This window comes from Oncorhynchus clarkii, chromosome 27, assembly GCF_045791955.1.
Source record: "Oncorhynchus clarkii lewisi isolate Uvic-CL-2024 chromosome 27, UVic_Ocla_1.0, whole genome shotgun sequence".
NCBI classification, from domain to species: domain Eukaryota; kingdom Metazoa; phylum Chordata; class Actinopteri; order Salmoniformes; family Salmonidae; genus Oncorhynchus; species Oncorhynchus clarkii.
Genome location: NC_092173.1, coordinates 27,980,598 through 28,047,259, shown reverse-complemented (window position 1 = coordinate 28,047,259; position 66,662 = coordinate 27,980,598). Strand labels below are relative to the sequence as shown.

Genomic DNA, 66,662 nt, shown 5'->3' with positions numbered 1-66,662 from the left:
ACAAAACCTTTAATATGGCTCTTGGAGGTGGTGGATATTATTTACCCTAATGATGGAAAAAAAATAACATGCTAGTGATTAAATAACCATGCCAGTGTTTATAAATTAAACGTTGTATAAATTATAACATATAAAGTAAGTCAGAACTAATCGGTCAGAACTAATCATCTACATTGATTCATTATGAGGTCAATTAAAACCAGGATGTGTCTCGAGAAAGAACCTTTTACTGCCTCCAATTTGGTTCTTAATAATGGCAACTGACAGAACAACAAAAAGATAAGGGATGATGTCTTTATAGCTACTGTTATGCTGATGTAGATAATGATGGCAATAAGACCAACCAGGCCTACAGGACCTGGTGTTGTCAGGCTAATTCTTGTGTTACTCCTAGCAATGGAAAGTAGAGAACACCCACTCAAAATGTAAATGCCGGTCTGGTTAGAATTCATCTTTATTCATGTAATGAACGCTCGGAATCAATTTGCAGACACTGCCGAAACGGCGAAATGAAAGCGGACAGGGGATGTGCGAATTGAATTGTTGCTCTTGTTGTATTCTTCTCACAATCCATTTCCGAGGGTTCCTTAGATAGAGATTGTGTGAGTCTAATTATCGCCCTCCATGCAATTAACGACCAGAAGCCATCTCCAAACACAGTAGGCCTGGAAACGTGGTAAGGTGAGGAGGGGGCAACAACAAACTTGTCTTTGACTCCTCGGATCCACCTGGGATTTCTCTCACTGCATGCTTGTAGAATTGCCTGACTCGAAATCACCACTGTAGCAGCCTTCTGTAGCAGCCTTCTGTAGCAGCCTTCTGTAGCAGCCACCACTGTAGCAGCCTTCTGTAGCAGCCTTCTGTAGCAGCCTTCTGTAGCAGCCTTCTGTAGCAGCCACCACTGTAGCAGCCTTCTGTAGCACCCTTCTGTAGCAGCCTTCTGTAGCAGCCTTCTGTAGCAGCCTTCTGTAGCAGCCTTCTGTAGCAGCCACCACTGTAGCAGCCTTCTGTAGCAGCCACCACTGTAGCAGCCTGCTGTAGCAGGCTTCTGTAGCAGCCACCACTGTAGCAGCCTTCTGTAGCAGTCACGACTGTAGCAGCCACCACTGTAGCAGTCGCCACTGTTACAGCCTTCTGTAGCAGCCACCACTGTAGCAGCCTTCTGTAGCAGCCTTCTGTAGCAGTCGCCACTGTAGCAGCCTTCTGTAGCAGCCTTCTTTAGCAGTCGCCAATGTAGCAGCCTTCTGTAGCAGCCTTCTGTAGCAGCTTTCTGTATCAGTCTTCTGTAGCAGCCTTCTGTAAGCAGCCTTCTGTAGCAGCCTTCTGTAGCAGTCGCCACTGTAGCAGCCTTCTGTAGCAGCCTTCTGTAGCAGTCTCCACTGTAGCAGCCTTCTGTAGCAGCCTTCTGTAGCAGCCTTCTGTAGCAGCCTTCTGTAGCAGCCTTCTGTAGCAGCCACCACTGTAGCATTCGCCACTGTAGCAGCCTTCTGTAGCAGCCTTCTGTAGCAGCCTTCTGTAGCAGTCTCCACTGTAGCAGCCTTCTGTAGCAGCCTTCTGTAGCAGTCTCCACTGTAGCAGCCTTCTGTACCAGCCTTCTGTAGCAGCCTTCTGTAGCAGTCGCCACTGTAGCAGCCTTCTGTAGCAGCCTTCTGTAGCAGCCACCACTGTAGCAGTCGCCACTGTAGCAGCCTTCTGTAGCAGCCTTCTGTAGCAGCCTTCTGTAGCAGTCTCCACTGTAGCAGCCTTCTGTAGCAGCCTTCTGTAGCAGCCTTCTGTAGCAGTCGCCACTGTAGCAGCCTTCTGTAGCAGCCTTCTGTAGCAGTCTCCACTGTAGCAGCCTTCTGTAGCAGCCTTCTGTAGCAGCCTTCTGTAGCAGTCGCCACTGTAGCAGCCTTCTGTAGCAGCCTTCTGTAGCAGCCACCACTGTAGCAGTCGCCACTGTAGCAGCCTTCTGTAGCAGCCTTCTGTAGCAGCCTTCTGTAGCAGTCTCCACTGTAGCAGCCTTCTGTAGCAGCCTTCTGTAGCAGCCTTCTGTAACAGTCGCCACTGTAGCAGCCTTCTGTAGCAGCCTTCTGTAGCAGCCGCCACTGTAGCAGCCTTCTGTAGTAGTCGCCACTGTAGCAGCCTTCTGTAGCAGCAACCACTGTAGCAGGCTTCATTATTTAATGTTACCAGACCGGTGTGCCCGTTATACCACTATAACTCGGCCTACACTTTGGCGCCAAAAGGGTAGAATAAAAGTCTATGTGGTTGTTCTTTTCTACAGCTGTTCCCGTGTTGCTTACAGATCTGTTCCCCCCTCGATAAGCAAACACCAGGCTTGAATCACCCCCACCCCCCCCAATCCAGCAGAAACACCATTACTGAGCGCCTTTGAATTCTGCATCATCCGCATCTAATTTTGTTTATAAGAGTGAAATTACTTCCGCACTTTATTTTAAGCGGCTTTAGAAAGTTGATAGTTCTCAAGAGTCGAGGACCCAGTGATAACTGGGTATACACATTTTGTTGGTTGCACATTTTTATTCCTGCGGTAAAACCTTTTTTTTTTTTTACAATGTGATTTACAGCTGATTTACAATCTGGGTGGTCTGACCAAATGATACCAGTGTCTGTTCCACAACATGCAAACAGCAGAAAAAGAGAAAAGAGAGATCATGGAGAGACAGGATGGGACAGAAGGAAATCCCTCTTTAATACTACTTCCTGGTTCAGATGACCAGACAAATAATGTTGCAGTAGGATTTAATATCACAATCAATTGGACTTATTCCTGCTCCAACCATCTCTCCACCTGCTACATTTCTATAAAGGCCTACTCCTTCCCTTTATCTTTGTCATTCCCTCTTTCCCTGCCTGTCTTTTGAAGTCGTAGGGAGGGTCCTGTGGTCATCAGAGGTCTTCTGGGCCCAGCCCATTCATACACGCCACACACACACACACACACACACACACACACACACACACACACACACACACACACACACACACACACACACACACACACACACACACACACACACACACACACACACAAACGTCCTGCGGGATAAACGTACGTTACCACATGTCTTTGTGACCCTGAGTCAACACTGGTAGTGTTACCGCCACTGACTCCCACGCCTCACAATCTCACACACACACATCACCACCATCCGTATCAACCCTACTGTCCTACAATCAACCCCCACACCAGAGTATGGGACCCCCAGTGAGACATCCTCCTAACACTCCCACAGACAGCGCTGGCCCAGCCCCAAACCTCCAGGGGTTGTGTAGCTGAGAGGAAGTCCAGCATCCTGGGGAGAAGTCACAGAGAGTTCTTCAGAGATGGGAAATTAGACATGGAAATGGTCATCCAAAGATCAAACTCATCCCAAAGAGTTGGTGTGTTATTCACTTTTCTCCCATCATACAGCAGAAGAATGGTCCTTCCATCTCACAAGTTTATACCAAATTTGTCACATTGTCATGACCAACCTTGTGACAACCTATTTTCAATGTGACGATGTGCTAGCGTGATGTGGTAGCAGTTTGCTCCTATCACCAGCAGGGTAGAGGCCCTTCATTGTACAAGATACTATACTCTGTCCTCCATATGTCACTCTGCCCCCGCCTCCTTTCCCTCTTTCCCAGAATGGAGAGCTGCTCCTGGGCTGAGGCTGAAGCTGAGGCCTGGGCCTGGTTCGGCCAGAGTGGAGCAGGATGACCCAAAACTGGACACCAGCCCTGAGTCAGAATCTGACACCGCCAGCTCCTCAAACTTCTGGATGACCATCCGTACAGACCGGAAGGGCATGTCTCTGCGCCAGCGACCCCCACCAGCTCCAGTGGGCCCTCTATAGTCAGATGCTCGGCTGAGAAAGACGTGGGGTGGAGGGGGTAGGCCACAGTGGAGCCTCAGCCTGCCCTGGCCCAGCCCCAGAGCGGGACGTACCCCAGCATGGCTGAAGCGAGTGGGTAGGGTGGCCAGGTGCTCCTGGGTCAGAGGGTTGTGGAAGCTCAACGTCCCTCCACCCATGTTGAGGAACAGCCCTAGGGTCTTGATCTGGGGTGGCACGGCACGTAAGGGCTCCCGACGGCTATCATACACAGTGGAGAAGGACAAGCCCCGCCTTTCCAGCCACCAGCCGCAAGCATCGTCCAATGAGCTCACTCCTGTATGGAAAATAGGAAAGATGGTTGCTTTCTGAGTCACAAAAAAGACATAATGGGAAATTATGTCTTCAAATATTGTGCCAATAAACTTTTCAATGTCACCATGAAATAGGATAGTCTGTATGCCTGACTGTTTATGCACTCAACAACAATTTGTTGCCTCATTTGGCCTGAATTAAAACCTGATATTGGAGTAGAAACAGACTGGCACCCACACACCCACAGTGTTTCCGCCATATGTATTTATCAGCGGCGGTGCGTGGCCGCCACAATTTTTGTAATTTTTCATATCGTTATACCCTTCAAAAGTTTGGGGTTCTTAGAAATGTTCTTGTTTTTGAAAGAAAAACACCTTTTTTGACAATTTTTTCTCTCTTTTATTTCAAAAACAAGGACATTTCTAAGTGACCCCAAACTTTTGAACGGTAGTGTATGTATATGTTTTATTATTCTGTTTTTATTATAATGTATACAGGGCTCTCTAGTAAAATAGATGTTTCATCTCAATGTGACTCTCTGTTTAAATAAAGGTTAAATAAAAAACATGTACAAAATATTGTAGTGTTTTTGTGGACTGTATTGTAATAAAACTCAGTTTTTGGTTTATTATCTTTGACATAGCAGTGGGGGCTTTGTCCTTGAGGAAATCTAAAGGACAAAATACTCAAAGAGCACATTTTCCATAACCTGTAGGTAGGACTAAGGTCTGAACAGACAGTTCAGGGCTTCTGTAAGGAACACAATACATGGTCTATAATTGGCATGTAGGTTTCTCACTTATGGGTGGAACATATTAGGATATGGGGGAGGGTAATGGACAGGGTATATGCAAATGAAATATTGTAGTATATACACTATAGTAATTACCGTAGTGTTTTTGCAGACAGTAGTGTTTTTCTGGATGTGACTGTAGTATTTACTGTAGTGTTTGTGGTCTGTAGCATACTGTAGTATTTACTATAGTATTTTACAGTATACTACACCATTCTATAGTAAGTACTACACATAATAGAGATATACTACAGTGTGTCGTATAGTATTCTACAGTATAGTACAGTTTACTACTGAATTCTATAGAAAGTACCGTAGTATTCTATAGTAAACTGTAGTATTTTTTCATGTGAGATAGGCATGAGTGAGCAATAATATGTGAAATATCAATGCGGTTCCCATCCCATATTACCTCGCTAAGTATCCCTATTCCCTAAGTACAGCTCTGTCGACAGTGCCAGTCATCATGGTCAACAACCACTAATAGGTATTTGGCCTGACTCCCTACAGTTAATGATGAAGCTGCACATTTCTGTCATATTTAATGCAAATCAACAGATTGTTTATGGTTTGTTGCTGGGCAACATTTTTAGAGTTTTCTGTTGTTTACAGAGAGCAGATGTCAATATGCCTTGATGTAAAAATGTAATTGTTCAATAAAAAATGCAATTGTTTAGTGGTTCAGCCAAGCGCTGGGATATCCCTGCTGACATCCTGTTCACCACTAGGTGGCACCACAGAGCAGAGTTGAAGGATGTGAATGAACTTTATGTAGGACAGACAGCCTGTGTCCTGTATGCGGGAGCATTTGCACAAGACTGTCTGTATGTATTTGTAGGCTACAACATGATTGTGTAAGAAATGTAGCCCATGGAAATTCATATTTATCTCCATCAGTAGGAATTTATCAGCATGCCAGAAGCTAAGACTATTATTATCAAAGCAGGGATTTGTACTTGTTCTGCCACTACCAGTAAATCATGGCCAGGTGGATTAGGGTGCACGTCCTCACCTATCCTGTAGAGGGTGCTGTTGCATACGTCCACCTCCCAGTAGAACTGACCCCTGATGATGACCACGTCCCCACACACCTGAGGGAGGGGATGGGGGGCAGACTCCTGGGATTCAGTGCTTGTTACTGACCCTGTGACCCTGTTTCCATGATGGCGAGAGGGTAGTGGCGGAGGGCTTGGTCCGTGGAACGTCACAGTGAGAGAAGAGGTGGAGAGATGGAGGGATGGAGCAGCAGCAGAGGGGTCCAGGGTGAACGTCAGACCTGGGAAGGGAGAGATGAAGACGAAAGAGCAGGTGAAACCTGATTTCCTCTAACCAGGGGCATTGTAATTAATGACATTTGTATTTTTACTCGTCTTCTACACAGTATATCAAGATATCCTTGGATAAAGAGTCTTGCATTGGACTCACTGACCTGAGACAGACTGTTCCATCTCCTCCTCTCGTAGATCTATAGTTCCCTCCAGTGGTGAGCCTGCATCCATGGATACGCAGAGAGAAAAGAGACCGTTAAAACAGACACAACACAGTTGGCGCCATTTAAAGCCTTACTCAGTAAAGCATGTAGGGAAGTAAGCCTGCCAGATTCTCCTTAACCCACTTCATTCTCCCTTTCCCATGAGGCCTGACGGTATTCAGAGGAACTAGAGGCCCAACACCGTGAAGAGTAACAGCAACAACAATAACAACTGCCTGGCATGTCTCCCAGTTTTAACCGTGAGCTCACAAAATGTGTCTAACCTAGACTAACTGCCAAGGTGCCATTTCACTCACCATATGCAGAAGTGATCTGGTCCGTGACATCCTCTTTGTCTCTGCCGAATGGATTCCTCTGCATGTGGGATTAGTGGAGGTGGGGTGGGAAGGAATGGGAAGATGTATTAGGGAGGCTTAAGTCACTGGGTCACTTGGAAGGGGTGACCTGTATCCATCCAAAGATTGAATAGGGCAATGGGAGAAGATTGTGCATCCATAAGGCTAGTGTGCCTCTCACTTGTCTAAAACAAAGATGAAATAAGCCTACCTATCCAACATGAAAAGAAAAGAACAAGCTTAGTTACCTGTGAGAAGGCCTTCATCCCTTCTTCCGCCTGGTCCCCAGCACTACTGGCTGTCCACCCAGGGGTCAGGGTGGGGTCGGGGGGCAGGCAACAGGTGGCAGAAGCCCACTCCCAGCATGGCAGCTCCACAGGGTGGCGACAGCAAGGGCACAGCACGGCACACACAGGCGTACTGGTAGAGCGGTGGTGGGCAGAATAGGTGCCACCACGGGAAGCATGGGACACACCGTCCCCTTCCTCATCCAGTACACATTGCCCTGCCCCCTCTCCACATCGCCCTGCCCCCTCTCCACCTCCTACACAGCGCCCACACAGGGTATGGGAGCATGGTAGGAGAAGGGCAACGTCAAAACCACGCCTACAGGACGGGCATAGAGAAGATTTAGCCAAATCATGATGACCCTCCTCTTCTCCCTTCTCTTCCTCTTCTTGTTGCGCCTCTTTTCCCTCCTCTTCTTCCTCACCCTGCTGATTGTCAATCTTTTGTTGTGTTCCGTCAAGACGGGGTGGTGTCCTACGCATTATTGGCAGATGAAAAGTTGAGTTGAATGCATTTATAGCTCAATATCATATCACATTTGTCAAATTTATTTTGCCTTCACCAAAGCAAAGGTCAGCATAGTGAACCTGTCTCTACAGTCGACATGTACTGTCGACAATTCAGTAGTAAGGGGGCCATCCCTGAATTAAGTCTTTAACCATTACAGTATTCCGAGAGCCTTTCCTTGGTCAACACAAAGGACACATGCTCTCCTATCTTCCTTAGAAATACACAATGAGGAGAGATCCCCCACTGTACAAAGATATCCTTTTCTAGTAGATTTCAAAAGAGATTTTTCCTCAACAGGTCACAAAGATATCCAACTCTGGTAAATCAAAGATCCTCTTCTTTGACAGATCAAAGATGTCCCCCACACAGATGGATGATGGATGACACAGTAGGCTGCATTCACACGGAGTGAGATGTTAGAGCTAGACATATTTCTGTCCTTTTCTTCTGCCTCACTTTTGCTGTTCTATCTATCTCCCTATGCTGATGTTGAGCATGCTGTGCTACGTAGGTTGGCAAGACAGACAGAGGAAAAGAAAAGAAATGAAACAGAGAAAGAGAAAGGCAAATAGGAGAAAGAGAGAGAGAGAGCAACAGCCAGAGAAGAGAGCAGCCTTTTATTAGACACTCATTGCTTGCCGTTGCCATGGTGATGGCCTTCCATAAAGACGTCAGTAAAGCCGGCCCACTGAATGAAGACACACACACACACACACACACACACACACACACACACACACACACACACACACACACGCACACACGCACACACACACACTAGTGATTAATGTAATGGTCACACGCAGACACTCATAGACACTAATTTGTCATGCAAACCTTTTCCTTTCTGGTTCCCTCTCTCCGTGTCTCCTCCTGTAATACGTAGATTATCTGAAAGGGTTTTCGCTACATGATGTGAATTTAAAGATCTGCTCCAGCTCTATCACCGTGGTTACACTTTCTGTCTGTCTCCATATGGGCTGGTGGGGCCATTGTTCCCCGGGCCACTCTACAACACCAGGGCCAGGTTGTGGTCAGCTAAAAATGGGCTTCTGGGGTGAAAGGGTGCAGGACGGAGGAGGGGTAGGAAGTAGGAGGAGGAAAGAGGGGAAGCAGGAGGATAAAGAGGGAGCTCAGTTGGTATAGCATGGCGCTTGCAACACCAACATAGTGGATTTGATTTCCGGGACCACCTGTAAGTAAAAATATATGCCCCTATTTGGATAAAAGTGTTTGCAAAATGGTATATATTATTATATATACTGTATATTATAGGATGACTACTGCGGCTGGGCAGAGAGGTAGGGGACTTATCTCTCCACTGAACTATTTCTAGTGTCTTTCACTCTAAACACCAAGCACGGCTTTTAATCCAATCTTGATATCAGCATAATTCACAGTGTGTGTGGCAGGAGTTGGAGTGGATAATGTAAACGGCATGAGAGTGCTCAGTGCTGACCAAACCTGCACGCAGTATGCATGTCCAAAGGCCATTTCTTAGCAAGCAAAATCCAGTGTGGTAGATTAGGCAATAGCCTCTATACATCCAGATACATTATCAATATCCCAGGGATTAGATTATCTATTAACCAATGAAAGGAAATTGAGTTTGCCTAGGCCTACTCACAGGCATAATGACAATGTAGAAAATAAGAGATTATCAAACGATACTCATATTATTTGATCTTCTTTGAGTTAAAAGACAACCGGTTTGTCTTGTTCTATTCAGATTTGTTTTCCTGTATCCCGTTTCATACCACTTTTGGGAGAGTTCTCAGGGGGACAATTGTTTCTCTTATGTTCCCACTGTAGACAGTGTCGCAAACGCCTATGATTCCCCTCCTGGAATAAATGGAACATGGGGACGAGCACCATGGAAGAAAAGGCTGCTATTGAGGGGCGTCATACGCACAAGAGTGAGTTATGGCTTTAAGCAGTGGGTATCCAACTGCGCTTTGCAATAGGCCTATATAAGATACTAATACACATGCAATGTGAATTATTTATGTTTTTGTTATCAGTGTGGTTTATTAGACCCCTCAAGTGATGATATATTAGTAGAATAAGTATATGCATGGTGAAAATATGTATGCTTTACTGAAAATGTGACACACTAACATAACATGTGACATACAAAGGGGAATTGTGTGCATTATTCATTGATATGCATTTCTTTAAGATGTTATTGGAATACACTACATTAGCAAAAGTATGTGGACACTTGCTGGTCGAACGTCTCATTCCAAAATCATGGGCATTAATATGGAGTTGGTCCCCCCCTCTGCTGCTATAACAGCCTCCATTCTTCTGGGAAGGATTTCCACTAGCTGTTGGAACATTGCTGCGGGGACGGGCTTCCATTCAGCCAAAAGAGCATTAGTGAGGTCGGCACTGATGTTGGCCGATTAGGCCTGGCTTGCAGTCGGTGTTCCAATTCATCCCAAAGGTGTTCGATGGGGTTATCAGGGCTCTGTGCAGGCCAGTCAAGTTCTTCCACACCGATCTCGATGAACCATTTCTGTATGGACCTTGCTTTGTGCACGTGGGTATTGTCACGCTGAAACAGGAAAGGGCCTTCCCCCAACTGTTGCCACAGAATCGTCTTGAATGTCATTGTATGCTGTAGCGTTAAAATTTCCATTCACTGGAACTAAGGGGTCTAGCCCGAACCATGAACAACAGCCCCAGACCATTATTCTTCCTCCACCAATCTTTACAGTTGGCACTATGCATTCGGGCAGATAGCGTTCTCCTGGCATCCGCCAAACCCAGATTCGTCCTAAGGACTGCCAGATGGTGAAGGGTGATTCATCACTCCAGAGAATGTGTTTCCACTGCTCCAGAGTCCAATGGCGGAAAGCTTTACACCTCTCCAGCTGACGCTTGGCATTGCGAATGGTGATCTTAGGCTTGTGTGCGGCTGTTCGGCCATGGAAACCCATTTAATAAAGCTCCTGATGAAAAGTTCTTGTGTTGATGTTGCTTCCAGAGGCAGTTTGGAACTCGGTAGCCAGTGTTGCAACCGAAGACAGACGATTTTACGCGCTACTCGGTTCAGTTCTGTGGGCTTGGATGGCCTATCACTTAACAGCTGAACAGGTTGCTCCTGGACATTTCCACTTAACAATAACAGCACTTACAGTTGACCAGGGCAGCTCTAGCGAGGCAGAAATTTGACAAACTGATTTTTGGGAAAGGTGGCATCCTATGACTGTGCCATGTAGAAAGCCACTGAGCTATTCAGTAAGGCCTATCTACTGACAATGTTTGTCTATGGAGATCGCATGGCTGCGTGCTTGATTTTATACACCTGTCAGAAACGAGTGTGGCTGAAATAGCCGAATCTACTAATTTGAAGGGGCGTCCACATACTTTTGTATCTATATTGTGTGTCTTTTAAAATGTACCCCAATACATATTTTAGGCATCTGAATGATGATCTTTCGTTTGTGCAAAACAATAAACATTTTTAAGGAGAAATATACACATCAGTTTAATAGTAAATATTCTATTGGGCCTATCCTTTTAAGATCATACATAGAAATATCATGTTTAGACTTGCCCAATAGAATTTTGAACTTTGATTTTATATATGGAAGATAAGATATCTGTTATGGTCTTTTGTTGGACCACAGGGAAATCAGAGAATGGAAATTGACATTATTTTTGTTATTGAGCAGAACTTGTTGAAGCAGCTCAGTTCACCAGAAGACTGTTGGGTAATCTATGGACAGTAATAAAACAATGCCTTTTCTCAAGAAGATAACACTTGGCTTGGCTCCTGTGTTAAAAGAGTTTCAAAAAAGTCCCAAAGAAACACCCTGTGTAAGAGACATTAGGCGGAAACATATTGTGTGAATGTGGTCAAATCTACCTCTTTTAGAGCCACTAAACGAACTGGTGGAGAAACAGAGGCCATCTTGGTTTTAGTCTGGGACACATTCACCATTGTAATCCTAAACCTAAATAATCTCTGCTCTTCACTCCTTTAGGACTTCTACTCCTGCTGTTGCTCGTGGTTTCTTCTAAGGTACCCAACGTCCAGACGAGATCAATCGACTTTGTGTGAGACACACACGACTGGAGAAACATGAACAACATGAAGGACCTGGAAGTTGCCATGGTGAGAAACAGACTTACACATTCTGTGTATCTTATCTGTTTTACATACACTGAACACAAATATAAATGCAACATGCAACAATTTCAAAGATTTTTCAGAGATGTGGTTCATATGGGAAACATCAGTCAATTGAATTAAATTCATTAGGCCCTAATCTATAGATTTCACTTGACTGGGAAGACAGATATGCATCTGTTGGTCACAGATACTGTGACTTAAAAATATAGGCCTCACAATTGGCCTCAGGATCTCGTCACAGTATTTTTGTGCATTCAAATTGCCATCAATAAAATGCAACTGTGTTCGTTGTCGTAGCTTATGCCTGCCCATACCATAACCCCACTGCCACCATGGGGCTACTCTGTTCACAATGTTGACATCAGCAAACCGCTCGCCCACACGCCATACACATGGTTTGCGGTTGTGAGGCCGGTTGGACGTACTGCCAAACGATGTTGGAGGTGGCTTATGGTAGAGAAATTAACATTCAATTCTCTGGTAATAGCTCTGGTGGACATTCTTGCAGTCAGCATGCCAATTGCACACTCCCTCAAAACATGAGACATTTGTGGCATTGTGTTTTGTGACAAAACTGCACATTTTTAGAGTGGCCTTTTATTGTCCCTTATATTGTCCCCATGTGTAATGATCATGCTCTTTAATCAGCTTCTTGATATGCCGCACCTGTCAGGTGGATAGATTATCTTGACAAAGGAGAAATGCTCACTCAAATTTGTGCACAAAATTTGAGAGAAATAAGCTTTTTGTGCATATGGAACTTTTCTGGGATCTTTTATTTCAGTTTATGAAACATGTTGCATTTATATTTTGGTTCAGTGTATCTTTACCATTTCTTTGATCCATCCAGATTGCCTGTAGTGGTTCAGACCAACTCCACTCCTCCCTTCAGCTACCCTGTGTCAGAATTCTAAAGGCATCCTGGGATCAGAAATCCCAAAATCTAATTGATACATTCAAAGTTTTAAATTGATTGCGCGTTTGTCTCAGTCTTTGTGTGTGTGCGTGTGTGTGTGCATCCCTAGCTACAACAGAAGCGTGCTGAGGTGAGAAGGGCTCTGGGGGTATTGTTGGACAGTGTGGGGAGAATGAGGACACACACCAAACTCAGCTGTCAGTTATCTTTGCTGGAGAGACTAGAGCATGGAATCACAAACTACCTGCACATAGTCACCAACCTGGACATCACGGTGAGATGGAGCACGCACACACACACACATTAATTCTTGCCAGCCCTCTCTCTCTTGTCCTCTCTCCTATTCTCCCCTCACAAATACTTGACTGTGTGTCTGTTGGTCCACAGGATGACTTGACAGACTCAGATCCAGACCCAGGCTGTCCCAGCCAGCAGAGCCAGAGTCTGACCCAAGTGACCCAGCTGTATGGCAGGGTGCTCCGGGGGAAGCTAGAGTGGCTCTCAATGGACCTCAGAGACAGCTATGTGGACCAGAGAGGATAACCTGGGATTTCTTCTATCTTTTATCAATGCTGAACTGAATGAAGAATCTAGGGTGACCAGAAGACTGCACTAGCACTTCCTGGTGGAAGCTGTCTGTACAACATGGCAGTGTTTTGCTGCCGCCTGGATTTATTGATGGAGTTACAGAGCCCTCTTCTGGTGATATACAGCATGGCATGGTGTGGCACTCGTTGAGGAAATAGGTGGGATCTGAGTAGGCTACAAATGGCTGCTATCAGAAGCAGGCACTGTCAGAGTCCAATAACCAGACCAAAGAGACTGGACCTATGCTCTTATTAGATATGACAATTCTAAAGACTGGAAGAACACTTGCTACATTATTTTCTCAAATGGGAATATCCACAGAGTAAAGGTAGCCATACTATGCATGGATTTCCACAGCCATGTCAGGAGGGAAAGAAACATCCATGGTGGAAATATAGTTGGTTAAAATCGATTACTGCACTGGTTGGAAGAGGAATATTCATCAAAGCCATACTTTTGAAGAATGACTGGTTTGGAAAAAGTTGAGCCAAAAAACAATGAAAATGTCAAGAGGGAGAAAGTGTATTCTATATGTAGCCTCTCTCTTTGGGAATATGATGTATATGATTGATATTAAAGTGCCCATGTCAACAAACACTGATATTTTATATTGGAACAATATTTGCTCATATTTCTGTATTTGCTTAAAATTTTAAATGTGCACAATATGGTCTATATTATGAAGTTTTATAACAAAATGAAATCATTGATAAAGTGCATTCCATTAAAGGCCCAGTGCAGTAATCATTCAGTTTTTCTTGTGTTTTGTGTCATTTTGTACAACAGATGACGAAACTAACACTGTAAAAGTGTGAAAAAACATGATCAGTATTATTTCCTGATAGTTGCTGGTTGAAAATACAATCGACACAGTAACTTCTAATCAGTAGGTTTGAGAAGGGTGCAATTGTGGCCAGCAATTCGGGGCGTTGCTGCATGTGGGCATTCTTGCATCTGCAGGAACCCCTCTTTATACTTCTATTGGTACATTTTTAAGCTAAGACTCCGCTACACAGTCAGGAGGTGGGGGCACTCCAGTACAGTAGCTGGCGGTAATCAGTGGTGTAGTGGAGGGTATATACCCACTTTTTTGGTGGGAATTGCATATATTAACTTCTTAATCCTCACGATGCGTATCAAAGTAGTGTAGTGGAGGTATACACTGTATCAACTAAGGCTGATGCAACTGATAAGAAGGTTTAGTTTAAACTATTATTTCTTCACATTTTCACTGCAGCACTGTGCACACGGCGGTAGGCCTATGCGCAAATGTTCCAATTTGTGTGAAAACACCATTCTAAAATGTGCACCACACGTGAGTGGTTTCATGGACAGAGATGGAAATATCTGTTTGAAATTTAGAAAGAGGGGAGATCTAAAGATGCAACAACTCATGGGTTGCAGATTTGATTTAAACTTTACTTTAACAGGTAAGACATATTGAGACCTAGGTCTCTTTTCAAATGTGCCCAGTATGATAGAGCATAAATATACACAATATTATATTATATATATAAATAATATATATATATATATATATATATATATTATATATATATAAAATCAGCAAAAAAATAAACCCCTTTTTCAGGACCTTGTCTTTCAAAGATAATTCGTAAAAATCTAAATAGCTTCACAGATCTTCATTGTAAAGGGTTTAAACACTGTTTCAGATGCTTGTTCAATGAACCATGAACAAATAATGAACATGCACGTCTAAAACAGCACTACAGGGAGACAGGATGGATAGCTGATCGTTCTCGCAGTGGCAGACCACGTGTAACAAGTACAGGATAACAACTGCCTGAGTTACTCCAGGAACACACAATCCCTCCATCAGTGCTCAGACTGTCCGCAATAGGCTGAGAGAGGCTGGACTGAGGGCTTGTAGGCCTGTTGTAAGGCAGGTCCTCACCAGACATCACTGGCAACAACGACGCCTATGGGCACAAACTAATCGTCGCTGGACCAGTCAGGCAGGACAGGCAAAAAGTGTTCACTGACGGGTCACGGTTTTGTCTCACCAGGGGTGATGGTCTGATGCGCGTTTATCGTCGAAGGAATGATCGTTACGCCTGTACTCTGGAGCGGGATCGTTTTGGAGGTGGAGGGTCCGTCATGGTCTGGGGCGGTGTGTCACAGCATCATCGGCCTGAGCTTGTTGTCATTGCAGGCAATCTCAACGCTGTGCATTACAGGGAAGACATCCTCCTTCCTCATGTGGTGCCCTTCCTGCAGGCTCATCCTGACATGACCCTCCAGCATGACAATGCCACCAGCCATACTGCTCATTCTGTGTGTGAATTCCTGCAAGTCAGGAATGTCAATGTTCTGCCATGGCCAGCAAAGAGCCCGGATCTCAATCCCATTGAGCACGTCTGGGACCTGTTGGATCAGAGGTTGAGGACTAGGGCCATTCCCCCCAGAAATGTCTGGGAACTTGCAGGTGCCTTGGTGGAAGAGTGGGGTAACATCTCAGAACTTGCAAATCTGGTGCAGTCCATGAGGAGGAGATGCACTGCAGTACTTAATGCAGCTGGTGGCCACAGCAGATACTGACTGTTACTTCTGATTTTGACCTCCCTTTGTTCAGGGACACATTATTCAATTTCGTTAGTCACATGTCTGTGGAACTTGTTCAGTTCATGTCTCAGTTGTTGAATCTTGTTATGTTCATACAAATATTTACACATGAAAATAAAAGCAGTTGACAGTGAGAGGACATTTCCTTTTTTGCTGAGTTTATATATATATATATATATATATATACAGTACCGTTCAAAAGTTTGGGGTCACGTAGAAATGTCCTTGTTTTTGAAAGAAAAGCAAACATTTTTTGTGCATTAAAATAACATCAAATTGATCAGAAATACAGTGTTGACATTGTTCATTTTGTAAACAACTATTGTAGCTGGAAACAGCTGATTTTTAATGGAATATCTACATAGGTGTACAGAGGCCCATTATCAGCAACCATCACTCCTGTATTCCAATGGCATGTTGAGTTAGCTAATCCAAGTTTATCATTTTAAAAGGTAAATTGATAATTAGAAAACCCTTTTACAATTATGTTGTCACATCTGAAAACTGTTGTTCTGATTATTATTATTATATATATTTTTTGATGTCACCTTTATTTAACCAGGAGAGCCAGTTGAGAACAAGTTCTCATTTACAATTGCGACCTGACCAAGATAAAGCAAAGCAGTGGGACAAAAAACACACAGAGTTACACATATACAAACGTACAGTCAATAACACAAAAGAAAATGAAAATAGAAACATCCATGTACAGTGTGTGTGAATGTAGAAGAGTAAGGAGGTAGGCAAAAATAGGATAATAAGAAAATAATTACAATTCAGGATTAATACTGGAGTGGTAGATGTGCAGATGATGATGTGCAAGTAGAGATACTGGGGTGCAAAAGAGCAAGAGGGTAAGTGAGGTAGTCGGTGTGCTATTTACAGATAGGCTGTGTACAGGTACAGTAAGCTGCTCTGACAGTTGATGCTTAAAGTTAGAGAGGGAGATATTTTTTGAAAAGCTCTGTTTACATATGAATCTTAATGTTAATATATTATAACATGAATGAAAATGACATATATATGGATGTTGCCAAAAAAAAAAGATTGTTAAATGTTGAATTAATATGGAAATGACTAAAAGTAACTCCACTTCATGTAACTGTTATTTAGAGATTTTTGCAATTTGTTCCAGTCATTGACAGCAAAGGACTGGAAGGAAAGGTGGCCAAAGGAAGTGTTGGCTTTGGGGATGACCAGTGCAATATACCTGCTGGAGCGCGTGCTATGGGTGGGTGTTGCTATGGTGACCAGTGAGCTGAGATAAGGCGGGGCTTTACCTTGCAAAGAATTATAGATGACCTGGAGCCAGTGGGTTTGGCGACGGATATGTAGTGAGGGACAGTATACAGGTCGCAGTGGTGGGAAGTATATGGGGCTTTGGTGATAAAACGGATGGTCATTTTTTTTATTTGTAATTTTTACCCCCTTTCTCTCCCCAATTTCGTGGTATCCAATTGTTAGTAGCTACTATCTACCATCGCTACAACTCCCGTACGGGCTCGGGAGAGACGAAGGTTGAAAGTCATGCGTCCTCCGATACACAACCCAACCAAGCCACACTGCAACTTAACACAGCGCGCATCCAACCCGGAAGCCAGCCGCACCAATGTGTCGAAGGAAACACCATGCACCTGGCAACCTTGGCTAGCGTGCACTGCACCCGGCCTGCCACAGGAGTCGCTGGTGCACGATGAGACAAGGATATCCCTACCGGCCAAACCCTCCCTAACCCGGACGACGCTATGCCAATTGTGCGTCGCCCCACGGACCTCCCGGTCGCGGCCAGTTACGACAGAGCCTGGTTTCCAAGTCACCCGGGAGGCTACATCCAGTTTTCTGAGTGTTGGGGGTTGGGGGCTATTTTGTAAATGACATCGCCAAAGTCAAGGATCGGTAGGATAGTTATACAAGGGTATGTTTGGCGGCATGAGTGAAGACGGTTTTGTTGCGAAGTAGGAAGCCAATTCTAGATTTCATTTTGGATTGGAGATGCTTAATGTGAGTCTGGAAGGAGAGTTTACAGTCTAACCAGACACCTAGAAGCAATAAGAAGCAATACAACTGGCCTTCTTTAGACTAGTTGAGTATTTGGAGCATCAGCATTTGTGTGTTCGAGTACAGGCTCAAAATTGCCTGAAACAAAGATCTTTCTTCTGAAACTCGTCAGTCTATTCTTTTCTGAGAAATGAAGGCTATTCCATGTGAGAAATTGCCAAGAATCTAACAAGAATAGAAAGAGCAGTGGGAGGCCCTGGTGCACAACTGAGCAAGAGGACAAGTACATTAGAGTGTCTAGTTGGAGAAACAGACGCCTCACAAGTCCTAACAAGTCCTAAACTGGCAGCTTGCAAAGAAAAAGTAATCTCAGACTGGCCAATAAAAAGAAACGATTAAGATGGGCTAAAGAATATAGACGCTGGACAGAGGAACTCTGCCTAAAAGGCTAGCATCCCGGAGTCGCCTCTTCTCTGTTGACGAAGAGACTGGTGTGATGTTGTGTTAAAATGGTGCCGGAAGAAATGGCAGCAGTTTTATGGTCGCCCAACCAATTGTGCTATTATGTGTTTTTTTTACGTTATTTGTAACTTATTTTGTACATAATGTTTCTGCAACCGTATCTTTCGGCAGAAAAGAGCTTCTGGATATCAGGACAGCGATCATTCACCTCGGATTAGACAAAGATTTTTCTACAACAAGCAAGAATCACATGATATTCTCCAAACACCCGGCAGGGTCGACATCCCCGTTATTTGCAAGAGGAAGCGACGGGTACAGAGGACAAAGACCCAGATGCCTCGTCAGGGACCTGCAGAAGACGAGTGGGAAAGCTGCCGTTACCGTCAATACTACTAGCCAACGTGCAATCATTGGACAATAAATTAGACGAGGTATGATCACGAATATCCTACCAACGGGACATCAAAACTGTAATATCCTGTTTCACGGAATCATGGCTGAATGATGACATGGATATTCAGCTAGCGGGATATACACTGCACCGGCAAGATAGAACAGCACACTCCGGTAAGACGAGGGGAGGCGGTCTGTGCATATTTGTAAACAATAGCTGGTGCACGAAATCTAAGGAAGTCTCTAGATTTTGCTCGCCTGAAGTAAAGAATATTGTGATAAATTGCAGGCCACACTACTTGCCTAGAGAGTTTTCAGCTATACTTTTCGTAGCTGTTTATTTACTACCACAGACAGATGCTGGCACTAAGACCGCACTCAGTCAGCTGTATAAGGAAATAAGCAAACAGGAAACCACTCACCCAGAGGCGGCTCTCCTAGTGGCCAGAGATTTTAATGCAGGGAAACTTAAATCAGTTCTACCAAATTTCTATCAACATGTTAAATGTGCAGCCAGAGGGGGAAAAAAAATAGCACCTGTACTCCACACACACAGAGACACGTACAAATCTCTCTCTCGCCTTCCATTTGGTAGATCCGACCACAACTCTATCCTCCTGATTCCTGCTTACAAGCAAACATTCAAGCAGGAAGCACCAGTGACTCAGTCTATAAAAAAGTGGTCAGATGAAGCGGATGATAAACTACAGGACTTTTTTACTATCACAGTGGAACATGTTCCGGGATTCTTCTGATGACATTGAGGAGTACACCACATCAGTCACTGGCTTTATCAATAAGTGCATCGAGGACGTCGTCCCCACAGTGACTATACGTACATACCCCAACCAGAAGCCATGGATTACAGGCAACATTCGCACTGAGCTAAAGGGTAGAGCTGCCGGTTTCAAGGTGCGGGACTCCTGCTATTACTAATGCTGCAGAAATGTGCTTGAAAGCACTCTCCAGATCCATCAGATGTTGTGATCACAATATAATAGCCATATCGAGGAAAACCAAAGTTCCAAAGGCTGGACCTAAAATAGTGTATAAGAGGTCACACAATAAGTTTTGCAGTGATTCATATGTTGTTGATGTAAAGAATATTTGTTGGTCCATGGTGTGTAACAAGGAGCAAACAGACGCTTGACACATTTACGAAATTGCTTATTCCAGTAACTAAGAAAATGACTGCAAACACTTAAATCCTTGTGGATTGATGAGGAATTGAAAAAGTGTATGGTTGAGAGGGATGAGGGAAAAGGAATGGTAAATAAGCACAACCGATTGGCAAATGTACTGCAAATTGAGAACTCGTGACTAAACTGAAAAATAAACTACACTATGAAACACAGATAAATGACATAAAAAGAATGACAGTAAAAAGCTTTAATGATTTTTTAAATTGGCAAGATTAGCGAACTTAGGCATGACATGCCAGCAACAAAATGCTGACACGACACATCCAAGTTTAACTGACCAAATTATGAAAGACAAGAAATGCAATTTTGAATTCCGCAAAGTGAGTGTGGAAGAGGTGAAAAAATGATTGTTGTTTATCAACAATGACAAATCACCGGAGTCTGACAACTAGGATGGAAAATAACTGAGGATAATAGTGGATGATATTGCTACTCCTATTTGCCATATCTTCAATTTAAGCCTACTAGAAAATCTGTGCCCTCAGGCCTGGAGGAAAGAAAAAGTCATTCCGCTACCTAAGAATAGTAAAGCCCCCTTTACTGGCTCAAATAGCTGACAAAGCAGCCTATTACCAACCCTTAGTAAATTTTTGTGAAAAAATTTGTGTTTGACCAGACACAATGCTATTTTACAGTAAACAAATTGACAACTGACTTTCAGCACGCTTATAGGGAAGGAACTTCAATAAGCACAACACTTGCACAAATGACTGATGATTGGCTGAGAGAAATTTATGATAAAAAGATTGTGGGTGCTATTTTGACTTCAGTGACGCTTTTGACATAATCGATCATAGTCTGCCCCTGGAAAAACGTATGTGTTATGGCTTCACACCTCCTGCTATATTGTGGATAAAGAGTTACTTGTCTAACAGAACACAGAGGGTGTTCTTTAATGGAAGCCTCTCCAACATAATCCAGGTAGAATCAGGAATTCCCCAGGGCAGCTGTCTAGGACCCTTACTTTTTTCAATCTTTACTAACAACATGCCACTGGCTTTGAGTAAAGTGTGTCTATGTATACAGATGACGCAACACTATACACGTCAGCTACTACAGAGAATGAAATGACTGCAACACTTAACAAAGATCTGCAATTAGTTTCAGAATGGGAGGCAAAGGAATAAGGTAGTCATAAATATTTTAAAACTAAAAGCATTGTATATGGGACAAATCATTCACTAAACCCTGAACCTCAACTAAATCTTGTAATGAATAATGTGGACATTGAGCAAGTTGAGGTGACTAAACTGCTTGGAGTAACCCTGAATTGTAAACTGTCATGGTCAAAACATATTGATACAACCGGAGCGGAGATGCGGAGAAGTCTGTCCATAATAAAGCACTGCTCTGTCTTCTTAACAGCAACAAGGCAGGTCCTACAGGCTTTAGTTTTGTTGCACCTGGACTACTGTTCAGTCATGTGGTCAGGTGCCACAAAGAGGGACTTATGAAAATTGCAATTGGCTCAGAACATGGCAGCACGGCTGGCCCTTGGACGTACACTGAGAGCAAACATTAATCATATGTGTGTCAATCTCTCCTGGCTCAAAGGAGAGATTGACTTCATCCCTAAATGTATTTTTGAGAGGTATTGACATGTTGAAAGAACAGAGCTGTCTGTTTAAACGACTAGAACACAGCTCAGGCACCCATGCATACCCCACAAGACATGCCACCAGAGGTCTCTTCACAGTCCCCAAGTCCAGAACAGACTATGGGAGGCGCACATTACTACAGCCATTAGTACTGTACATGGAACTCTATTCCACATCAGGTAACTGATGCAGGCAGTAGAATCAGATTAGAACATTTATAAAAATACACTATGGAACAGCGGGGACTGTGAAGCAACTCAAACATAGGCGCAGACACATGCATACACACACATTGTCACAGAGCCTGGAGTGGTGGGTGCGGAGTCAAGCGCAGAGAGCAGAGGATAATGGAGGAAACCGGACTTTATTGCGGCATCCAACACTAACGCCCAAAACAACAGGCGAATATCAAAAAAAATTCCAACCCGACACAGGGCACAAACAGACAAGAACACTACACGCAACAATCTCAACTAACAGAAAACAAGCCTGCACAAAAACAGGTGGGCCTAACAGGCTTAAATAGGCCTGAATCAAAACTAAAACAAGAGACAGGTGTAACCAATAAGACAGAAAGGAAAAGGGGATTGGTGGCAGCTAGTAGACCGGCGACGACGACAGCCGAGCGCCGCCCGAACAGGCAGGGGAGCCACTTTTGGTGGAAGTCGTGACACACATGTTAACATACGCACTATACACACACGTACACATGGATTTTGTGTTGCATACATGTGGTAGTGGAGTAGGGGCCTGAGAGCACACACTTAGTGTGTTGTGAAATCTGTTATGAATGTATTGTAATGATTTTAAAATGGTATAACTGCCTTAATTTTGCCGGATCCTAGGAAGAGTATGAGTTTTTTTTTGCAGACCCTAGGAAGAGTATGAAAGTTTTCATAGCCAATCATTCAGAGTTAGAGATAGCAGGTGCGGTAGACAGAAAGAGTCCTAAACAGCAGGTCCGGGACAAGGTAGCATGTCCAGTGTACAGGTCAGGGTTCCATAGCCGCAGGCAGAACAGTTGAAACTGGAGCAGCAGCATGACCAAGTGGACTGGGGACAGCAAGGAGTCATCAGGCCAGGTAGTCCTGAGGCATGGTCCTAGGGCTCAGGTCCTCCGAGAGAAGAGAGTGAGAAAGAGAGAGAGAAGGAGAAAGAGAGATAAAGAGAGAGAATTAGAGGGAGCATACTTAAATTCACACAGTACACCGGATAAGACAGGAGAAACACTCCAGATATAATAAACTGACCCTAGCCCCCCGACACATAAACTATTGCAGCATAAATACTAGAGGCTGAGACAGGAGGGTTCGGAAGACACTGTGGACCTGCCCGACGATACCCCCGGACAGGGCCAAACAGACAGGATATAGCCTCATCCACTTTGCCAAAGCACAGAGGGATATCTTCAACCCCCAACCTACTACCCTGAGACAAGGCCGGGTATAGACCACGAAGATCTCCCCCACGACACAAGCCCGAGGGGGGCGCCAACCCGAAGATCACGTCAGTGACTCAACCCACTCAAGTGATGCACCTCTCGAGGGACGGCATGGAAGAGCACCAGTAAGCCAGAGAATCCCAGTGGCGAGAGGGGAACCGGCCAGCCAGAGACAGCAAGGGCAGTTCGTCATTCCAGTGCCTTTCCGTTCACCTTCACACCCCTGGGCCAGACTACACTCAATCATAGGATCTACTGAAGAGATGAGTCTTCAATAAAGACTTAAAGGTTGAGACCGAGTCTACGTCTCTGTGGAGTGTACGGCTTAAAGTGGTCCAATAGACAGATACTCCAATCTCTGCTGTGGAGCTTTGCAGCTCCTTCAGGGTTATCTTTGGTCTCTTTGTTGCCTCTATGATTAATGCCCTCCTTGCCAGGTTTATTGTGGTGCCATATTCTTTCCATTTTTTAATAATGGATTTAATGGTGCTCTGTGAGATGTTCAAAGTTTATAATGTTTTTTATAACCCAACCCTGATCTGTACTTCTCCACAACTTTGTCCCTGACCTGTTTGGAAAGCTCCTTAGTCTTCATGGCGCCGCTTGCTTGGTGGTGCCCCTTGCTTAGTGGTTTTGCAGACTCTGGAGCCTTTCAGAACAGGTGTATATATACTGAGATCATGTGACAGATGACACTTAGATTGCACACAGGTCCACCTGTGTGCAATCTAACTAATTATGTCACTTCTGAAGGTAATTGGTTGCACCAGATCCTATGTACGTACGGGCTTCATAGCAAAGGGGGTGAATATATATGCACACACACCACTTTTCAGTTTTTTATTTTTGAGCATTTAAAAAAAATTCACTTCACCAATTTGGACTATTTTGTGTTTGTCCATTACATGAAAATCCAATAAAAATCCATTTCAATTACAGGTTGTAATGCAACAAAATAGGAAAAAAGCCAAGGAGGTGAATACTTTTGCAAGGCACTGTAATCCAGTTTAGGAAGTAAGCTACTAATGTTCAGATGCCAGTCTTTTACAATGTTTAGCCCTTTCCTGCAGTCAAATGACCTAGTGGCCTCATGAGTGGAATGTTATTAATATTTTTCATAATTCCATAATAAATCAGCGTTCTTTTTTTAAAACCTGCAGAAAATGCGGTGTTTCTATGTCAAATGATGATGTATAGAACATGTAATATTGGGATGCAAATTCTAAATTGAATACATTTCAACTCTATATCTGACATCATGCTGGTGTCTTTTTCTTAAGCCCATAACCATGTGTGTGAGGTATGTACATTTCTTTCAAAGTAGATTTGTAGAAGACTACCAACAAACACTGTGTGACCCTGACTTAGCCCACTGAGTATCCAACTCAAACAAGCTACGTTCAAAAGGCAGTTGAAGGCCCTGTCTGATGGTTGATATTAATATAGTGGCTATACGATTGCATAGAACTGCACCATTTATTCTATCCCTATTAGTAATATAGGAAAGGGTAGAAATTGGAATTGCTTTTCAAGGTTAGCGCCATAGGCCTCAGTCAATATGAGGAATGCACAGAATAATTTAAATTTAACTAGGCAAGTCAGTTAGGAACAAATTCTTACTTATAATGATGTCCTACCAGGGAACAGTGGGTTAACTGCCTTGTTCAGGGGCAGAAAAACAGTTTTGTTTTTTTACCTTGTCAGCTCAGGGATTCGATCCAGCAACCTTTCAGATACTGGCCCAACGCTCTAACCACGAGGCTACCTGCCACCACTTTAACCAATGATGGAATGTTATAAACTGACTTACATGGGCCCTCTACATGATTTGAAAACTGAGGGGATAATCAAGTTTATGGAATTCAAATTGAAATAAAACAGACCACGGTGGCCTTCTCTTTTGGGCTAACAATAGCAGATATAATAGTGGAGTTCAAACTAATGGATACATGATTACAACTGACAACACCTCTGGCAGTATTGATAACAGTTTGACGATAACGCTTAGAAAGGATGGGAGGTATTACCTGATTGGGTCTCTGTGGGAGTCCAGGCTCCTAGATGGTTTGAGTGGAGTCCATCTCTGTAGAGCATTTTTTGTTTCCAAAAGGTGACTAAATTATCAGTAAAAGTTATGCCAACCGAGTGGTAATAGTCATTAAGCCATATATGAAGTGTTAAGAGCCTGCTGAACCTTTCACAGCCGCGACCCAGCGACGACACAGGGCCAGAGATAATTTCTTGCAGATGTAAGAGAAGAAATCCGTACTGCCCTGCCCACTTCACTGTTGCGCCAAGCAGAGGAAACTGCAGTTCTGAAATACATCAAAAAGCGTGAAGACTTCTGCCTGAAGTCCATAAACACCGCAGCATACAAGTATGCTGGCAAGAGGATCCTGTCTGGTGCGGAGATCTACAAGGCCTATGGCGTCATCACAACAGTGTCTCGCCACCTTGGCCTGGATGAGGGCAAGGTTCTTGGCAGTCTGGCGAAGTACACTTCCAAGCAAGGGCTTTGGGATGGAGATGCAATATGGCAGTCGTTCCAACATATCTCATCAGCCACCTGGTGGAAGGGACTTTGTGGATCTGAGGCTCTTTCCCCTATTACCTCCATCATCCTCCAAATCCCACCAACGTCAGCCGCCTCAGAGCGCAACTGGTCCTTGTTTGGGAACACACACAACAAAGAACACAACAAGCTGACCAATACTAGGGTTGAAAAATTATTGGCCATACAGGCAAATTTGAGGCTTTTTGAGCCTGATATTGAGCCTGATATTGAGCCTTCCTCAACAAGGTTGGAAGTGACAGTGAAGATGAGGCCTCAGAGTCTGATGTTCAAGAGGTGGACATTGAGGAGGTCCAGGGAGAAGACATGGAAGCCTGAGAGGAAGACAACCAAAGCTTTAGTTCCTGGACTAGCATTTTACAGATGTATGTTGAAAACGTTTTTTGGAAGATGCGGTGGATCATTGGGAATCATTCAATGTTCCCTTTCTTTTGTTGTTCGGTAAAATCATCCCATGTGAAGAGTCAACTCATTTAATTAAAGTTAAATTCGTAACTACATTTTTTTTTCTATTGGAAGGATTTAATAATTTGCAATTTGTCTAATTATGATACAGCAAAAGGTTTATGTTTCTGTCTCCATATGATATGGCAAATATTTCCAAAGCAAAAAACATCTACTTTAAATGGTATTAATATTAATTTGCATATATTGCCATTAATTCCCATATATTCTTGTTAATTCCCATATATTCCCGTTAATTCCAATGGAAAGTTTCCGCCTCTAAATATTCTTCAAAATGTGCAACCCTAGCAATAACACAAGAATAACCCTCATAAAAATGTTTCAAGACAGTTTCATACTTCTAAATGTCTTGAAGGATGAAACTACATGAGTTTTCATAGCCTACTGTTATATTACACAAAGACAAACCCAGTTGGTCAGATGATGATCATTTTTCTCTGGAGGATGCAAAGCACACATTGAGCAGTCTTGCTTCGCATTGAAGACTGGAAAAAAAGAGGACCACATTTTTATGCATTGTTGACACATTTAAAGACTCTTTCTGGAACCCATAGTTCTAAAGGTTGTGCTTCAAAGATAAAATATGTCCCTCACAGTTGCATACTACATTGTTCTCTCACTGTGCTTTACCCCCTTCCCACACCCTGTAGCAAAGGGTTTCCCAAAGCTCGTCTTTCTGCTGTACACAACTCATTGGAGCCTAAAGTTTACCTCGAAAACACAGAGTCAACCTTGTTGTAAGCTACTGTAAGTCTGAATTTCCCTCCTTTTTTCTGTATTTCCTGTTAGCCTAATGCAGAATAAAAATAACATCTCCTCCTAATGGCTAAGACATAAAAACAGCAAGGTTCCATGAGATCACCATGTGGGATTTAGAAATATATGTAACATGAATTACAATAACTACAGTAGGTACATCAAACCTACAGCAAAGTACATTAAACATCCCAAAATGTATTTTCCAGTATCAGTATTTCCTTTTTCATGCTTTATTCCTGAAGTAATGGATTCAACTGTTCAACACTTACAGCCAAAAGTTTAATACCCCGTATTCCCAGAACACATTCTGGAAAGTCTATAGATTCAGTGGTCACTTTATTAGGTACAACCCCCCTTGCATCTGGAACAGCATGAATTCAAAAAAGTTTATGAAACTGGGAAAGGAGAAGGAGTGTATTTAAGTCTAGTTTAAGTCTTATTTAAGTCTAGTTTGAGTTTATTACAGTCAGTACAAGCTGAGTGTTGGAATGATTAAAAAAAACAGTTTTGGAACCTTTCTGAGTTACCATCACAGACTGTGCTGTCATTTTGCATATTCTAAATTTCAAACAAACAGTAACAGAATACCTGAATACTTCTTAGCATTCTTTAGTTTCTAGCAAGCCAAGCCCACTGGACTTGATGTATGTAGGAGCAGTTTATTTTTGTGAATGAGGTGGTGAACTTAATAAAGTGGCAACTAAGTGTAGATATCACAAACAACTCCTTTTGAGCAGTGTCTGTCTGTTATAAGTTTCATCAATGGGTATAATGGTAAATCTGATCCCCAAGGTCCTCATAGGCTCACTTGGATATATATATATATATTCAAACCAAGCTGCTTACCTATTGCAGATTCAGTCTTCACAGCCTGGTGCAGGTCAACAATTTTGCTTCTGGTGTCCTTTGACAGCTCTTTGGTCTTGGCCATAGTGGAGTTTGGTGTGTGACTGTTAGAGGTTGTGGACAGGTGTCTTTTATACTGATAACAAGCTCAAACAGGTGCCATTAATACAGGTAACGAGTGGAGGACAGAGGAGCCTCTTAAAGAAGAAGTTACAGGTCTATGAGAGCCAGGAGTCTTGCTTGTTTGTAGGTGACCAAATACTTATTTTCCACCATAATTTGCAAATAAATTCATTAAAAATCCTACAATGTGATTTTCTGGAATTTTTTAGTGTACCTATGATGAAAATTACAGGCCTCTCTCATCTTTTTAAGTGGGAGAACTTGCACAATTGGTGGCTGACTAAATACTTTTTTTTGCCCCACTGTACATATGAAACTAGGACATTAAAACACTGCCAGAATTCTTTCATCCACATCCATTCACATAAAATATGTATTTTAAAGTATAAATACCTTTCTAAGACAACGCTCTTTCTGGACGTTTTAAAAGGTTTGCAAATAGATCTTTCTGCAAGTAAGGTGAATTGAAAGGAATTTGGTAATACCTATGTAGGTGATGTAGTTTCTACACTGGTATAATGGGTATAATGTGTGGTAGTTGCACACCTCCCTGCTGAATTATGGTGATTTTGGCCAGTTTATATTTTTTTCATGATCTTTTGTGAAACAAATTCTCAGGTAGGCTTTGTGCTAGCAGTTTAAGAGAGAAAGAGATCAAAGTGCATAGGGACAGCCTTGTTGAAGTGTATTTCTATAAAATCAAAACTGGAATTTGTCCTCAAAACAAAGGTTGTAAAAGTATGCAAGACATTTATAAAATAAATCATACTTAGGTTTATGTTTCTGTGACAAACAGTGAATTAGTTATTGATTTATACCGCTTTAAATGGTATTTTAGAGATGTTATGTATTTCTATCAAGTCAAAACTGGAATTTCTACTAAAAAACGTTGTAAAAGTATGCTAGACATTTATAGAATAAATCATACCTAGTTTGATGATTCTGTGACAAACTATTAATTAGTTATTCATTTGTATATGGCTTTTGGCGAATGTCTGATGAATGTCTGTTGAATGTCCGAATGTGTGAATATAAAACCAATTTTACCTCGGTCTGGTACCTTAACAGGGAGCCATCAAGCCGCCTGTATTGCTGGCCTTGCCTGCTTTTTGGAAAGTCTGAGCCTTGGTCGGAAGGTGGGTACAGTGACCTAAAGAACATCAATCGTTTAACTAAAATATTGCTTTATTATTCATAGATTTTAGATGTGTAGATTTTTTTGTAAACATTTTTGCAAAATGCTAAATATCCATTGTTTAGTTAGAATGGAATGTTCATGTCCTGTGATGTCCTGTGATATGTGGTTTTCTCACCTAGCTGTCGTAAGATCGCTCTGCATCTGCAAAATGACTAAAATGTAGAATGTAAATGTTTTACATAAAGATGTATTGAATATTTTTTTTAACCCACTAATTTCTAACTTGTCTCATTGCTGCAACTCCCCAACGGGCTCGGGAGGTGAAGATCAAGTCATACGTCCTCCTAAACATGAACCACCTTACCATGCTTCTTAACACCCGCCCACTTAACCCGGAAGCCAGCTGCTCCAATGTGTCGGAGGAAACAATTGACAACTGAAGTCAGCCTGCAGGTGCCCGACCCACCACAAGGAGTCACTGGAGTGCAATGAGCCAAGTAAAGCCCCCCCGGCCAAGTCCTCCCCTAACCCGGGCGATGCTGGGCCAATTGTGCGCCACCCTATGGGACTCACGGTCACGGACGGTTGTGATACAGCCTGGATACGAACCAGGGACTGCAGTGACGCCTTTTGCAAAAAAACATGATTATTTGTCTCTCTGAAATGAAACCATCAAGTGATATATTTTAAACAAATACAGTATATGCCTGTCATTGAACAACCCCATGCCATGATTAGATCATGTAAAAACACATCTCTTTAATAATTTCTTCAAACAATAAAAGCTAATTTACCAACATTTCTGAAAATTTATAAATAGAGTTTTGGAATGAACTCTTAAAATAGATTGTTTACAAACAATAGAGAAAAACAAGCATAGATTTTTGGTTTTGATGGGGTTACAGCTGAATTAAAACGTATAAAACATGTATAAGTTAGACTATATTCCTGAAGAATCAATGTCTATATATCATTAATTTAAAAGTCTAAAAATGGATGTAGCAATCGCAGATTGCCCCTTCAAAAGACAATATTAAAAAAAGGTGTCTAGGGTAAATTTCTGCAACTTCAGATGTTCATAATTTTCATAGATAAGAAGGATGTGTCTAGCTTTGAAATGTCGGTTTATTTAATGCATGTCAAACATCAGGCTACAAGATAGGCGTGCACCGATGTGCATATCCATGAGTGTACGGCATTGGAAAATAGAACTCATTTCACGAGGCAGAACTTCCTGAATAGTTCTGACAAAAAGGATCTCTTGTTGTCCCTGTGTTGTTGTTTATGAGGTAACTTTCCCGACTATCCTCCGGCAGTGTCCTGTAACAGGTAGAGAGTGACGTAAGAAAACCGTAAATTTATTTATAACCTCAGCGCTCCGTGGCGCGTGCATCAGATGCTCCGGTGATGGCTGAGCTGGAGTCGCTGCATTTCTCCGTGGGTATCCTCGGGATCTCCGGCGGTAAGTCCAGATGAACATTTTGAATTCTGACTGATCATTTCTATTTCCAATACTTTTTTATAGCCTTAAGCCGTCTAAAGAAGTAGTCCTGTATTGCGATATATTATTGAGTTTATTGAGCTATGAGAAGTTTATCATAAAACAATACCTAGCATGGATAACCAACTATTGACGACTTCATAATAGTTCATTGATCGACAATCGAATCACATTCGATAAGAAAAGGAGTGGGAACTTTTATTTGTTGTTATTTTTGGTTTTATTTATCCTAATATGTCTCATATTGTGATCACACATTTTTTTGTGAAGGTTTATATAGTCGCTGTCTGATGAACTCCGTTGTTGCAATTCTATTTTTTGTACATTTATTTGAAGTAACTCAACTCAATGTACTCTGAACATTTCATGACTCTAGGACCAAGAACATTTATTCAAAATAGTGGCATGTTTGTTATTGGGAAAATATGGAGGGAAAAAAATCCTACAAAGTTTCTGTTTTGGAAATACGAGGTTTTCATCAGACAGCGACGATAGTATATGTATTATAGTATACATTAATGTAGATTATTAATTAATTCGCTTATTCTTTTATTTGGTTTTCTCAAAATGGCTTAATAAGAGACATGAGCAGAGATGGCACCACAGGTCCCAGAGTGGGGATTTTTTTCCTTCTGATGGTAAGCAGGTAAAACTACTGGTTGTTTCAGGGACTGGTTGTTTTAGGAGTTGTCCTATTGCCTGGGGCAAGTAAACTGGGTATTTGGAAAGTTGAGCTTGCTCTAAAGTTGCCCCAGGTGATTTTTTTATTACTGAAAACAACACAACTGTAAAGAATTCCAGTAAACATAAAACTGATCTTTCTGGTTAATCCGCATTGTTAAGTAAGTGATGGACAATTTCTGGCATGGCAGCCGGGCAGGTTGAGCCTGCTCTGGGGGAAGCCGCATTAGCCAGGTGATAAAAAAACCCAATAACTGATCAGCAAACAATTTCAGTAGACTAACATAGGACTTGGAGCTATACTCTCCTTTCCCGCTAAACTGGAGTACAAACCACGCCCAGGTTTCACTGAAATAAATAGGAGCAGAGGCGTACATACATACATACATTTCCTGAATTTTAAAGGCCCAATGCAGCTGTAAAAAAACAACTTATCTCAATATCAAATCATCTCTGGGCAACAATTAAATACCTTACTGTAATAGTTTTCCATTAAAGTGATCAAAACGAAACAAAACTAGTTTTTCTTTGCAAAAAAAATATTCTCATGCAAAAATGTTGAGTAGGGAGTGGAAGGGCAACAAAGTGGTGCATTAACCACAGTGTGATCAATTCACCAGAGAAGAAGAGCCTAATGGGGGGAAATGTAGCCTAACCTGAAAACTAGCTGTTATTAGCAGAGAGGTTTGGAACTGGTCTATTCTATTCATCCTGTGTTGATTGTATTTTCAACCAGCAACTATCAGCAAATACCAGCGGAGATTGTTAGTTGTTGTACAACCCGCTGATTAAGACATCCTGTGTTGATTGTATTTTCAACCAGCAACTATCAGCAAATACCAGCGGAGATTGTTAGCTGTTGTACAATATGATACAACATTTGATATGATACTGAATTTTCACTGCCATTACTTCTCTGTAAGGTTTTTAGAAAACATACACTGAACCAAAATATAAATGCAACATGCAACAATTTCAAAGATTTGACTGAGTTACAGTTCATATAAGGAAATCAGTCAATTTAAATAAGATAATTAGGCCCTAATTTATGGATTTCACATGACTGGGAATACAGATACACTACATTACCAAAAGTACAATATGTGGACACTGCTCGTTGAACATCTCATTCCAAAATCATGGGCATTAATATGGAGTTGGTCCCGCCTTTGCTGATATAACACTCTTCAGGGAAGGCTTTCCACTAGATGTTGGAATATTGCTACTGGGACTTGCTTCCATTCAGCCACAAGAGCATTAGTGAGGTTGGGCACTGATGTTGAGTGATTAGGCCTGGCTCGCAATCTGTGTTTCAATTCATCCCAAAGGTGTTCGATGGGGTTTAGGTCAGGGCTCTGTGCAGGCCATTCAAGTTATCCACACCGATCTTGACAAACCATTACTGTATAGACCTCGCTTTGTGCACGGAGGATTGTCATGCTGAAACAGGAAAGGGCCTTCACCAAACTGTTGCCACAAAGTTGAAAGCACATAATCGTGTAGAATGTCATTGTATGCTGTAGCGTTAAGATTTCCCTTCACTGGAACTAAGGAGCCTAGTCCGAACCATGAACAACAGCCCCAGAACATTATTCCTCATCCACCAAACTTTACAGTTGGCACTATGCATTCGGACAGGTGGTGTTTTCCTGGCATTTGCCAAACCCAGATTTGTCCGTCGGCCTGCTAGATGGTGTAGCGTTATTCATCACTCTGTAGAACGCGTTTCCACTGTTCCGGAGTCCAATGGCGACAAGCTTTATACCCATACAGCCGATGCTTGGCACTGCGCATGGTGATCTTAGGCTTGTGTGTGGCTGCTTGGCCATGGAAACCCATTTCATGAAGCTCCTGACGAACAATTATTGTGCTGACATTGTTTCCAGAGGCAGTTTGGAACTCGGCAGTGAGTGTTGCAGCCAAGGACAGACCATTTTTATGCACTACACGCTTCAGCACTTGGCTGTCCCGTTCTGTGAGCTTGTGTGGCCTACCACTTTGTGGCTGAGCTGTTGTTGCTCCTAGATGTTTCCACTTCACAATAACAGCGCTTACAGTTGACCAGGGCAGTTCTAGCAGGGCAGACATTTTATAAACTGACTTGTTGAAAAGGCATCCTATGAAAGTCACTGAGCTCTTCAGTAAGGCCATTCTACTGCCAATGTTTGTCTATGGAGATTGCATGGCTGTGTGCTCGATTTTAGACACCTGTCAATAACAGGTGTGGCTGAAATAGCCGAATCCACTAATTTGAAGGGGTGTTCACATGTATATTTTGGTCACAGATTCCTTAACTAAAAGGTAGGGGTGTGGATCAGAAAACCAGTCATTATTTATTTGGTGTGACCAACATTTGCCTCATACACATCTCCTTTGCATACTGTAGAGTTGATGAGGCTGTCGATTGTGGCCTGTACAATGTTGTCCCACTCCTCTTCAATGTCTGTGCCAAGTTGCTGGAATTTCTCGGGAACTGGAGCACGCTCTTGTAGATGTTGATGCAGAGCATCCCAAACATGCTCAATGGGCGAAATGTCTGGTGAGTATGCAGGCCATGGAAGATCTGGTTAATTTTCAGCTTCCAGGAATTGTGTACAGATCCTTAAGACAGGCTGTGGAGTATAATGCTGAAACATACATTTTTGTTACATTTATTTATTTAACCTTTATTTAACTAGGCAAGGCAAGTCAGTTAAGAACAAATTATTTTATTTAATTTATTTGATTTATTTCACCTTTATTTAACCAGGTAGGCTAGTTGAGAACAAGTTCTCATTTACAACTGCGACCTGGCCAAGATAAAGCAAAGCAGTGTGACACAGACAACAACACATGGAGTAAACAATAAAAAAGCCAATAACACAATAAACAAGTCAATGACACAGTAGAAAAAAGAAAGTCTATATACAGTGTGTGCAAAAGGCATGAGGAGGTAGGCAATACATAGGCCATAGGAGCAATAATTACAATTTAGCAGATTAACACGAGTGATAAATGAGCAGATGATGACGTGCAAGTAGAGATACTGGTGTACAAAAGAGCAGAAAAGTAAATAAAATAAAAACAGTATGGGGATGAGGTAGGTAGATTGGGTGGGCTATTTACAGATGGACTATGTACAGCTGCAGCAATCGGTTAGCTGCTCAGATAGCAGATGTTTAAAGTTGGTGAGGGAAATAAAAGTCTCCAACTTCAGCGATTTTTCAATTTGTTCCAGTCACTGGCTTTGGGGATGATCAGTGAGATATACCTGCTGGAATGTGTGCTACAGGTGGGTGTTGTTATCGTGACCAGTGAACTGAGATAAGGCGGAGCTTTACCTAGCATAGACTTATAGATGACTTGGAGCCAGTGGGTCTGGCGACGAATATGTAGCGAGGGCCAGCCGACTAAAGCATACAGGTCGCAGTGGTGGGTGGTATAAGGTGATTTGGTAACAAAACGGATGGCACTGTGATTGACTGCATCCAGTTTGCTGAGTCGAGTATTGTAAGCTATTTTGTAGATGACATCGCCGAAGTCGATGATCGGTAGGATAGTCAGTTTTACTAGGGTAAGTTTGGCGGCGTGAGTGAAGGAGGGCTTTGTTGCGAAATAGAAAGCCGATTCTTGATTTGATTTTGGATTGGAGATGTTTAATATGAGTCTGGAAGGAGAGTTTACAGTCTAGCCAGACACCTAGGTACTTATAGTTGTCCACATATTCTAGGTCAGAACCGTCCAGGATAGTGATGCTAGTCGGGCGGGCTGGTGCGGGCAGCGAACGGTTGAAAAGCATGCATTTGGTTTTACTAGCGTTTAAGAGCAGTTGGAGGCCACGGAAGGAGTGTTGTATCGCATTGAAGCTCGTTTGGAGGTTAGTTAGCACAATGTCCAAGGAAGGGCCAGAAGTGTACAGAATGGTGTCGTCTGCGTAGAGGTGGATCAGGGAATCGCCCGCAGCAAGAGCTCATTGATATATACAGAGAAAAGAGTCAGCCCGAGAATTGAACCCTGTGGTACCCCCATAGAGACTGCCAGTGGTCCGGACAACAGGCCCTCCGATTTGACACACTGAACTCCGTCTGCAAAGTAGTTGGTGAACCAGCCGAGGCAGTCATTAGAAAAACCAAGGCTATTGAGTCTGCCGATAAGAATACGTTGATTGACAGAGTCGAAAGCCTTGGCCAGGTCGATGAAGACGGCTGCACAGTACTGTCTTTTATTGATGGTGGTTATGATATCGTTTAGTCCCTTGAGCGTGGCTGAGGTGCACTCATGACCAACTCGGAAACCAGATTGCACAGCGGAGAAGGTACGGTGGGATTCGAAATGGTCAGTGATCTGTTTATTAACTTGGCTTTTGAGGACTTTAGATAGGCAGAGCAGGATGGATATAGGTCTGTAACAGTTTGGGTCTAGGGTGTCACCCCCTTTGAAGAGGGGGATGACCGCGGCAGCTTTCCAATCTTTAGGGATCTCAGACGATTTACAATGACAGCCTACACCGGCCAAACCCGGACGACGCTGGGTCAATTGTGCGCCTCCCTATGGGATTCCCAATCAGAGCCGGTTATGATACAGCCTGGATTCGAACCAAGGTGTCTGTAGTGATGCCTCTAGCTCTGAGATGCAGTGCCTTAGACTGCTGCGCCACTCGAGAGACTGAGTGGCGTGAGGTGATGTGATGGTGGCGGATGAATGGCACGACAATGGGCCTCAGGATCTCGTTATGGAAATCTGCATAAAAATTGCCATCGATAAAATGCAATTGTGTTCGTTGTCCGTAGCTTATGCCTGCCCATACCATAACGCCACCACCACCATGGGGCACTCTGTTCACAATGTTGACATCAGCAAACCGCTCGCCCACACAACGCCATACACACTGTCTGAAATTCTTTGGTTGCACAAACCCCCAGTTTCATCAGCTGCCGTGTGGCTGGTTACAGACGATCCCGCTGGTGAAGAAGCCAGATGTGGAGGTCCTGGAGTGGCATGTTTACACGTGGTCTGCGGTTGTGAGGCTTGTTGGACTTACTGCCAAATTCTCTAAAACAACGTTGGAGGCAGCTTATAGTAGAGAAATGAACATTACATTCTCTGGTAACAGCTCTGGTGGAAATTCCTGCAGTCAGCATGCCAATTGCAGGCTCCCTCAACATTTGAGACATCTGTGGCATTGTGTTGTGTGACAATCCCTGTGCAGGGATTTGACATTAGAGGTTGACCGATTATGATTTTTCAACGCTGATACCGATACCGATTATTGGAGGACCAAAAAAAGCGGATTATTTTTATTTATTTGTAATAATGACATTTACAACAATACTGAATGAACACTTATTTTAAATTAATACAATACATCAATAAACATCAATTTAGCCTCAAATAAATAATGAAACATGTTCAATTTGGTTTAAATAATGCACAAACAAAGTGTTGGAGAAGAAAGTAAAAGTGCAATATGTGCCATGTAAAAAAGCTAACGTTTAAGTTCCTTGCTCAGAACATGAGAACATATGAAAGCTGGTGGTTCCTTTTAACATGAGTCTTCAATATTCCAAGGTAAGAGGTTTTAGGTTGTAGTTAATATAGTATTTATAGGACGATTTCTCTCTATACCATTTGTATTTCATATACCTTTGACTATTGGATGTTCTTATAGGCACTTTACTTTTGGCAGTGTAACAGTATAGCTTCCGTCCCTCTCCTCGCCCCTACCTGGGCTCGAACCCAGCCACCCTCAAAGCATCGTTACCCATCGCTCCACAAAATCCGTGGCCCTTGCAGAGCAAGGGGAACAACTACTCCAAGTCTCAGAGCGAATGATGTTTGAAACGCTATTAGCGCGGACCCCGCTAACTAGCTAGCCCTTTCACATCGGTTACACCAGCCTAATCTTGGGAGTTGATAGGCTTGAAATCATAAACAGCTCAATGCTTGAAGCATTGCGAAGAGCTGCTGGCAGAACGCACGAAAGTGCTGTTTAAATGAATGCTTACGAGCCTGCTGCTGCCTACCATCGCTCAGTCAGACTGCTCTATCAAATCATAGACTTAATTATAACATAATAACACACAGAAATACGAGCCTTTGTTGGTCGAATTCGGAAACTATCATTTTGAAAACAAAACGTTTATTATTTCAGTGAAAATCGGAACCGTCCCGTATTTTATCTAAGTGGTGGCATCCCTAAGTCTAAATATTGCAGTTACATTGTTGTCGTGTCTTTGGCTATGCCGGATTAAGTGATATGACATGCTATTTTATAAAATCCTTTCCCTGTAATTAATATTACCTGATTGAGCTAATCATGTAAATTTAATTAACTAGAAAGTCGGGCCACCACAAAATAATATTTATAGAGCAGTTATCTTCCGAATAAACTCTTAAAGACCTAGTAATATTTTACATCAATAGCAGTCAATATTAATCGTCACCTTATAAATTCTTGTAAATTCTTGGTTATCTTCACGAACCCTGGCTAACAAGTTGAATCAGCAATACAAAATTAGGTTTAATTATTTATTTACTAAATACCTAACTAATCACACAGAATTACATATACACAGATTGAATCATACCTTGATTACAAATTATGTCATAAGGAAAACGTCCCTAGCGGATGGAACAGATATGACAGCTGGTTACACAAAGAAAAGGGGTCTGAGTTTGAGTGAAAGAGCGGGAAGACTGAAGAACAAAGGGAGAAGCGATGTCTCTATCGGGCCGCAGGCAGCTACTCTATCGTAAATGCAGAATCTTATGCATTCTGTATTACCGCCCATTTGGAAAAGGAAAATGCAATAAGTATTTACTCCGAGCTGCGCTTCAATAGGTTGGTGGTAGATGGAAGGTTGCATTCCAGAGTCATTTGTCCTTTGAAGAGTGTCTCTGGTGGTGAACGGGAAACGTTGTAGTGTCGTTGTTGTGTGGTAAACGGGATACTCTGTCTGTCCTCTCCTAGCCCACGTTTACAGCGGGCGCTGCTAACTCAACAGCTAGGAGGTGTCACTTCTGTAGCGAATAAGAGTTCAAAGTTCATACCATTCGCAACCAAAGCTCACGCTGAGGTTGGCTTCGTTCTGTAGTTATTATCTGAATCCTTCTGACATCGGACCGTTGTCCTAATGTACCCGGAACAGATGTTACATTTTCATCAAGGGCTTATATAGTGGAGGGAGAAGGGTGTGTTTCATAGTTTATAACCCATGTCTCTTCACAGGGGCGGGCCACTGATTGAGCAGAGCCCTAACCTTATGAAAACCCAAATCTCTCATTTGGAAGCTAAAATTACATTTAACCTTTTCACAAATAATTTTATATTTAAACATTTGAATTGCACAACAATTCCATGTGAATCTGATAACTATAATGTGTAGACTTTCCCAGATACAGTTTAGGTCGTCCTGTCATCAATCATAATGTCTCAGATGACAACCGAACTGACATCATATTCATTAAGTACCAACGCATGTTTTCAACTGGTTCTATTACCGAAATATGGATCCTTTCCCTACACTTGTTTGATGTTCCCAGACTCTCTATTTGTAACAAAGGCTATTCAAGAGTCCCTCAGTAGAGTCAAGAGAGAGGGAAGGGAGAAAGGTATTTATGGGGAGGGTCATAAACCTTACCCACAGGCCAACGTGATGACATTGTACAACCTTCAATGTTATGTCATAATTACTTAAAATTCTGGCAAATTAGTTCGCAACGAACCAGGCAGCCCAAACTGTTGCATATACCCTGACTATGCGTGCAATGAACGCAAGAGAAGTGGCACAATTTCACCTGGTTAATATTGCCTGATAACCTGGATTTCTTTTAGCTAAATATGCAGGTTTAAAAATATATACTTCTGTGTATTGATTTTAAGAAAGGCATTGATGTTTATGGTTAGGTACAGTCGTGCAACGATTGTGCTTTTTTCGCAAATATGCTTTTGTTAAATCATCCCCTGTTTAGCGAAGTTGGCTGTCTTTGTTAGGAAGAAATAGTCTTCACACAGTTCGCAACGAGCCAGGCGGCCCAAACTGCTGCATATACTCTGACTCTGTTGCAAGAGAAGTGACACAATTGACCTAGTTCAAATAAATTAATGTTAGCAGGCAATATTAACTAAATATGCAGGTTTAAAAATATATACTAGTGTATTGATTTTAAGAAAGGTATTGATGTTTATGGTTAGGTACATGTTGGAGCAACGACAGTCCTTTTTCACAAATGCGCACCGCATCGATTATATGCAACGCAGGACACACTAGATAAACTAGTAATATCATCAACCATGTGTAGTTAACTAGTGATTATGATTGATAAGATTGTTTTTTATAAGATAAGTTTAATGCTAGCTAGCAACTTACCTTGGCTTCTTACTGAATTCGCGTAACAGGCAGGCTCCTCGTGGAGTGCAATGAGAGGCAGGTAGTTAGAGCATTGGACTAGTTACAGTGCCTTGCGAAAGTATTCGGCCCCCTTGAACTTTGCGACCTTTTGCCACATTTCAGGCTTCAAACATAAAGATATAAAACTGTATTTTTTTGTGAAGAATCAACAACAAGTGGGACACAATCATGAAGTGGAACGACATTTATTGGATATTTCAAACTTTTTTAACGCCCAATTTAAAAATTGGGCGTGCAAAATTATTCAGCCCCTTTACTTTCAGTGCAGCAAACTCTCTCCAGAAGTTCAGTGAGGATCTCTGAATGATCCAATGTTGACCTAAATGACTAATGATGATAAATACAATCCACCTGTGTGTAATCAAGTCTCCGTATAAATGCACCTGCACTGTGATAGTCTCAGAGGTCCGTTAAAAGCGCAGAGAGCATCATGAAGAACAAGGAACACACCAGGCAGGTCCGAGATACTGTTGTGAAGAAGTTTAAAGCCGGATTTGGATACAAAAAGATTTCCCAAGCTTTAAACATCCCAAGGAGCACTGTGCAAGCGATAATATTGAAATGGAAGGAGTATCAGACCACTGCAAATCTACCAAGACCTGGCCGTCCCTCTAAACTTTCAGTTCATACAAGGAGAAGACTGATCAGAGATGCAGCCAAGAGGCCCATGATCACTCTGGATGAACTGCAGAGATCTACAGCTGAGGTGGGAGACTCTGTCCATAGGACAACAATCAGTCGTATATTGCACAAATCTGGCCTTTATGGAAGAGTGGCAAGAAGAAAGCCATTTCTTAAAGATATCCATAAAAAGTGTTGTTTAAAGTTTGCCACAAGCCACCTGGGAGACACACCAAACATGTGGAAGAAGGTGCTCTGGTCAGATGAAACCAAAATTGAACTTTTTGGCAACAATGCAAAACGTTATGTTTGGCGTAAAAGCAACACAGCTGAACACACCATCCCCACTGTCAAACATGGTGGTGGCAGCATCATGGTTTGGGCCTGATTTTCTTCAGCAGGGACAGGGAAGATGGTTAAAATTGATGGGAAGATGGATGGAGCCAAATACAGGACCATTCTGGAAGAAAACCTGATGGAGTCTGCAAAAGACCTGAGACTGAGACGGAGATTTGTCTTCCAACAAGACAATGATCCAAAACATAAAGCAAAATCTACAATGGAATGGTTCAAAAATAAACATATCCAGGTGTTAGAATGGCCAAGTCAAAGTCCAGACCTGAATCCAATCGAGAATCTGTGGAAAGAACTGAAAACTGCTGTTCACAAATGCTCTCCATCCAACCTCACTGAGCTCGAGCTGTTTTGCAAGGAGGAATGGGAAAAAATGTCAGTCTCTCGATGTGCAAAACTGATAGAGACATACCCCAAGCGACTTACAGCTGTAATCGCAGAAAAAGGTGGCGCTACAAAGTATTAACTTAAGGGGGCTGAATAATTTTGCACGCCCAATTTTTCAGTTTTTGATTTGTTAAAAAAGTTTGAAATATCCAATAAATGTCATTCCACTTCATGATTGTGTCCCAATTGTTTTTGATTCTTCACAAAAAAATACAGTTTTATATCTTTATGTTTGAAGCCTGAAATGTGGCAAAAGGTCGCAAAGTTCAAGGGGGCCGAATACTTTCGCAAGGCACTGTAACTGTAAGGTTGCAAGATTGAATCCCTGAGCTGACAAGGTAAAAATCTGTTGTGCCCCTGAACAAGGCATTTAACCCACCGTTCCTAGGCCGTCATTGAAAATAAGAATGTGTTCTTAACTGACTTGCCTAGTTAATAAAGGTGTAAAAATATATATATAAAACATTTAAAAATCGGCCAAATCGGTGTCCAAAAATACAGATTTCCGATTGTTATGAAAACTTGAAATCGGCCCTAATTAATCGCCCATTCCGATTAATCGGTCGACCTCTATATGACATAGTGAGTAATCAGTTGTAAAAGGGTTCATTTTGGAAATGATAGGACCAGAGTTTTTCTAACCAGGTCACATAGTAATAAAAAAACTCCTGAAAAAACTCCTGGCCCTAGGGAGAGGGAAAACTCTGTCTGAACTACTTGATGTACTTGTTCATTTGTATAACATTTTAAAACAAGACTAACAGGGGTTTCCATTACACAGATAACTGCGATTAGACAATAGAACTAACAGGGCTGCATCATAGGCCTATATAAATCTGTAATAAAACAATTACTGGTGCATTAACACAGTTTAATCTACTGTACCAGTCAAAAGTTTGGACACTCCTACTCATTCCAGGGTTTTTCTTTATTCTTACTATTTTCTAAATTGTAGAATAATAGTGAAGACAAAACTATGAAATAACACATATGGAATCATGTAGTAACCAAAAAAGTGTTCAACAAATCTAAATCTATTTTATATTTGAGATTCTTCAAAGTAGCCTCCCTTTGCCTTGATAACAGATTTGCACACGCTTGGCATTCTCTCAAGAAGCTTCATGAGGTAGTCACCTGGAATTGATAGGTGAGAATTGTCTGTTAATTGAATGATTAGAATATTCCGCCCTGAAACATATAATTGTATGGAATTGATTAGAATGTATAAAATCATAATCAATAAATGTGTAGTCCTAGTCAGAATTAGGGTAAAACAATATGCCTTTGGTATTTTAAACAGACTGTCTGAGCTTGGTGCCGACCTGACTAGAGATTTGGGAGAGAACGGGGAGTACGTCTCAAGGACAAAGTCACTATCTCTGTCGGCTGGGTAGTGAGACAGACAGTGTGTGTAGCAGGACAGGGTCACTATCTCTGTCGGCTGGGTAGTGAGACAGACAGTGTGTGTAGCAGGACAGGGTCACTGTCTCTGTCGGCTGGGTAGTGAGACAGACAGTGTGTGTAGCAGGACAGGGTCACTATCTCTGTCGGCTGGGTAGTGAGACAGACAGTGTGTGTAGCAGGACAGGGTCACTATCTCTGTCGGCTGGGTAGTGAGACAGACAGTGTGTGTAGCAGGACAGGGTCACTGTCTCTGTCGGCTGGGTAGTGAGACAGACAGTGTGTGTAGCAGGACAGGGTCACTATCTCTGTCGGCTGGGTAGTGAGACAGACAGTGTGTGTAGCAGGACAGGGTCACTATCTCTGTCGGCTGGGTAGTGAGACAGACAGTGTGTGTAGCAGGACAGGGTCACTGTCTCTGTCGGCTGGGTAGTGAGACAGACAGTGTGTGTAGCAGGACAGGGTCACTATCTCTGTCGGCTGGGTAGTGAGACAGACAGTGTGTGTAGCAGGACAGGGTCACTATCTCTGTCAGCTGGGTAGTGAGACAGACAGTGTGTGTAGCAGGACAGGGTCACTATCTCTGTCGGCTGGGTAGTGAGACAGACAGTGTGTGCGTAGCAGGACATGTGTGTGTGTCTGTTTGTGTGCATGTGTGTGTGGGTATGTGTGTATGTGCGTCTGTTTGTGTGTGTGTGTGCGTATGGCTGTGGTAATGTGTGGGCGTGAGAAGTCAGTATAAAATTAATTGTTTTGTACTCTTGACTTCAGAACATTCCGTGAATAAACCTTTTTGACTATTTAGCTGGGCCTCCGTCTGTTTCATTCGACCTGTATCTTACAAATTCTGGTTTGCAGACTGAGAGTAATATAATTACATTTGGTGCTGTACCTGGAGAACATAATTATCTTATTAGGAATACATTTCAATTAACAGGTGTATCTTGTTAAAAGTTAATTTGTGGAATTTCTTTCCTTCTTAATGCATTTGAGCCAATCAGTTGTGTTGTGACATGGTAGGGTTGGTTAACAGAAGCTAGCCCTATTTGGTAAAAGTCCATATTATGGCAAGAACAGCTCAAATAAGCAAAGAGAAACGACAGTCCATCATTACTTTAAGACATGAAGGTCAGTCAATGCGGAACGTTTCAAGAACTTTGAAAGTTTCTTGAAGTGCTGGCGCAAAAACCACAAAGCACTATGATGAAACTGGCTCTCATGAGGACGGCCACAGGAATGGAAGACCCAGAGTTACCTCTGCTGCAGAGCATAAGTTCATTTGAGTTTTCAACCTCAGAAATTGCAGCCCAAATAAATGCTTCACAGAGTTCTGGTAACAGACACATCTCATCATCAACTGTTAAGAGGAGACTGTATGAATCAGGCCTTTGTGGTCAAATTGCTGCAAAGAAACCGCTACTAAAGGACACCAATAATAAGAAGAGACTTGCTTGGGCAAAGAAACACAAGCAATGGACATTAGACAGGTGGAAATCTGTCATTTGGTCTGATGAGTTTATTTTTCCAACCGCCGTGTCTTTGTGGGATGCAGAGTAGGTGAACGGATGATCTCTGCATGTGTGGTTCTCACTGTGAATCATGGAGGAAGTGGTGTGATGGTGTGGGAGTGCTTTGCTGGTGACACATTCATTTACAATTTAAGGCACACTTAAGCAGCATGGCTACCACAGCATTCTTCAGTGATACGCCATTCCATCTGGTTTGCGCTTAGTGGGACTACCATTTATTTTTCAACAGGACAATGACCCAACACACCTCCAGGCTGTGTAAGGGCTATTTCACCATGAAGGAGAGTGAATGTAGTGCTGCATCAGATGACCTGGCCTCCACAATCACCCAACCTCAACCCAATTATGATGGTTTGGGATGAGTTGGACTGCAGAGGGAAGGAAAGCAGCCAACAAGTGCTCAACATATGTGGGAACTCATTCAAGACTGTTGGAAAAGCACTCCTCAAGAAGCTGGTTGAGAGAATGCCAAGAGAGTGCAAGCTGTCATCAAGGTGGCTGCTTTGTGGCTTTGTGGCTACTTTGAAGAATCTCAAATATAAAATATATTTTGAATTGTTTAACACTTTTTTGTAACTACATGATTCCATTTCATAGTTTTGATGTCTTCACTAATATTCTACAATGGAGAAAATAGTAAAATAAAGAAAAACTTTCTGACTGGTACTGTATGTCATCACTTTTAGTTGATTTAATTTTTCCTGTCAATCATTTTTGATTGAAAAGGCCTAGGTAGCCTAGCCAACCAAAGTTTGAATGCAATACAATGCACACGCATATAGTCGGACAGGAATTCGACCATAGGCCATAGGCTACTAATTGTGCGTATGTTGACCAATCACGAGGCAACATGTTTGCTCCCCCATCGTGGATTTGAGTGAAAGTGGTCAGGTGCTTCAGTCAAGTTGCGGTACAGAAACTTGGAGCTGTGTTCATGGGTTCTTGTCAAACAATTGGCTTTTTTTCTGAGTTGGTTTGGTATAAAGCCTGCTGTACTTTTACCTTTTCTGTTGGTTTCTCCTACAGGTTCTCTGCTGCTGTTGGTGAATAACTATGGCAGCTCTCCTGACAAAGACTTCATCCCCCATACTGCACTGGGGGTGCTGCTTCTCATCATCGCTTCCCTTTTGGCATACTCTGGTAGCCTACCTACTGTTTATTACTCATATAAATGTTAACCATACTCTGTTACCCTTTCTATGTGCACTATTTCTATGCTTCCATTTCTTGAGTTTTGTTGTTGCGTCTCTTTCTTTCGGTTTTGTTCACCAACGTCAAACAGCTTTAAATGCAATATATTGAATATATTGGTTTAGATGGTACAATGATTCTCTACACTATACATTTCTTGTTTTGTCATATAAACAAATATTAGGCGAACAATTTGAATTCTAGCATCCAGGAAATGGCGGAGCACCATTAACTATGCTAACGTGGACTAAGGCATGCATTCATGATTTCATTGTATTGACTGTGTGTTTGAACGCGGTATCAGCCAGAGATCAATAAATGTTTTTCCCTCCCTCCCTCCCTCCCTCCCTCCCTCCCTCCCTCCCTCCCTCCCTCCCTCCCTCCCTCCCTCCCTCCCTCCCTCCCTCCCTCCCTCCCTCCCTCCCTCCCACTAGGGGTGCGTCGCAGCCTGTCCCAGTCCCAGTTGTTCTCCAGTGTGTGTCTGACCGTGTCAGCCTTGTGGTGTGGGTCTGGACTGGTCTACCTGCTCGTTGGGGAGGGGTTGGTGGGGACTACAGAGCTGAGGTCCTCTTTGGTCCCTGGCCTAGCAGCCTTCACCCTGGCCTTCCTCATACTGGCTACAGTATCTGTCCTCCAGAGAGAGGTGTGTGTAATTATCTACAGTATCTATCGTATCTATCTACATATATATCTACAGATGTACACTCTTAATTTGACCAGTTTTGTTGCAGGGAAATAACTCTGCAGCAACAGGATTTTAACATTCAGTCCATTTAAACAGTTCCTCCGATGTAATGTTCCTTTATCGGTGGTTAGGCTATTAGCTGGCCAACATTAGGCTGCATGAAAAGTGCATTATTGTTTGTTTTTCTCAATCGCTTTGGCTAATTTTTTTTAACAGTCTTAACATTCTCTGAACTGTAAGTGCAATTGCCACCACTGTTTTATGGGACATCACAACTCTATTGCATGTCTGAAAAATGTAGTAACTCACCCAAAACATTTAACTCATGCTTCAAAACCTAGTTATTGTGACATTAAATTGGCCAATGCCGCCAAAATTAAAAGGATATACACATTTGTATGTAAACAGTACATTTTTGTAACAGAAAATTCACATTTGCATGTCCATTTTTACATATTTCTTACATGTATAGTGAATAACTAATTAGCCACAAAATGACCCCCCCCCCCCCCCCCCCCCCCCCCCAAAAAAAACCCTGCAACAATGAAAAAACCTGCGTAGTTCTGTAAAAAATAATAAATTGTACCTCCTCACAGTACGTAACACTACAAGTACCTATCTTCTTGGTGGACATCCTGTCACTCTTGTTGGTCTGGCCAGAGATTTTCGTCAACATCACATCTGATGTTTTCCCTTGTGATGCACCGGGGGAAAAATCTCCTTGCGTGGCACAACCATCCTCTGCAAAGATCGCCTGTGATGTCCTCAGAAGCAGCATTCATGGCATCTAACAGAGACATCTGATCTTGTGCCCGATAGGCATATACTTTCCACCTCCATGCTGAACAAAACTCTTCTATTGGATTCAGGAATGGGGAGGATGGTGGAAGAACTCCATTGTTATCCTTTCATGCGCAGCAAACCTTTCCCTAACAATGTTGGTTCGATATTCTGGTGTTCTGGTATTAGGTCTCTGTAAAGTGTATTTAGGAAGGCCAGGAGAAGTTGGGTGTGATAGGGCCCAATGTGTGGAATATGTGTGCTCTCACCATTCTCAGAAATGGCAGCACACATTGTAATATTGGCCTGGTGTGGCAATTAGGGCTCGGTGTCCAATGAGATTGCGGCCACGTCTCCTGCCTTTGGCCAGATTGAACCCAGCTTCGTTCACAAAAACAAGAATGTGGGTAATTTCATGCCCTTCCAGCTCCATTATGCTCTATATAGTAACACAGAAACAAAACATAAAGTTAGTTTTACATAGCCTATTCTAGAATCAGACAGTTTAGTAAAGTAGACATTCTTTCTGTTCTTATGGGTATCTACAAATTTCAAGAAGTATATACAGGCATCATTGAAGTACAGTAAAACTCTCTGTACAATATACCATGTGCAACCCAATGGTTTACCTGGACATACTTCACTCTGTCACTGTTCCTCTCAAATGGCACCTTGTAGAGTTGTTTCATAGTCATTTGACTTTTTTTCCAAAACGGTCTATAGTGGAAATGCTGACAGAATTGATATTTGCGAAGATAGTGTTGTCATTTATGATTGCACTTTAGATTTCTTAGCCTGATGGAATTGTTGACTATGACCATGTTGCAAATGTCTTGTTCTTGCTGATGACTGAATACTGCTGCTCTGCCACCAGCATGAGGTTGTTATGTAGTCCTATATATGACATGTAGAGCTGCTCTGCCACCAGCATGAGGTTGTTGTGCAGTCCTATATATGACATGTAGCGCTGCTCTGTCACCAGCATGAGGTTGTTATGTAGTCCTATATATGACATGTAGAGCTGCTCTGTCATCAGCATGAGGTCGTTGTGCAGTCCTATATATGACATGTAGAGGTCGTTGTGCAGTCCTATATATGACATGTAGAGCTGCTCTGTCATCAGCATGAGGTTGTTGTGCAGTCCTATATATGACATGTAGCGCTGCTCTGTCACCAGCATGAGGTTGTTATGTAGTCCTATATATGACATGTAGAGCTGCTCTGTCATCAGCATGAGGTTGTTGTGCAGTCCTATATATGACATGTAGAGCTGCTCTGTCACCAGCATGAGGTTGTTGTGCAGTCCTATATATGACATGTAGAGGTCGTTGTGCAGTCCAAATATGACATGTAGAGCTGCTCTGCCATCAGCATGAGGTTGTTGTGCAGTCCTATATATGACATGTAGAGCTGCTCTGCCACCAACATGAGGTTGTTGTGCAGTCCTATATATGACATGTAGAGCTGCTCTGCCACCAGCATGAGGTTGTTGTGCAGTCCTATATATGACATGTAGAGCTGCTCTGCCATCAGCATGAGGTTGTTGTGCAGTCCTATATATAACATGTAGAGCTGCTCTGTCACCAGCATGAGGTTGTTGTGCAGTCCTATATATGACATGTAGAGCTGCTCTGTCACCAGCATGAGGTTGTTGTGCAGTCCTATATATGACATGTAGAGGTCGTTGTGCAGTCCAAATATGACGTGTAGAGCTGCTCTGTCACCAGCATGAGGTCATTGTGCAGTCCTATATATGACATGTAGAGCTGCTCTGTCACCAGCATGAGGTTGTTGTGCAGTCCTATATATGACATGTAGAGCTGCTCTGCCACCAGCATGAGGTCATTGTGCAGTCCTATATATGACATGTAGAGCTGCTCTGTCACCAGCATGAGTTCATTGTGCAGTCCTATATATGACATGTAGCGCTGCTCTGTCACCAGCATGAGGTCATTGTGCAGTCCTATATATGACATGTAGAGCTGCTCTGCCACCAGCATGAGGTTGTTATGTAGTCCTATATATGACATGTAGAGCTGCTCTGCCACCAGCATGAGGTCGTTGTGCAGTCCTATATATGACATGTAGAGCTGCTCTGCCATCAGCATGAGGTTGTTGTGCAGTCCTATATATGACATGTAGAGCTGCTCTGCCACCAGCATGAGGTTGTTATGTAGTCCTATATATGACATGTAGAGCTGCTCTGCCACCAGCATGAGGTCGTTGTGCAGTCCTATATATGACATGTAGAGCTGCTCTGCCATCAGCATGAGGTCATTGTGCAGTCCTATATATGACATGTAGGATTCACAAAGAGATCATGTTACAGATAGTATATTGTATTCAAATTGTACTGTATTACTGTATATTTCTCATACATATCTTACGGTACATTGTGATTTTCAGACTTGCATTTACCTTTACAATAGTTGCTGTATTGTTGTGAATGAGATGCTGTTTTCCCTACGGAATGTTTGCACAACTGATGACACTGTGAACCTGTTTACATTAGCCTGTGCTCTCCGACCAGCCTCTTCCATTGTCAGACCATGGTTTATGACATGGTCTACAATTGAGACTCTGATTTCATCAGGGACTCTTATCACAAACATTCCATGTCATAGATATTTATGGAATATACATGTATGCCTGACAGATTTTAATAATTTAATGGATAATTTTGCATGTGATGGCTCACATGATGAAATAATGTTTAGAAGTTGTGAAGATTATCAGTCATGTGCATGTAGTTATTATGCAAATTGTAGACAATTGTACTTACTCTTGTGCACACGTGCAAAAACACATGCAATTTGCTTAAATTAATAAGAAATTCAAATCTGGTGTGAGCAAGAAACTAATTGTTCAGAGATTTGACCTTATTGTTTTGGAAAAAATAATTGTCATTCGAAAATTGAGCCAAAGCGATTGAGAAAAACTCTAACATAACCAAGTGTTGATGCAGGTTTTCTGTGAAGTTAGGTGAATCCTGTTGTGCAGGAAAATTCGCAACAATACAGAGTGATTAAATTAGGATCCTACATCTGTATCTTTCTATCTATATAGCTAGCTAGCTAGCTGTCTATCAATTTGAATGGAGTTGAGAATCGAATAGAAGACACATTTTACATTGTTTGCTGGAAAATAAAGTTGCATTGTTGTATTGTAGGTGGTCCTGTTAATCATCTCCCTGTCTATCAGCCTGGCCTGTGGGCACCAGATCGCCGGCCTCTCCTCCCCTGGGTTCGGCCAGTCTGCCACGGCCGCCTGCTACCTGCTGGTCACCCTGGTGGGGGCTTACTTTGGCTGTGGCCGCCTGCTCTCCTTTATCACCCAGGGAAGGGTGGAGGCTCCTGGTACAGGGCTGAGAAGAAGGGCAGGGGGTCAGGGGTCAGGGGTCAGAGCTCCAGAGGACTGTAACGACGTGGTGCCTGTAGGCCTGGTGATGAATCTGCTGTCTGCTAGTGTAATAGCCTGCCCCCTACTGGCTGTGGTTCCTCAACTCGCCCCGGGTCACGTCCCCTGGCTTTGGACGGCTGCTGTATTCCAGCTAGTTGTGTGTGTCCTCTCCTACAGATCCATGGATTCCCTGACCGCCACCTTCTACGGCTTCACCTCCATCCTGCGCTTTGCTGAGGGCTACAGCGCTCTCCTCACAGCCTTCTCCATCCACACCTCCTCCCCTATCCCCTTTCCCGTTGTCTTCGCTGTTCTATTCTTCATCCTGGCTCTGTTCAGCTGTCAGAAGAGTCTAGCTGAGGGTCTCTACCAGCTGTTCTACGTGGCGTATACTATCGCCCTCGCAGCCCAGCCCTCCCTCTCCTTCCAGTCTGGGGCGCAGGGCGTCCAGGCAGCCATCTTTGTTGTGTCAGCCGTGATGTTACTGGTCACCTCCTACAACAACGTCTCGGCCAAAAGGATTCCTACGGGGGAGGGCGTGTTCAAGGCCCTGGTGACGCGTGTCAGCAGCCTGACTCTCCGTCCCCACGACAGACACAGCCAAGCTCCCTACCTGGGCTACTCCAGGTATGCTGACGCAGAGGTGTTAGGTCACGCCTGCTCTGTCCTCGCTGTCTTCTCTATCACGGCGTCCATGGGGGACCGGGCCCCGCTGGGCGTGCTGGTCCTGCCCTGGGCTGTGGTGGCAGGCGGCGTCCTCCAGCTGCTGGTCGGCTCCGTGGCCTTCTCCCGTGGTAAGACCTTAAAACTTCTTAGGGCTGCAATCCCGTTAACAGGATCAATATGACAACAGCCAGTGAAGGTGCAGGGCGCCAAATTCAAAACAACAGAAATCTCATAATTAAAACATACATGTCTCCTATATCGTTTTAAAGGTAATCTTGTTGTTAACCTTCCTCGACAACATTCCGCTTAAATTCAAAAATATAAAATATGTAACTTTCACACATTAACAAGTCCAATACAGCAAATGAAAGATAAACATCTTGTTAATCTACCCATCGTGTCCGATTTCAAAAATGCTTTACAGCTAAAGCACAACATATGATTATGTTAGGTCATAGCCAAGTCGAAAAAACACAGCCATTTTTTTCCAGCCAAAGATAGGAGTCACAAAAAGCAGAAATATAGATAAAATTAATCAATAACCTTTGATGATCTTCATCAGATGACATTCATAGGACATCATGTTACACAATACATGTATGTTTTGTTTGATAATATTCATATTTATATCCAAACATCTCAGTTTACGTGATTTTGTTGGCTCAGTTGGCGCCTTACGTGGAGTAACGTTTTGATTCCAAAACATCCTGTGATTTTGCAGAAATACTTATAATAAACATTGATAAAAGATACAAGTGTTTTTCACAGAATTAAAGATAGACTTCTCCTTAATGCAACCGCTGTGTCAGATTTCAAAAAAACTTTACGGAAAAAGCATAATCTGAGAACGGCGCTCAGAACTCAAACAGCCAGAGGAATATCCGCCATTTTGGAATCAACAAAGTTAGAAACAACACCATAAATATTCACTTACCTTTGATGATCTTCATCAGAAGGCACTCCCAGGAATCCCAGTTCGACAATAAATTACGGATTTGTTCCATAAAGTTCCATCATTTATGTCCAAATAGCCACTTGTTGTTAGCGTGTTCAGCCCAGTAATCCATCTTCATGAGGCGCAGGCACTTCATCCAGACAAAAACTTGAAAGTTCTGTTACAGTCCTTTAGAAACATGTCAAACGATGTATGGAATCAATCTTTAGGATGTTTTTAACATAAAACAACAATAATGTTCCAACCGGAGAATGACTTTGTCTTCAGAAAAGCACTGGAACGAGAGGTAACTCTGTCGGGAGCGCGCGTCATGAGACCAAGGCTCTCTGCCAGACCACTGACTCAAAGAGCTCTTATGAGCCCCTCCTTTATAGTAGAATCCTCAAACCAGTTTCTAAAGACGGTTGACATCTAGTGGAAGCCGTAGGAAGTGCAACTTTATCCATATCTCAATGTGTATTCGTTAGGCCAAGCTTTGCAAAACTACGAACCTCAGATGTCCCACTTCCTGGTTGGATTTTTCTCAGGTTTTCGCCTGTCATGTGAGTTCTGTTATACTCACAGACATCATTCAAACAGTTTTAGAAACGTCAGAGTGTTTTCTATCCAATACTGATAATAATATGCATATATTAGCATCTGGGACAGAGTAGGGGGCAGTTCACTCTGGGCATCCAAAAGTGAAAATGCTGCCCCCTATACCAAAAAGGTTAATCCCACCACAGTGTCCGATTTCAAATAGGCTTTACAGCGAAAGCACCACAAACGATTATGTTAGGTCACCACAGGTTTCCAGCCAAAGAGAGGAGTCACAAAAAGCACAAATAGAGATAAAATTAATCACTAACCTTTGATGATCTTCATCAGATGACACTCATGGGACTTCATGTTATACAATACATGTATGTTTTGTTTGATAAAGTTCATATTTACATAATAAACTCTCAGTATACATTGGCGTGTTACGTTCACTAGTTGAACTTCAGAGTGTTTTCTATCCAATACTAATAATAATATGCATATATTAGCAACTGGGACTGAGGAGCAGGCCATTTACTCTGGGCACCTCTGGGCACCTTTCACCTCTGGGCACCTTTTTATGCCAGCAGCATACCACCCTGCATACCACTGCTGGCTTGCTTCTGAAGCTATGCAGGGTTGGTCCTGGTCAGTTTCTGAATGGGAGACCAGATGCTGCTGGAAGTGGTGTTGGAGGGCCAGTAGGCACTTTTTCCTCTGGTCTAAAAAAATATCCCAATGCCCCAGGGCAATGATTGGGGACACTGCCCTGTGTAGGGTGCCGTCTTTCGCATGGGATGTTAAACGGGTGTCCTGACTCTCTGAGGTCATTAAAGATCCCATGGCACTTATCGTAAGAGTAGGGGTGTTAACCCCGGAGTCCTGGCTAAATTCCCAATCTGGCCCTCAAGCCATCACGGTCACCTAATAACCTAATAATCCCCAGTTTACAATTGGCTCATTCATCCCCCTCCTCTCCCCTGTAACTATTCCCCAGGTCGTTGCTGCAAATGAGAACTACTCAATACTGCCCCTGCAGCTACTCAATCTTGAAATAAATAATGGGGAAATTGAGCAAGCTGAGATGACTAAACTGCTTGGAGTAATACTAGATTGTAAACTGTCATGGTCAAAACATATTGATGCAGTAGTAGCTAAGATAACAAAGCAATGCTCTGCCTTCTTAACAACCCTATCAACAAGGCAGGTCCTACAGGTACTAGTTTTGTCGCACCTTGACTACTGTTCAGTCGTGTGGTCAGGTGCCACAAAAAAGGACTTAAGAAAATTGCAATTGGCTCAGAACAGGGCCGCACGGCTGGCCCTTAGATGTACACAGAGAGCTAAAATTAATAATATGCATGTCCATCTCTCCTGGCTGAAAGTGGAGGAGAGATTGACTTCATCACTACTTTTATTTTTGAGAGGTATTGACATGTTGAATGCACCGAGCTGTCTGTCTAAACTCCTGGCACACAGCTTGGACACCCATGCATACCCCACAAGACATGGCACAAGAGGTCTCTTCACGGTCCCCAAGTCCAGAATAGACTATGGGAGGCACACAGTACTACATAGAGCCATGACCACCACATGGAACTCTATTTCACATCAAGTAACTGACGCAAGCAGTAAAATTTGATTTAAAAAAACAGATAAAAAAACACCTTATGGAACAGCGGGGACTGTGAAGTAACACAAACATTGGCACAGACACATGCATACTGTACACACACACACACGCTATATGTAACAGTACACCTTCCGTCCCTCTCCTCGCCCCTTCCTGGGCCCGAACCAGGGACCCTCTGCACACATCGACAACAGCTACCCTCGAAGCATCATTACCCATCGCTCCACAAAAGCCGTGGCCCTTGCAGAGCAAGGGGAACAACTACTTCAAGGTCTCAGAGCGAGTGACGTCACCGATTGAAACGCTATTAGTGCGCACCCCGCTAACTAGCTAGCCATTTCACATCAGTTACATATACATACACATGGATTTAGTACTGTAGATATGTGGTTGTGATGGAGTAGGGGCCTGAGGGCACACAGTGTGTTGTGAAATCTGTGAATGTATTGTAATATTTTAAAATTGTATAAACTGCCTTAATTTTGCTGGACCCCAGGAAGAGTAGCTGCTAATGGGGATCCATAACAAACACAAATACAAATGTGTACATTTCCGGTAGGTAAGACCCTTGAGAGCATGGCGTTTGTCCTGTATGGTGTCATGTGGTCTGTCTGGGGGCTGACGCGGTACGGCGGGCTCTACGGGGACACACGGGGATTCAACCTGGCTGTGGGCATCATCAGCTTCCTGTTGTTCAACAGTCTGGTGACGGTAGGAGCGCTGTTCCTGAGCGTGGCCTGGGTTGTCTATGCCGCGACCTTTCACCTCATTATCATCTCCTTCCTCCTGGACGCCATGGGAGCACTGCCTTATGGGTATGACATCGGGGTGTCGATCGTGTTTGGCCTGATGTCATTCTACTGTTTCCTGTCTGGTCTGTTCAGCCTGACCTTCCTGACACCCCAGTTGCCCCTGGGACGGGCGTTAGTCAGGCTGAGTGGGACGGGAGGAGGAGGGAAGGACATCTGTCTTCATGTCCCTGCACGCAAGGCCACGGCCGTCCACCAGATAGCAGGTGAAACATAAGGGGGTACCTTTCCTGAGCTCAGTCCCAAAAGGCACCTTTTTCTCTATCTTATTTAAAGTAGTGCTTTATGTTATAGGGCATAAGGTGCAAGTTGAGACAAAGAACTGGTCACCAACTCTGCACTTGGTGAAATACTGTGGGTGCAGGGTTTTGCTTCATTCCAGTACTAACACACCTGATTCAATGTCCTGGTGAGCAGAATGCAGGGTCTCAGTGCTGGACTGAAACAGCAAATCTGCACACCCAGTAGCTCTTCAGAACCATGACAATCATTGGTCTAGTCTAATGCATAATTCTCATGAAAACACTATGAATAACAGGCTGTGTGTGTATATTTGTGTGTGTGTGTGTGTGTGTGTTGAGGCTGACAGGATCACTTCATTACAAGTTCTTTAGGTCTTTAGTTAGTTGGGTTATTGATGTGTCTCAACCCAACTATCCCTATCCCTCTGTGTCTCCAGAGATCATGAAGAGTGGAGGTATATGTGGGATGCCCACTGACACGGTCTATGTACTGGTGGCAGCTTGTAACAGACCGGACGCTGTGGAAAAGGCCTACAAGTGAGTTTCAATTACACTGCATACTAGGCCGTTATACGTACATTGTAAAATATAATTTCATTAGATGAAATGAATAAACTTTGTACTCACAATGCTTCATAGTGGTAGACTGGTCCCAGATCAATTTTAGTTGTCTCGACAACTCCTCTGTCACGACCAAGACAGTTCAAACAGATCAAGGACCAGGCTATCATACAGCATTTAAACTAACTATTCTCCTTGTCTCTCCCTGTGTGCTGAAGGTGTAAGCAGTATGTTGTGGATGACCCTCAACTACTTTTCTCCTTGCCCCCCTTCTGACACCCAGGTGGTGACACGCATCTCTGTGTGCCTATCAGATATCTCAACTTATCCCACCACCTCAAGCTCAACCTTGACAAGACGGACCTGCTCTTCCTCCCTGGGAAGTCCTGCCCGCTCAAAGACCTCTCCATCACGATTGACAACTCCACGGTGTCGCCCTCCCAGAGTGCAAAGAACCTTGGCGTGACCCTGGACAACACCCTGTCGTTCTCTGCAAACATCAACATATTGACCCGTTCCTTCAGGTTCATGCTCTACAACATCCTTAGAATACGACCATACCTTACACAGGAAGTTTCGCAGGTCCTAATCCAGGCACTTGTCCTCTCCCGTCTGGACTACTGCAACTCGCTTTTGACTGAGCTCCCCACTTGTGCCATCAAACCCCTGCAACTTATCCAGAACACTGCAGCCTGCCTGGTTTTCAACCTTCCCAAGTTCTCTCATGTCACCCCGCTCCTCCACACACTCCACTGGCTTCCAGTTGAAGCTTGCATCCTCTACAAGACCATTGTGTTTACCTACGGAACAGCAAGAGGAAATGCCCCTCCCTACCTTCACGCTATGCTGAAACCCTACACCCCAACCTGAGCACTCCGTTCTGCCACCTCAGGTCTGTTGGCCCTCCCACCACCCAGCTCCCACTCAGCCCAGGCCAAGCTCTTCTCTGTCCTCCCCCCAAAACGCCCATCTTCCGAAAACATCTGAAATCCTACCTCTTCAAACAGTATCTTAGATAATCCTCCTCCCCAACCACTTAACCAGCACTTGCACTTGGGCTCATTGATTTGAAAAATAAATGCTGTGCTCTTGGAAGGGCATGCTTTGAGCACTACTGAAAATGTTATTTACATGTGAAAAATGAATACCATATTACATTTTTTCTAACACATTTTTATTTAACCTTCATTTAACTAGGCAAGTCAGTATATACTGAATTTGCTATAGGTCTATTGTTTACCTTTTTGTTGGTGACACTTTGATAACTTGGTCACATGCAACTGTTTAAAGGACAAATCCACAGATGAAACGATAACAATATGACCACCCAGCCTCTGTTTTGGTAAAAAGCAGAGGGATGGGCCTGGAGAAATGTAACCACTCTCAGATTAATAGACAGCTATGAATTCAAGGACTGACCATCCATGATATCAAATTATTGTTTTAACCATGTTATGAGGCTATACAGGGTTTGTTTACATTTACAATGTTTACAAACATTGGAGAAAAACAAGATAATATTTTAGGATCTCATGGAGTGTGACAGTTGAGCTAAGCTCAAGAGTTATAAGTTATATTATTTAAGAATCAATGGATATACAGTACAAGTCAAAAGTTTGGACACACCTACTCATTCCAGGGTTTTTCATTATTTTTACTATGAAATAACACATTTGGAATCATGTAGTAACCAAAAAAAGTGCTAAAACAATCAAAAAAAGTTTTATTTTTGAGATTTTTCAAAGTAGCCACTCTTTGCCTTGATGACAGCTTTGCACACTCTTGGGGGGGCATTCTCATGCTTCATGCTGGGAAAAGGCCTTAACCAACAATGCAGTTCAAGAAATAGAGTTAATAAAATATTTATGTAATAAACTGAAGTAAAAATAATAAAATCAATCAAACAAAAAGTAACACAGGAAGTGTACATAACAATAACGGGGCTATATACAGGGGGTACCGGTACCAAGTCAATGTGCGGAGTACAGGTTAGTTGAGGTAATTTGTAAAGTGACTATGTATAGATAATAAACACACGAGTAGCAGCAGTGTAAAAGCAAAAGGGGGGAGGGGGGGATCAATGTAAATAGTCCGGATGGCCATTTGATCATGGCTTGGGGGTAGAAGCTGTTAAGGAGCCTTTTGGTACCGCTTGCTGTGCGGTAGCAGAGAGAACAGTCTATGACGTGGGTGACTGGAGTCTTTGACAATTTTTTGGCTTTCCTCTGACACTGCCTAGTCTATAGGTCTTGGATGTCAGGAAGCTTGGCCCCAGTTAGGTACTGGGCCGTCCAAAAAGAATGTAGCAACAACAGATTGTCCCTTTAAGTCTATCAAAAGTGTGCGAGCTTGAGCATGTGTCCATTAGGACTATGGATTTTTTTTATCAGCATGAATTAGATTGAGCAATAAAAGCCCTACTTTTACTCCGTAGGCTGGGATCCACGCTATGCAGCTGTTGCAAGAACACATTTTTCACTGGCTGTCCACTGGTTTCAAAAACAATGACTGATAGGCAGCTTAACCTTCTTGAATTCAACCATTATTGGGTTCAAATACACATTCAGATTTGTGAATAGCCATCCACAACAACCACAATCCGTAAAATGCAAATAGCTAAATGAGAGAGCAGAAGTGTGATTCACATCAATGCGCTATATAGATATCAATAATAAGTGATATCCGTATCGCTGTAGACTACAACACTGCTGTCATCTTCACCTCCAAGCGTTTATTCAAGTTGGATAATCTTTGGATGCCGACAGCAGTCGCACCATTTGAAGACATAGCTTGGACTGTAGCGTACAAAGGCCTATTCCTGCTCTTTTCCCATGATCCATCAAACACATTTGGTGTGTCATCATAGTGGTCTCTGACTTGTGGTCAGACTCACTCGGGTGGAACAAATTTAAACTTGCGCCTTTTTTCAATGCTGATTTGAATGTCATTGAGAAAACAAAAATGTCAAAGATTTTTTTCCGCAAACATCCTTTCTGAATTTAAAAGTAATCCTCAAAGTGATAATTGCGTTTATCAAAAGTATCTGTAATCTGAATACAATATATTTTGCTGGTAATGTAATGGATTACAGTTACTGTTGTTTTGTTGTAATCCCTTACATGTAACGGATTATATGTAAAGCGTTACTCCCCAACCCTGTTAATAACTTATTCTACTCGTCTCTAACTGTGTGCTGCAGGTGTAAGCAGCATGTTAATAACATATTATACTTGTCTCTCCCTGTGCAGGTGTAAACAGCAGGCTCAGGACCGGCCCATGTCTCTGTGGGTGTCCTCTATTAACCAGTTAGAACCGGTCAGATCCCTGCTGTCTGCCCTGCTCTGGGACTTCATGAGCGCAGCTTGGCCCTCCTCTATCAGCATGGTCATAGCCAGGGGTGGGTTATTAACAGTGTGTGTGTGTGTGTGTGTGTGTGTGTGTGTGTGTGTGTGTGTGTGTGTGTGTGTGTGTGTGTGTGTGTGTGTGTGTGTGTCGTGTCGTGTCGTGTCGTGTCGTGTATGTTAGTTATTATGATGAATATATCCTGTCTTCCCTCACCAGGTCCTTGGATGGAGATGTTTGGTCTGGGGGAATCAGCTAAACACATCGGAACCCCTCAGAGCATTGCTATCAGGAACCCAAACTGTGCTGTGGCTACTCATCTTATCAACCTGGTATGAACCCTAACCATGACCTCTATCCCTAACCCCTGACCTCTAACCCTGACCCTGATTGTGCTGTAGCAACACACCTCATTAACCTGGTACGATCACGGATTAATTACAAAAGATACAAAATATAGTACATAGATACTACATGAAATGTATTTGTATTTTTTATTTAACCTTTATTTTATATAGGCAAGTCAGTTAAGAACAAATTATTATTTACAATGACGGCCTACTCCGGCCATACCCGGACAACGCTGGGCCAATTGTGCGCCGCCCTATGGGACTCCCAATCACGGCCGGATGTGATGCAGGCTGGAAACGAACCAGGGACTGCAGTGATGCCTCTTGCACTGAGATGCAGTGGCTTAGACCTCTGCGCCACTCGGGAACCGCTACATACATTATACAGTATCTAAATGGATGCTTGCCAAGGTTGCCAGATAATATTATGTTCTGTTCTGTAGGTGGGTCCCATTGCTGTGACGTCTGCCAACCCCACAGGAGAAGCAGACACCACACACCACAACCAGGTGTATGCCAAGCTGGGAGACAAGGTGAAATAGGCACACAGACATGTCATAGTTCAATTGAGTCAAAACTACAATCGGAAATGTAAAAAAAGATTGTGATTTTCTCACTCACTCACTCACTCACTCACTCACTCACTCACTCACTCACTCACTCACTCACTCACTCACTCACTCACTCACTCACTGTCTGTCTGTCTGTCTGTCTGTCTGTCTGTCTGTCTGTCTGTCTGTCTGTCTGTCTGTCTGTCTAGGTGGATGGTGTGTTGTGTGACGGCCCTTCCCCAGAGAACATCGCCTCCACTGTGGTTGACTGCACCAAGATAGACAGCGGCCATATTGGATTCTTCCGAGTGGGCCTCATTCCCAAGTCTCAGGTAAAAACAAGGCGGCTAACATGACAAGAACCTCAAAACTAGCACCGACCGTTAACATGACATGACAGTAACACCACCTCATGTCCTGTATGTAATGGTTGTTGTGGTGTGTGTGTGTGTGTATGGGCGTGCATGCTGGGCCGGCTCTTGGTTGGGGGCCCCTGCCAAACCCTCGAGTGCAAAACATTTTAGTGGGCCCCCCTTTATTGTCTGTCGGGGGAAAGAAGTTAATTTCCTGCAATTCTACACATTTTGCCATGACTTACGCCATGTTAATATGAAATCTGAGTGAGAGTGAATTACACAATCAATGGGGGCTTTCTGGAGGTCAGGGCCCCTGGGAACGTGCACTTTGGGCTCGGTCTGTAATTGGGACATGATTACTACAAGTTTAGATAGTTGGCTAGACTAAGTTACCAATCTAAAAATTGCTTGCTGACATGTGTTAATGGAGTGACTGTCAGTGACTGACATACAAAGAGGAAAAGTGCTGATGAACAAACACATTTAGAAATTGCACCTTGTTTTCGACTATTCTAAATTGAGACCCCCCATATTTTTTTTGGGGGGGGGGGGTTGGTCGTGTTCTGCCTGTGTCGCTTATGTGTGTGCCTGTCTGTATAATGTCTGTAATGTTCTGTGTGTCTGTCTGTATAATGTCTGTAATATTCTGTGTGTGTGTCTCTGCCAGGTGCTCCAGATCTTTGAGGAGGTCCAGAAGAGGCATTCTCACGGTCAGATTAACCCAGGGTTTGAAGCAGACCTCACAGAGCCTGACCCTAACCCTAACCTCACAGACCCTCAGAGGAACACAGAAGAAGACAACACAGAGTCTACAGAGTCCTCAACTGTTCCACCACCTACCCAGTATCCTGCCAACATGGACACCTCTACACTAGCAACACAACCATGAGACTGCCCAAGCTACAACTAGTCTGGCTAACACATACTGTAACTCTCAAAATCCTCCAGACTTCATAGTCTGGAAAGGTTATTTTGATGTTGTTGGCACGATGTGTTGATAATGAAGGGGATGTGCCCTCAGACTTCAAGGCAGCTGGTTGGATATCCCATTTTTGAAATTGAATGAATCATGATCAATGTTTTACTTAAGCACCGCCTCATGATACCACACTGTCATGTGTCGCTCATCTGCTTCCTGTTTACATACAGTAGCTACAGCAGGGGAGCAGGCACAGGTGGGCCTGAGAGGACTAAGACTAAGCTCCCCCAAAATTTGTTTTGAGTTTGATATTTGATATGCTCTCTACTTGTCAGTGTTCCAAATGGAACATTATTTGTATTTTTCCTAAAGATGCAAACACCGTCAGATAGAATTGATAGCAGTCAGTGCACTGGGTTAGTCAGATTTGATGAAATATAAAATAACGAATGATGTATATAAACCCTGGATTGCTGATGCTACAGTATGTATTGGCCATTGAGAGGCTTTGAAGCCACCGGTTGGTCATATTGGCACTCCCCAGTAGGAGCAGTCCTCCATAGGAATTAATGGAATTCTACACTATTTATATTAAATGTTTCAAGGACATTTTTGTTGTAGTTGGGACAGTAATATTAGTATTCTCCAAAAATTATTCTTGTTTGTATATATAAGAGATTTTTTCAGTTTTATTTTTAGCTCACGTAATATTTTAAAAGTACTCATGAATGTGTCTGTAATAGAATAAATGTGGCTAAAACTAATGTAGACATTAATAAATGCATTTCTATAACTTCCAAAATATTTTTTACAATGGTGGGGAGTGCCAAGATGGAGGCACAGTGGCTTCAACACAGCGCCCTTAATCAGTCATCTAGTGTATATGTAACTCATTGAACAGAACAGATTACCTGGAAGTGGAACCGACCCTGTATATACAGTAGCTTCCTTCTTTCTCGTGCTCTTCTTATTTCTTGTTTTTTATTTCTTGTGTGTTTTTGTTCCACTTTATGTTATTTTTAGTGCTGCGTTGATATTGATTACTGCATTGTTGGGTTTGGAGCTTGCAAGAAAGGCATTTCACTGTACTTGTGCACATTACATTGAAAGTTTAAACTTGAAACTTGAATGACAGTCACTCTCGCAGGATGGTTTTCAAAAATAACTAACTGAAAGCCACACTCCCAATAAGCCACAAATATGACTGTATTGAGGCACATGTCACTGTGCTTCTACGGCTATATGCACCATGCCACTGCGTATTTCATTTGTTAACTTCGCAAACAAGACAGCTCATAATCCAGTGCCTTTATAACAGTCAACACACCTACAGCGCATTTGGACAATATTCAGACCTCTTCCCATTTTCCACATTTTGTTCCATTACATCCTTATTCTATACCCAAAAATCTCATCAATCTAAACACCCCATAATGATAAAGCAAAAACAGGTTTTTAGACATTTTAGAAAATGTATATAAATAATAACAGACAAAATACCTTATTTACAAAAGTATTCAGACCCTTTGCTATCAGACTCAAAACTGAGTTCAGATGCATCGTGTTTCTATTGGTCATCCTTGAGATGTTTCTACAACTTGATTGGAGTCCACCTGTGGTAAATTCAATTGATTGGACATGATTTGGAAAGGCACACACCTATCTGAAGAAGGTCCCACAGTTGACAGTGCATGTTATTTCTTGTATGCCTGTATGCGATCTGAAATAATAAAAATAAAGTTGGTCACAAAAATAAATGATCAAAGATATTAAAGCACATTTGACTGCTATGATAGTTTTTGCATATGCAAATGTTATTGTGTGGGTTTCCCATAGTTTAATCCAATAAAAGTACTTTATGTAGTGTCTTTTAATGTGCCTCTTTCAGTTTGCAGTTATATTACTTTATTTACTCAATATCTTACAGGTCTATCATTCGAACATATCATTCAAACAAACACTTCTTACTCATTATGTTTATACAAATACACAACCTTCAATCAATCATTCACTGGTGTGTCATCCCAATATATTCCATTCAATTCTAGGTCATTGTACATAACATTTGTAGGTCATTTGGCAGGATTTCTCAAACTAGGGGTCGCGACGATGGCGCCGGAGGAAGGGGCTACCATCTTATTGGCTCTTGACCGCCCATGCTATTTCATTTGTTTTTTCGTGTTGTTCGTAACTTGTTTTGTACATAATGTTGCTGCTACCGACATACTACTACAGACACCCGACCAGGTCCAGATCCCCCATGATTCGCTGGAGAAGGTAACGATGAGGTTTCTTGGAAAAAGATCAGGGTGCCTTGCGAGGATCAGGCAACGAGTGGCTAATCTGCCCTTGCCTTTCGTCCTGCTAGCTAATGTTAAATCGCTGGAAAATAAATGGGACGTGCTGAAAGCACGTATATCCTACCAACGGGACATTAAAACTGTAATATCTTATGTTTCACCGAGTCGTGGCTGAACGACGACATTAAGAACATACAGCTGATGGGTTATACACTCCATCGGCAGGACAGAACAGCAGTCTCTGGTTAGACGGGGGCCTATACATATATATATGAACAACAGCTGGTGCACAATATCTAAGGAAGTCTCAAGGTTTTGCTCGCCTGAGGTAGAGAATTGATAAGCTGCAAACCACACTATCTACCTAGAGAGTTTACATGTATTTTGTAGCTGTCTATATACCACCACAGACCGATGCTGGCACTAAAACCGCACTTAATGAGCTGTATTCTGCCATAAGCAAACAGGAAAACTCTCATCCAGAGGCGCTCCTAGTGGCCGGGGACTTTAATGCAGGGAAACTTAAATCAGTCTTACCTCATTTCTATCAGTATGTTAAATGTGCAACCAGATGAAAACAAATTCTAGACCACCTTTACTGCACACACAGAGACGAGTACAAAGCTCTCCCTCGCCCTCTATTTGGCAAATCTGACAACAATTATATCCTCCTGATTCCTGCTTACAAGCTCAAATTAAAGCAGGAAGCACCAGTGACTCAGTCTATAAAAAAGTGGTCACATGAAGCAGATGCTAAACTATAGGACTTTTTTGCTAGCACAGACTGGAATATGTTCCGGGATTCTTCCGATGGCATTGAGGAGTACACCACATCAGTCACTGGCTTTATCAATAAGTGCATCGAGGATGTCGTCCCCACAGTGACTGTACGTACATACCCGAACCAGAAGCCATGGATTACAGGCAATATTCGTGCTGAGCTAAAGGGTAGAGCTGCCGCTTTCAAGGAGCGGGACTCTAACCCGGAAGCTTATAAGAAATGACAGTGTGATCACGCTCTCCGCAGCCGATGTGAGTGAGACCTTTAAACAGGTCAACATTCACAAGGCCGCAGGGCCAGACGGATTATCAGGACGTGTACTCCGAGCTTGCGCCAACCAACTGGCAAGTGTCTTCACTGACATTTTCAACCTCTCCCTGTATGAGTCTGTAATACCAACGTATTGCAAGCAGACCACCATAGTCCTTGTGCCCAAAAACACTAATGTAATCTGCCTAAATGACTACTGAGCCATGAAATGCTTTGAAAGGCTGGTCATGGCTCACATCAACAACATTATCCCAGAAACCCTAGACTTACTTCAATTTGCATACCGCACCAACAGCTCCACAGATGATGCAACCTCTATTGCACTCCACACTGCCCTTTCACACCTGGATAAAAGGAACACCTATGTGAGAATTGTATTAATTGACCACAGCTCAGCGTTCAATGATTTCAAAGCTCATCACTAAACTAAGGACCCTGGGACTAAACCCCTCCCTCTGCAACTGGATCCCTCACTTCCTGACAGGCCGCCCCCAGGTGGTAAGGGTAGGTAACAACACTTCCGCCACAATGATCCTCAACACTGGGGGTGCTTGCAGAGCCCCCTCCTGCACTCTCTGTTCACTCATGACTGCATGGCCAGGCACGATTCCAACACCATCATTAAGTTTGCTGATGACATACCGACAACGACGAGACAGCCGATAAGGAGGAGATCCGAGACCTGAACCTCAACAACCTCTCCCTCAACGTGATCACGACAAAGGAGATGATTGTGTACTACAGGAAAAGGAGGACCGAGCACACCCCCATTCTCATAGACGGGGCTGTAGTGGAGAAGGTTGAGAGCTTCGAGTTCCACAACATTAACAAACTAACATGGTCCAAACACACCAAGACAGTTGTGAAGAGAGCATGACAAAACCTATTCCCCCTCATGAGACTGAAAGGATTTGGCATGAGTCCTCAGATCCTAAAAAGGTTTTACAGCTGCACCATCGAGAGCATCCTGACGGTTTGCATCACTGCCTGGTATGGCAACTGCTCGGCCTCTGACTGCAAGGCACTACAGAGGGTAGTGTGTATGGCCCAGTACATCACCGGGGCCAAGCCTCCTGCCATCCAGGACCTCTATACCAGGCAGTTTCAAAGGAAGGCCCTCAAAATTGTCAAAGACTCCAGCTACCGCATGGCAAGCGGTACTGGCGCGCCAAGTCTAGGTCCAAGAGGCTCCTAAATAGCTTCTACCCCAAAGCCATAGGACTCCTGAACAGCTAATCAAATGGCTTCCCAGACTATTTGCATTGCCCCCTCGACCTCTTGAACGCTGCTGCTACTCTCTGTTATTATCTATGCATAGTCACTTTAATAACTCTACCTACATGTACATATTACCTCAATTACATCGACACTGGTGCCCCACACATTGGGTAGTAATCATAGTAACTAGGAACATAAGTATTTCACTGCACCTGCCATAACACCTGCTAAACTCTGTACACGATTGAATCGTTTACTTAATCTATAGTGGGGGCGTAGAAAATTGATAAGGAAGTATGGGGCGTTGCACATGGAAGTAGCTTGCATATGAGAACCAATCAAAACATTTTCACAATTTCTGAGCGAATACTGCATTTACAACTGGCTAACTGTCCAGAAAAGTGTCACAGTTCTCCCTGCTCTGTGAGTCAATTGGGTCGTTTCAGCCAGGCTAAGCTACAGCCCCTGGATCCTCAGAACTGAAGCCTCATAGATACTGTCTTAATTTATGAGAGCCAAATCCTGCTTGATCCGAAATTTGGTCGGTGACTCTGTATGGATGGTGTGATACAATTGCGGAGCTTCCTGGGGCACGCAGAGGCCAAATGTAGCTCTGTACGCATCGCTGTGTGCCTCCCACATTTTGTAACAATGCAGAGTGCTCCATATAGCTCCGCATTGACATGATTGATTGATGGTAGGTGGGGCGGAGGCCGGAGGTCCTGTATAAACACAAACTGCTCCATGAAGAGCAAGTAGTATGAATGCCCTGACTTCTGCATAGGCCTTATCAACATAAATGCTGCACTGCCAATGTGCACGTTGGATTGACCATGCAGCGCCTTTAAAATGTAACCTAAACTGTTTCATTTGAGCTTTCCTGTTTTCTGGGGGGAAATAACATGTGGTGTGCCCTGAATAACCACAACACACCAAAGAGGTGTATTTTTAAGACATATTACCATAACTCTCAGCTGTGGGAGAGCCTTCTTCATTTTTGCACACATTTTCTTCATGTTTTGCTCCAAAGAAGCACATTGTCCTTTTATGTGCAGCTGGTCACTTCATACTTCGTTGTGTTTTATCCAACTCAAGCTAACCCTCAAATCCTTTCAAATAATGCTGTCAAATAAAGCAACGTAGGCCTACATAAAGAGTTAAATAAGCACTATGTGTAAAACATATGCAATGAACGTGAGCTGGTAGAATAATTACACCTGATAACTCATGAAGATGTCTTGATTGCCCTATCATCAACTACTTTCAGGCTGTTAATGGCAGAACTAATAGAGTACTTATGATATAGAACAAATACAGATGAAGTATGTGCATATACACACAGTTGAAGTTGGAAGTTTACATACACTTAGGTTGGAGTCATTAAAACTAGTTTTTCAACCACTCCACACATTTCTTATTACAGTTTTTCTCAATTGCTAAAAAACTAAAACCCATTGGGTGAACAAAGTTCTCAGTTTCCTGGACTCATTTA

At 42.9% G+C, this 66,662-nt stretch overlaps 1 protein-coding gene and 1 pseudogene across 1 annotated transcript; one reads left to right on the top strand and one right to left on the bottom strand.

Annotated features, from left to right (window-relative positions):
- Positions 1 to 6,545: 6,545 nt before the first annotated feature.
- Positions 6,546 to 7,558, bottom strand: LOC139385754 (uncharacterized; annotated as a pseudogene).
- Positions 7,559 to 21,312: 13,754 nt separating this feature from the next.
- On the top strand, positions 21,313 to 60,571 carry LOC139385753 (uncharacterized). The gene is made up of 14 exons (XM_071131018.1): positions 21,313 to 21,337; positions 25,178 to 25,370; positions 25,677 to 25,813; positions 30,176 to 30,241; positions 44,670 to 44,783; positions 45,269 to 45,477; positions 49,469 to 50,492; positions 54,031 to 54,486; positions 54,960 to 55,059; positions 58,332 to 58,480; positions 58,645 to 58,757; positions 59,219 to 59,308; positions 59,536 to 59,658; positions 60,350 to 60,571. The coding sequence occupies exons 1-14, from the start codon at positions 21,313 to 21,315 to the stop codon at positions 60,569 to 60,571; spliced, it is 3,021 nt and encodes a 1,006-aa protein (XP_070987119.1).
- The last annotated feature ends 6,091 nt before the right edge of the window (positions 60,572 to 66,662 follow it).

Bases quoted from the DNA above. Each gene is read 5' to 3' on its own strand.
- LOC139385753 (XM_071131018.1), top strand. From the start codon at position 21,313: ATGGCAGCACGGCTGGCCCTTGGAC. The intron at 54,487-54,959 runs GTGAAACATAAG...CTGTGTCTCCAG, and splicing joins GGCCGTCCACCAGATAGCAG to AGATCATGAAGAGTGGAGGT. The intron at 58,758-59,218 runs GTATGAACCCTA...TCTGTTCTGTAG, and splicing joins CTACTCATCTTATCAACCTG to GTGGGTCCCATTGCTGTGAC.